This window comes from Malaclemys terrapin, chromosome 2, assembly GCF_027887155.1.
Source record: "Malaclemys terrapin pileata isolate rMalTer1 chromosome 2, rMalTer1.hap1, whole genome shotgun sequence".
In the NCBI taxonomy this organism is placed as follows: domain Eukaryota; kingdom Metazoa; phylum Chordata; order Testudines; family Emydidae; genus Malaclemys; species Malaclemys terrapin.
This window is the reverse complement of record NC_071506.1, coordinates 52,743,810-52,815,898: the sequence shown is the minus strand read 5'-3', so window position 1 is coordinate 52,815,898 and position 72,089 is coordinate 52,743,810. Positions and strand designations below refer to the sequence as shown.

Genomic DNA, 72,089 nt, shown 5'->3' with positions numbered 1-72,089 from the left:
TAAGTTCTAAAAGCACATCTGTACGGCTGGTATGCATGGAGGATAACAGCCTATTACTGCTACCAATTATTCTGTTAGTTTGAGAGGTGGAGGTCTGTTCTCTGGATCTAAAAGTCACAAACCTGCTGATAACCCTTATGGATGTCAATAAGATGTTCCTAGATGTACTTCATTTTTACAGAACGTTTTTTAAACTTAAATTACACTGGAAAAATACTACATTAAAAGAACATTATTAAGGTTTACAAAGTCAAGCATTCAGAAATTAGGAAATGCTAGAATTAAGGTTGCCTTTATTTGGCCGACTTATGTGGACACTTTTTAATTGCATAATCCCATACTGTTTTTTTTCCCCACGGTTCCCTGCCTCATTCAGTACACAGGATAGACCTGATTTGGGCATAAAACAGGGTTATACAATGAAGGAGACTTCACTGTAGGACCCCTGCTTCATTTGTTGCAAAGGAAGGTGTGTAGGGAATGAGGTAGGGGATGGCAGAAAGAGAAAGGATGGGCTCGTGGTTGAGGCAGTTGAATGCCCCTTCTGAGAGCTTGATTCTATCTGCTAAATAGTTCCTGTGTGATGCTGGGTAAGTCACCGAAAGCAAATTTTTCACAGTTGGCCACTGATACTGTGTTCCTCGTTTTCTGGGTGCCCAACTTAAGACCCTGCAGATTGATTTGCAGAAGTGCTGAAGTACCCATAACAGCAGATGAAGTCAATAGCAGCTGTGCTTTAAAAATATAAAGGGCTATAAAAACGTTCCGTACTCTGAAAAATCAGGCTCTAGGCATCTCAAGTTGGGCACCCAAAATTAATGGACACCTTTGACAATTTTGGCCTTTATTCTCATTTTACAGATATGAAACAGGTACAGAGAGATTAATGTAGTTCTTTCTATGTAATATCCACATAAATCAGAACAGAGTATAATGAGAGAGTCTCTAATCATCAACATTCTGAAAGGGTAAATTAGAATAAAGTTTCTATCAAGATGAAACATTTTTCATATTAAAATATTTATTATTTAAAATATAACTAAATTGCATCCAGAAATATAGAAGAATAAATCCCTTTTAAAAATTCAAAAGGAGCTTTAAGATCTTCAAAAATTACCTTCATAAGGCCAAAGCATAAGAGTTTATTCTCTTATTTACTTTGTTACGGATAATTTACACAGTAAAAGAATGTTAGATACTTACCTTTAAGTATACCATACTGCTGTGTGCTTTCATTATACCATACAAGATAAACAAGTTCAGGCATAGTTAGCACAATGGCAGGGGTCGGCAGCCTTTCAGAAGTAGTGTGCCAAGTCTTCATTTATTCACTCTAATTTAAGGTTTTGCGTGCCAGTAATACAATATAACATTTTTAAAAGGTCTCTCTCTATAATATATAACGAAACTATTGTTGTATGTAAAGTAAATAAGGTTTTTAAAATGTTGAAGAAGCTTCCTTTAAAATTAAATTAAAATGCAAATCTTATTAGTTTAGTGTGATCCTTGCCCTTGCTTTTTCTTGCTGAGTTTTCCAGTGTCTGGCATGTATTTGGATACTTTAAGCTGCACACAGGCTTCTGAGTGATCAGTGGTTAACTGGCGCCGAGAGGGACAGAGGACAGATTTCATGTGTGAAAATACCTGTTCACACAGGTATGTGGATCCAAATGCTGAAAGCATTGCAAACGCAATTTTCTTCAAACAGTTAAATTTCGCTGGCAGGGACGTCCAGCAGGTCAGAATAGAGGCCCCATGATCTCTCTTGGTAGCTTTAAGTGCACTCCGCAGATCTCCAAACTTTGATGCCCACAATTCTGAGCTTTTTAACTGAATGAGCTGCATTTCGAAATCTTCAGGGGATGGGTGTTGAAATACAGACAAATCCAAGTCGCTTTCGTTGAACTTTTCAGGCTTAATTAGAAAAGCAAGCATTGGGCCAAATCGCTGGAAATCTTGAAATCTGTCAGAAAATTCTGATTCCAGTTCTTGCATGTACATTCCAATCTCATCGACACTGACAATGCAATGTGTCAATAGTTCTTTTATGTGTTGGAAGTAGCGGAAAGTCAAAGTTCGAATATCCCAAGAAAAAACTGCTAGTTTTACAACTAATGCCTTCTGGGTTTCATAAAGATCCAGAACCATTTGTCGTGGCTTGATTTTTACTTACACTTAATCATTTAAAAACACTGCTTTGTTTCTCATATCCTGCTACTGCCTTTTTGATCGATTCAGTCGTCTCCTTCGTCAAGAAAGGTTTTCTCATGTTTCGTTTGAAAATGTCGTCAAACACTTGATGTGCAACAAACAACACTTTCACAACAGAAAGCACAAACAATACGGTCCTTCTTTTGAATAAATCCAAATGTGTCTGTCCAAGAAGGCTGAAATGAACAGACATCTAACTTTGCTTTCTTAGGAGCTGACATTTTGTCAAATGTACCCCTCAACTTACAGTGGGGGGAAAAAATCACGACAGACGGCACAACATCAAACACAATGCGCTGTTCCATGTGACGTGATAGTGATGTAAGCAGCAAATCAGGACTTAAAAATATCCCAGTACAGTGGTGCTGGAACAATTTTTAAGGTGGAGGTGCTGAGCTGTGCCCCCTCTTGCCCCTGTCTGCATCCCTCACTGTCCCAGGCTTGGGCCAGTGGGCCACAGCTGGGGGTGGCTGTAAAGTCCCGGACTGAGGCCAGGAGCAGAGCCCCCGGGATCGGTGGCTGGGACCTGGGGCCGGCAGCGGGCTGAGCGGAACCGGCAGACAGGACCCCGAGTGGCAGGGGCCAGCATCCAGGACCCCAGGATGGCACTCACAATCATCTCACATGCCGCAGGTTGCTGACCCCTGCACTAGGGTGTCAGACCTCCAAGTAACATGCTGCAGGAAGTGTCACTTTTCCCTCTGAGTCAATACTGAACCAATTATTGAGCATGGAGTTGTGGGACAGTGTGCTGTTTGAAGTAATATATTTCAAATGAAACATAAAACTAAGGTCTCAATCACTTTTAGGCATTAAAGCATTAAAGAGTCCACACAGTTTTCATGAAAATAAGCAGATGAACCCCAATGTCCTGGCCATATTCCAACTTGAATAATTGTATTCACTCTAACTAAATCATGCCTGAATTTTCAACTAAATACAGTGTTCTTCACATCCTATGATAAACTGTGGAATAGTGTTTCTGTATACTATTAAACAACTGACATCTTCCATTTCTGTGTTAAAGTGGTCCCATACCTGTTACAAAGATGGTGTGAGGCTTAATTGATTCACAATTATAAAGTGCTTTGAGGTCCTCAGATGAAAGATACAGAAATGCAATGTATTATTTGTAGTCCTGACAATATACCTCTCACTACTAGAATTAGAGTAGGTATTTTGTGTGGTGGAGGGAAGGAAGCACAGATATCTATGCACAGATAGCTAAAACTAGGAGAATCTACTAGCAGTTAAAAGTAAAACCATAATAATGTAGATTTACTTTTGCCCTCTAGGTGGCACTCCTTCACTGCTGCATGAGACTATTGTTAAAAAGAATTGCTATTCAGATAAGGCCATTAACCACAACTGTTTTAAAGGCGATTTCTAAATGCACTGTTCCTTTTACATAATTTTGTAATAAGAAAATTCTGTAGCTCCATTTTATGTTGTAATTCTAAACTGCAGAGTAAAAAGAGGTGGTTAGAGGCAAAAAGGCATTCTTTAAAAATCGGAAATCAGATCCTTCTGAGGATAATAGGGAGCATAAACTCTGGCAAGTCAAGTGTAAAAATATAATAAGGAAAGCCGAGAAAGAATTTTAAGAGCAACTAGCTAAAACCAAAAAACGAACAGCAATTACTTTTAAATATATCAGAAGCAGGGAGCTTGCCAAACAGTCAGTGAGGCAACTGGACAACTGAGGTGCTAAAGGAGTACTCAGGGAAGACAGACCCATTGCAGAGAAACCAGATAAATTCTTTGCATCCGTCTTCACAGCTGAGGATACAGAGGAGACTCCCACACCCAACCCATTGTTTTTTAGGAGGAGGAACTGTCCCAGATTGAAATGTGAGTAGAGGAGGATTTGGAACACATTAATAAATTACTTAGCAGTAAGTAACCAGGACCAGGTGGTATTCAACCAAGAGTTCTGAAGAACTCAAATATGAAACTGCAGATCTACTAACTGTGGTATCAAGTATCAGAGGGGTAGCTGTGTTAGTCTGAATCTGTAAAAAGCAACAGAGGGTCCTGTGGCACCTTTAAGACTAACAGAAGTATTGGGAGCATAAGCTTTCGTGGGTAAGAACCTCACTTCTTCAGATGCAAGTCTGAAGTCTTGCATCTGAAGAAGTGAGGTTCTTACCCACGAAAGCTTATGCTCCCAATACTTCTGTTGTCTTAAAGGTGCCACAGGACCCTCTGTTGCTTTTAACTGTGGTATGTAACCTACCACTTAAATCAGTTTCTGTACCAGATGACTGGAGGGTAGCTAATGTAGTGCAAATTTTTAAAAAGGCTCCAGAGTCAATCCTGTCAATTACAGACCGGTAAACCTAACTTCAGACCAGTCAAATTGATTGAAACCACAGTAAAGACCAAATTTTCAGATGCAAAGATGAACATGATGTGTTGGGGAAGAGTCAGTGTGATTTTTCTAAAGGGAAATGCCAATCTAAAGCCTTTGACAAGGTCCCTCAACAAGGGCTCTTAAGCAAACTAAAGGGATAAGAGAAAAGGTCCCCTCATGGATCAGTACTTGGTTAAAAGATAGGAAACAAAGAGCATGAATAAATGGTCAGTTTTTACAATGGAGACAGGTAAATAGTGTGGTAGCAGCAGACAGGTTCATATTTGGATAGTGAATCAGGCTAATGAGGCTGCAAGTTAGTTCCAGTGCACACTGGGAAGGAGCTCTAAATAGTGGTGTATTATGTCAATTTCTTCATTTTAGGGGAGGAGGAGATTCCTGGTAAGATGCCTGGAATACTCAGATCTCCAGTAGAGCAAACTCCATTGGTTCCAGAGTTTTATTCCACCTCAGGGCTCAAATGCTAAGTCTTGCATGACAAGACATTATACCAGACGTGTGGGTGGCCAGTCAGTGGTTAGCTTATTCTACTGCACAATAAACTTTTACTGGATTTGTGAACCGGGGTTGGAAAATGAAATGGTGATAGGATTAAAGTTTATTATGTACATAAAATTAGAGCTGAGTAGGAAGCGGTTTTCCCATCCCATGAGAATTTTTGAGACTTCAAATATTTTTCACATCCCAAATCAGAACATAAGGTTAAAATCTCAATAATAGTCATGAACCAATCCTCTCCTTCCCCCACCCCGCCCCCCGCAATTTCTGATATGGTCAGTAGAAACCTCTCATTTGGATAATTTTGAAACATTTAATGTTGATTTCAAGCTTTTTTATTGTTTTTACCTTTTTTTTTTTTTTACTATACATTCACTTTGATTTTGAAACCAAAATTTGTTTCTGCCTAAGAAATGAAACTTTTTTGTTTAGAAAATGTCCAAACAGGATATTTCAACAGCTTGGACATTTTTTCCAAATATCTTTCAGATTGGGAAATTCTTCAAATTGATCCTTTCCGGCAAAGGGTTTCACTTTTGTCAAATTGGCATTTGCTGACCAAAAAAGTGTTATCAAAAACATCTGATTAGCTCTATTTAGCATTTCCATTTTATAATGGTAAAAGGCAGGTCTTTCGGAGGTCATGCCTTACGTTAACAATAACGCTGATTGTTGTGACTAAAGTTTACTTGTGTGCTGATTCTGAAGACCTATCCAGTCCCAGAAATGCCTTCACAAGCAGTTCTGCCAGTCTTTTTAAAATCCCTTTGTTTCTGCCAGCTATTTTAGTTCGTCTTTAAAATACATTTATACACAATTCTTACACAGCTCTAATTCTCTATTAAAGACTGCTTAAACCAAGGGTTCTCAAACTGGGGGTCGGGACCCGTCGGGGTCGTGAGGTCATTACATGGGGGGGTTGCGAGCTGTCAGCCTCCATCCCAAACCCCGTTTTGCCTCCAGCAGTTATAATGGTATTAAATAAATATATATAAAAAGTGTTTTTAATTTATAAAGGGGGTCACACTCAGAGGCTTGTTATGTGAAAGGGGTCACCAGTAAAAAAAATTTTGAGAGCCACTGGCTTAAACGCATACACTTCCTGATCAGTTCCACACCTCCAAACATCATCTTTCTGACTGTGCTGACCTCAGGTTCCCACCAACAAATTAAAGGGCTCAATCAGCTTGGATTTTTAAGGTCAGCTATATTGCCATGGCAACTGTATTTAGTATTGTTAATCGTGTTATTTATTGTATAGCCGTTTCTACTGACACTCTCTTGAGGTAATGTGAGTTTCAAGAGCTGTGCAAAGCCTTACTGCACTTCTGTAGTATCTTGCAAACCACATGAATTCAGCATCTTTAAGATGATGATACTGTAGAAATGATTGAAGGATAATATTCATGTTAGAGAGGTATACAAGGTAAATAACTAATTTTCATGGGTCATTAAAAGCCAGAGCAAATCTGAGGGTATGTTGATGAATTAAGAGGCTATGAAGCCAATACTAAAATTACATTTCAATGGCCATGAACTTTTATTTTTAAAAATCTTACGGCGTTTGCTGAATCTTTTTTGGCATACAACAAAAATAAAGGTTTCAGAGTAGAAGCCGTGTTAGTCTGTATCTGCAAAAAGAACAGGAGTACTTGTGGCACCTTAGAGACTAACAAATTTATTAGAGCATAAGCTTTCGTGGACTACAGCCCACTTCTTCGGAGTTCTCCTTCCTTTCCCCCATGAGATTTTGGAAATTAAGTGCTTTTGCCTTCTCAGGCTTTCCAGTGACATCACTTTGAGGGCAAGGCTTATTATAGACAGAGAATGTAGCAACTTCTGTACTAAGAAGTTATTTTCAGTTTTTTTATTTTTTCCCCAGTCTTTTACTTCTATAGCTGAAGTTTAGGAGATATGTTCTCTGACTAGGAATGGCTTTTTGTTTTTTGTTTTTTAATTTGGGCCTAAAAGCTTCAACCATTTTTGAGAATAAAGGAATGGTGATGGGGGAACACACTTTTTCATTGATTTTTTTTTTTTTTTTAAGCATGACTTTTTTCTAATAGTTCTAGAACATTGTGGTAGATGATAGCCCAACTTAAAATTTTGCAGGGACGTATTGCCTATGTCTGAGATGAGCCTTTTACTGATCTGGTGAAAATTGATTATGGTTTGTCAAAGATATAAAAGTTTTGCAATGCAATCTCTTAACATTCTAACAAGAGTCTATTCAAACTGGGAATGCATGCATAGCTTAAGAAGAGTAAGTGATGCCTGTTTTCTCAGGGCTAGTTCTCCTCTAAATCTGACTATTTGAATCTCTTAACACTTTGGATGGGAAGGCAGGAGACATTATTCCTCTTGGGATGATGGGCTCCAGGTTTGCATGACATTGTGAGAGGGAGGAGAATAGAAGGCATATTGCATTGTTTTAGTGTCATGCTCAGGAACTTCTGGAAAGGGAGAGGGAGAACAGGCCACTTCTCCCTTTACAGGTAACCTTCGACTGGAAGAAGATAGCATTTTCCTCATCCCTTCCCACCATCTTATCCAAGGGCTGGTCTACACAAATGTTTAGTTTGTGGCAAGCTGGAGTGTGAATCTACCGCGCAATAGCCAGCTGCATACTAACTGTCGTGCATTAACAGTTCCTTGGAGTGCTTTGATCTACTCCTGTTTCAAAGCAGTGTAGATCAAAGCACACTAAGGAACTGTTCGTGCACGGCAACAGGGTACATCTAGATAGTTAGTGAGCAGCAGGTGAATATGGGATAGATTCATGCTCCAGTTTGCCACAAACTAAATGTTTGGGTAGACAAGCCCTCAGTTAAGTTTGTATGAGTTCTGCCTATGAGCTCTCTGGTCTGCTTCATTGCCATGATGAATTTTACTTTATAATGTTACAGTGTACCCAGTTTATTGTGAGATTGTCAATCATTAAATAACATCATTTGAGAGAACCTAATTGTAATAATCTGCATGACTGTTGGAGAAACTAGTCCCAATAAACTCTCTGATACTTGTGAAGGAAGTGCCTTTTGGAAGACCAGGATTGTAAATGACTTCCTGAAATTAATGTGTTCATTAAAAGTTTGAGGTCTGGCTGTCCCAAATAAGAATAATTCAATTTCAAAAAGTTAATAGAGTTCTGATGAGGAACATAAATGTTTAATTGTGACTACTTGTTTGAAATACTTGCAATAATATAAATAGCAAACTAGCCAACTCCTTATGGGTACACCTTTATATATTTTAATAGTAAGACGGACAAGTTAGGCCCACCACTGCGAACTGGAAGAGATGTGCAAAGGTTGTATGACAGTGATACAAAAGCAGACAGTACCGTCAAAAGACCAAATGAGTTGTTGCCCATTAACAAGTAAGTATTGCAAATCAGTGTGATTTATCTATTTTTCAGATACGTTCCCCAAAAAGGGTTGGAATATTAAAAGCATCTTGTGACTTTTGAAATATGCAAAGCTTCCTAATGAAGTTGTTACCTAATGACATTGTAACAAACTTGCTGCCCCCTTTTTTGGGTCATTGTGACTGTCTTGATAGACCAAAACCAGTGTCTTGTGGGAAGGAGGAAATTAATACATAACTTGACACATTATTCTGTATAAGTATAACTTTCATATTGGATACAATGTTTTATGGTAGGACAGAAAACAGAATATATTGTTTGTACCTGAAGACCTTTTCAACCGTCATTTCTTCCTTCGTTGACTCCAGTTTATTATATTTACTCTTATTTCATGTTTACAATGCTGGTACAAAGCAGTTATATAGCAAGCATTTAAACATAGAGAACAATAAATAAAAAAAAAGAATACAACCATAGGCATATCACATAGATAAGTCATTACAACAAGATAGCTTATCGGTTGCATTTAGCTTTCAGTAGCTATTAAAAGCCAACACATATACCATTGCTTCAACATGGTAGAGAAATATTCTATATTTCATATATCTTTTGAATAGAAAATAGATGCAGTGTCCTAGATATCACTTTGAGATAATTTGGCAAATGCTGATTTTTAAATGGCAAACACTTTATCTGTAATATTTTAAGGTAAATTGTTAAGGAAGAGTTAGTTACAAATGGTGACACGTTGGGAAAATACACAAGAAATGAATATTACTTATTAAGGGGATGCTTTCAAATAATAAAAACAATTTTCCTACATTAATTGTTCTCAGATGCTGTTTTAATTTTTAAAAAAATGTAAACTAAAACATTTCCAGAGATTATTTAGACTAAAATATTCAGACTTGAGTGCCTAAAGTTAGATTCCAATAGGAAAAAACAGTGGCCTTTTTTCCTGAGATGCACAGCATCTGCATCTTCTATTGGCTTCAGTTGGAGCTGGTAGAGTGCTCAGCACCTCTGGAAACCAGGACACTTTTAAAAAATTTATTTAGATGCCTAATATTAAGCATGCAAGTTTGAAAAATCAGGTGCTAGTAATTTGCACAGTGAACATGCTTGAATGAACATGCCTTATATCAACAAAGAGGATGTGACCTGGAAGAGAACTACTGGCGTGAAAGGTATGGACTTTTTGGCAGTCCCAGGAGTCCTACCACTGACACTAATTTTTGACCTACACATGTACCCTTGTAGTCATAGGATAATGATCAACTGTTCTTACTGGAGAGCTTCTTTTGAGAGCTTGGCATCTAGACAAACACTGCCACTATAAGAGTTTTTATTGTCCTACTATGAATATTCTAGCCATATGTAGAAATGTCACTGTTGTGATTATGTCCTCTCAGCTACCCAAGCAGAGCATGTAATTTGAAGAACCTGTGGTGGCGAAAGTGGGATCCATAAATTCTAAACTCCTAGTGCACTGGCAATAATCAGAGTTGCCCAACAGTTCCCATTATAAGCCCCCTGTTTTCAGTTACTTATAATTTTGCCAAAGTTTAACCATTTGGGCTGAAATGTTCCATTAGAGGTGTCTGCCTCAGGCTGCACTTTTTTTGTTTAATTTCAGCCAAAACTGTTCAGCTATTTCAGAGAATGAGGTTAGAGAAAATCACATTTTGCCCTTTAAAAAATGTGTTGGCAACCTTTTCTTAGAAAAACTCCACTGCCTCCATGCTTTGCAACAAGGACTGGAAATTTGGCAGGGGGTGGCCTTTGTGATAGTGATGTCCTTTTGGACATGCCTATTAAAAATGTGCCCAAATTTGACCAAGTTAGAAGCTTTAGAAAAAAAAATCACAGTTTGCACATGCTCAGTGCAGAATTGTTTAAGAGCAAAAATCTCCAAAGATTCCATCCTCACTGACCAACTGACTCCACTTGGATTGGGAGCTGTGGGATGGAGGGGAGATTAGAACTGGTTGGAAGAGAGGTTGAGGCTGGGAGCTGTGTGTGGGGAACTGGTTGAGGTTGAGTAAGGAGACTTGGAGCTTGGAAGGTAGGGGAATACTGAACAAGGACACTGGGAGCCATTGAAGGAGACAGCTGGAGACTTGGGAGCCAGTTGGCTGGGCTGGGGTGGGTGGGGAGCAGCAAGATCGGATGATGTGCTGGGGTGGAAAACTGGGACTGGCTGGACAAGGAGAACCAGGGTGTGGGGGGGGATTGGGAAAGGGGAGACAAAACTGACAAGGAGCTAGGTTTTGGACTGGCTGGACAAAGAAAGTAGGTAGACAGGATGAGTGGTCTGGGGAAGGAGACTAGAACTGGGAGTCAGTGGTCATGAGGAGGAAAGATACAGATGGGATGAGGAGCCAGGAAAGGAGAACTGAGACTGACTAGGCAAGGAGGGGGGTGGATCTAGGACTGGCATTGCAAGGAGACTGAAACAGAGATAAGAAGCCTGAATGGAGAGTGGGAACGGGTGGGCAAAGAAAACAGGACTGAGACAAGGAGCTGAGGGGGAGGTAGAAACAGGACTATGAAAGGTTGGAGGGTATAGGACAGAAGAGGACAAACTTGGGGGGAATGGGCAGAATAGTCTGTGCCCATTAGAGCAGAGAGGTCTATGCAGTGGATCTACAGATTCTAACTCTGTTGATGAACAATGTGGGTGTCAGTATGATGCTGCCTGATGAAATTTCATTTTCCAGTTTGCTATTTTAAAAGCCTAGGAAATTGTGCACAAAAAATATATTAAAAGACATTATTGAGGTTGCAAAGTCAAGCACTCAAAAGTTAAGAAATGCCAGAATTAAGGTTGCCTTTGTAATTTTAATTTGCCCCCCTTGTGCATATGCATTAGTATGCAGTCTTTAACTATATGATCGAATACTATTTTTTACACAGGACCCTGACCTCATTCAGTTCACAGGAAGTACCTGCTCTGGGGATGAATCAGGCTTGCATGTTAAAGGAGGCTGTGGTCTGTAGGATATTGAGGAAGTGAAAGATGCATATTATTTGTAGTACTGGGGCAGGTGGGTATAGGCCTGCCCAGAACTATAAAGGCCTGCCCCCTCAGCTAAAGAGGAGGAACCACTAGACCCAGGCTACAGCAGATTTCTGGGGACAACAACTGAAAGAAACAGGATTCAGAGTGAGGTCAAAGATTAAAATGAGAGAGCCAGAGGGGACACAAAGCAGAGAACTCCAGACAGCGCCCTCTGCTCTTCAAAGGCATCCAGAGTAGAAGGTGTGCAGTGAATGAAGCAGGGGATAGCAGAATGAGAAAGGAGGGTCTTATCATCGAGACAGTTAAATGTTGCCCTGGAGAACTGGATTGTATCTTTGCTTTTGCCACAGAGTTCCTATGTGATGCTGGGCAAGTCACTTAAGCCAGACTTTTTGCAGGTGATCACTAATTGTGTGTGCATCGTTTTCTAGGTGCCTGACTTCACAACCTGAGTCTTGATTTTAAAAAGTGCTGAGCACTCTCTGCTGCAACTGAAGTCCATGAGAACTGTGCTTTGAACAATCAGGTCCCAGGTGTGTCAAATTGGGCACCCAAAATTAGGGGATATTGTTTACCTTAATGTCTCTGTGAATCAAGTTCCTTATCTATAAAATGGGGATAATAATTCCTTGTCATCTCAGAGGTGTGTTGTGGAAATATATTCTTTAGTGTTTATGAAGCACTCGTACTATAATGATGAGCATGGTAGACCAGCCCACGACGAAATACATAATTCTGTTTTCAGAGCAGGATTTGAATAGTGGGCAATAAATGATGCCTGTGGGCACACACTGAATGATAAATAGTTGCTCAGAAGCTCATCACTCATGCACTGAATGAGGCAGGGACCCTGTGGGAAAAAACAGTATGTGATAATGTAATTAAAGACTGTATGCACATGCACAAGGAGACTGAATTAAGGTTGCCCAGGCAAACAATTCTGGCATTTCCAAAATGTTGAATGCTTGACTTTGCAACCTTAATAATGTACTTTTAACTAACTTTTTGAGTGTAATTTGCACTTATATTGTGGCTTTTTGATTCCACAATGCTTTTATAAAGTAATCCTTACAATGCTGTTGGTAAGTAGGTAGGAAAGCAGCCCATCCTACAGACAGGAGCAATAAAGGAGAAAGTTTGCGACCAGCCTGATGTCACAAAGTCAATCTGTGAGCTGGGGCTATAGGCCAAATTACTCGCTGGCGTAAGTGGGAGGCATACTTGTGTGCTTAATTATTAGATCACTCCCCTCACTTTGGGTTTTTCACAGCAGTGTTCAGGCCACTGGGTCCAAATCACAGGGGTCAAGAATCCTGCCTTAATCTACCCTTGGCTATTATTGATGAAGGTAAATTTTTTAAAAAAATAAATACATTCCTCAACACACTGTCCAGTGTGTGGTAAATTTTTGGAACAAGACAACAGAACTTATCTTTAAGCACTGGTAGTGAAGGGTGCTTCCTCCTCCCCGTTCCTCTTGATGGTGGCAATGCTACTCAGGGATAACATCCATGCTATCCCTGCTCAGGAATAGCACAGCTTGTCAGTGCTCTGATGTTTCTCCTTTTCTTCAAAGTGAGCAACTGTCTGGAGATTTGAATGGGACAGGAGGAGGCTGGACCATGAGGGCATCACCATCCTTCATAAGCAGGGGAGTAACAGCCACCTTCAATGGCTGCTGTGGCTGGGTTCAGTATTATGGGAAAAAGAAAGCAGTGGCCATGGCTCACCTAAGAATTGACTGTGAAGGGGAGCAAGGCATCCATCTGCCTAAAGATTTTTCCACCTCTTCAAGGCCACCAGTCAGTTGCTTTTCACTCTTCTAGCAGTCCTAACAGAGCCATAAAATCACTTTTAGCCTGGCTGCAGAGGTGGAAATGTTCTATACCATGAGCAATCAGTAGAGAGTGCATTTGCTCTATTCTAGTGTGACGCAGATTGAAAGGTTGGGAGTAGGAGTGAAATGCTTCTCCATTAGCCAAAAGGGTTGCAGTGTTACCATCACTGGTCCAGGTTCTGGCACTCTGTGGTCCTCAGAACTTGCTAATCATGCTACGGCTTTTCACTCTGTCATTGGTGGGGTTAATGAGGCTCTACTGTTTTTACAAAGTATTGGCAATGTTGTGCCTGGGTGGTTTGTTGAACCTGTTTATTTAATTCACTGACTATCTACTCTCTTCCAGACCCACTGTGAAAACTCGAATATCAACCCCTCCAAGTATGGCAAAAAACGCGGGCACAGGTGCTCTAGCAAACAAAAGGAAAATCTATAATGCAGAAAGTTACTCAAGCAGGTAGTTTTTAACTTTGTAATCTTGTAAGTAAATAGAAACATTTTAGGGGAGTACTCTCTACAGGAAATGATGGGAAGGGTGGTACACGGACAGTTATGGGAATCTCTTAATTCAATATTCTTTGGTAGATTTAACAATTTTAGTATGCTTTGACTGTAGATTTGGCATATTTAGCGCTGTAGCTTAGTGTAAAAGTAAAATTTCACCCATCCAAGTGTGTAAGGCTGAGCATTAAAAGTTTCAATAGACTTGTGAAAAGGTTATGAGAATGGCTCTTTCAACCTACATTTAAGTCAATTGCTGCTAACTGAAGAAGAGAAAATAGGGAGTTTATAGTTCTAACTCCACTTGATCTGAGGGTGATACGGTGGGTGTGATTTTCCGAGGTTCTCAGTGCCATACAGTGCTAATATTTCTTTGACTATATACTTTCATTTGTTAAAGATATATTTAGGGTTACTTTCCAACAAAACCTTTGATAACTCAGTGATAGAATTTCTAGTTAGACTAACTTGTGACTTGAATGTTTCTTCCTGCTTCTAGGATTCTGATGTTAGTTTCCTTTAGCATCTCTCTTTTCATTTCAAAGTAGGGAGCACTTTGGAAAGGGTGTACAATATGATATTTCAAGTAGGTAGGCTGCTTATCCCTTTCATGGCACAAACTTTAAAGCAGGGATTGGCAACCTTTGGCACGCAGCCTGCCAAGCTAAGCATCCTGGTGGGCCGGGCCGGTTTGTTTACCTGCTGTGTCTGCAGGTTCGGCCAATTGTGGCTCCCACTGGCCGCGGTTTGCCGCTCCAGGCCAATGGGGGCGGCGGGAAGCGGTGTGGGCCGAGGAATGTGCTGGCTGCCGCTTCCCGCCGCCCCCATTGGCCTGGCGTGACGAACCGCGGTCAGTGGGAGCCGCGATCGGCTGAACGTGCGGACGCGTCAGGCAAACAAACCAGCCCGGCCCGCCAGGGTGGCGGGCCACGTGCCGAAGGTTGCTGATCCCTGGTTTAAAGTATATATTTGTCAGTTCTTAAAAAATAGTAATTCTTTGCAAAGGATTAGAATGGATACTTATACCAAGTTGCACTGTATTAAATTATATTATGAACGTTTGTTATCTGAATTTTCAGGTCTGATGGTAAAATTGGGTATGATAGTGGAGACTACTCATCCTCAGTCAATGGAGGAAGTGCAAAAAGCAGCGATGAAAATTCACCTGTACAGTTATCAAAATTTTGCCATGAATGTGGAACCAGATACCCAGTGGAATGGGCAAAGTTCTGCTGTGAATGTGGAATTCGAAGAATGGTTGTGTGATTGCATTCAGAAAGGCAAAGAAAGCAAGCAAACAAAAAAACGAAACAAAAACAAAAAAAAATAAAGAAACCCAGAGCTTCAGTTGCATATTGCAGCATGGAATGCTGGAGCACTCCTTCCCGTTAGATTTCATGCTGCAAACATCCAGAAATACCATGTTGTAGTAATTTACTGAGTGCAATCCTTTTGGTTACATAGTTATTTATATATAAATATATATACTGTATATAAAAATTACAGGTACCTAAAACTGTGCCATTCAAGGACATTCTAATCTCTGTTGGAAAATATTTTAAACTAAGTAGAGATGTGTTTGGCAACTTAGCAAATAGAAATGGATCTTTTTGTAGCACCCTGGTATGTAAAATATTCTAGCTATGAAACATTTGGGCTTAAAAAATGCTTCTGAGAAGGAATTAGATGTATTTATGGGACACTAACTAAGAAACTGTCTTTTAAGGAAGTATGAAAACTGCATGAGCAGCTCCTATAACTTTCTAATGAAAATATTAAAAGATTGTCTTTGGTTAAAGAGATTAAACCATACTATTCTAATGAGCTTCCATGGTTATTTTCTGGCACTGCTTCTAAAAGATTTGTTAAAGCAAATGGACTGAAGTGCTGTGTGAAAGAATAATAGGAATTGAATAAGAACCAATGAAGGTTATTACATATTTACAGCCAGCAGTATGGGACCAGGCATTTTTTTTAAAAGTTATGTTTTTCATAATGACATACTTTCCTTTCCATAACTGTCCACATGAGTCTTACCCAACAGCTCCCATCTCTCCTTCCAGAGATGTCTGCAAGTTCCTGCTCCCTTCACTTTCCTCCTCTTTCTCCAGAAGGAAAGACAAAATAATTTACTCCAGAATTTTAAAATAAAGTTTCTTGGTATGTATTGAGATTTTCCAGTGGATGGCTTTAATGGATGATTATCGTAGATGATATAAATAATTTGTACATCCATTTTTTAAATAGTCCTTATAATGTATCTAACATGATAGAGGTCCATATAGTTATATGAAACTGGTACTGTAAGTTTTGATAGAAGTCATCACTTCCTTTATTCTTATCCCTGTGCAAAAGCACAGCCATATGTTTTATGGAGCACTTATGCTTCATGGGATAGTATGAATATTTAATTATTCTGTCTGCAATTTCTGCATTCTCCTGGGCTGTGTACTGCAGCCATTGAAATCAATAGCAAAACTCACATTGATTTCCAGGGAAGCAGGATCAGACACCTTAGCTGTTTAACTTTTGTAATATGACAACCAGCGAGGGCAGTTTAAATAACCAGGCAAAAGCTGAGTTTCTTAGTCTGTGTCTGAATTTAAATGTTTCTGATATGTGACGTTTGCTTTGAAGTGTTTTAAACTATTTTGGTTTCCCCGGGAAAAACAATCTGAAAGAATCTAATTGTGCCTTTCCCAAATTAACTGTGCTGACTTGTCCAAAATTGTTACTTTTAATTCATTGCTGCCACTAATATAGCAGATGTATGATTTTTGTTAAGGTGGTATATTGAAGCTTTTTGCCACATATGGTATGACATTGCAATATTTTCAATTAATGTAATCCAAGAGTACTATTAATATTTTTGGAGAATACAGATAATGGGGCCAAAATACAAACAAAATGTATTTGATATCCATTTTGTGGATACCTTTCTCTGATTTTTATGGATATCTTTAGGAACTTGAAGATGTCATTTTGTGGGCCCTAAACTATTATTGCTGTTTTAGGATGACCAAGTTCAGTGGTACAGAATTGTTTTGTAATCTTTCTGAGAAATTAAATGCTTTTAGGAATTGTCCCTTTACCAGGTGTATTGACATCTTTTCTAATTCTCCAATATGGCCACTGAGCTGCCCATGTTTAGTGTGTAAGAGTGGATAACTACTAAATGTGATGTTGTATAATAGGTAGCCAAAAATGGGCTCAGCCAAGGGATACTGAAGGTTCATAGGCCCAATATCTGATTTAGTTTCTGTTCTTATATATGTTGGCAAATTAAATGTTATCAGTTTTTAAAAAAATAAATGGTAGCAGCCCAGCACTCATCATGAGCAAACCTGTAATAACAGCAATGTGTGTGTACAGTATAAAGGGAAAGTTTAGTAAGGAAATAGATTAGTTTCAAACTTAAAAGGATTTTATTGTGAATAATGAGAGGAGTGGAGGACTTCTCTACAAAATTATGAAAGCCTGTCCTTTGAAACCATAAATGCCAAGTTTCCCAATTCAATTCATGCAATACATGGTTTTATATTCACTGCTCTTTGAGCTGTTGTGTAATGCAGTGCTTCAAAGTCAGGTTTTAGAAAATTATCCTAGAGTTATGCACCATTTATTTTCTTTTAATTGAAATGTTGTGTGTATTAGTCTAAAGTTTAATTCAGCATTACAACTCAGTAAATTTAAACCTTGATTATTGACAAAATGTAACATTTAATAATGTGCACGTTTGAAACTTCTATAATAAAGACATGAAAACACTAACATAAAATTTGATTATCCAGTTTGTTACTGCATACTGAGGCTATAGTCAGTATGCTAAGGTTTGTTTATCAAAATGTTTTTATTATCTAATATTATAGATTTTTCATGTATCTAGTGCCATCTACAGAGGACTGCATTGCACACTGTAGCAGCACAGACTGCTGCCTTTCCATCCAAATGTTTGTTAGCAAACAAAAATGGAATGGTTTTCATAATACTCATTGCAGATGAAACACATAAGGAACATAATTAAGTATCATATAAAAAGCAAGAAATAAGCATGGTGATTGAAGGAAGATTAGTGAAGAACTTGAAAGCTCAGTGTACATCTCTCCAAGAATATGTATAAGCATATGTTCTGTGTGAACTCTTCAAAAATTATTATCCAAAATTAAATTAATAAAGCTAAGCTAATCATTTTTAATTAAAATGGGAAGAACACTAGAGAAGGATTATGAACCCCAAAACTACTGAATAACAACATGCACTAACTGTACATTTTAAAAATCTCTGAATAATTTTGTTGGTGTAATTATATGGTCACAGTATTACTTTCACCTCCAGGACCTTGACAACTTTTATTATCTACTATATATATTGTGCTATTAGTTCTCTTGCAAAGGTTCTCTCATTCTGTAGGAGGGAATCAGTGGAGGGTTCTTGCATGAAGAGCCAGCTCTGAAGTGAAAGTTAATGGTAGGTTCCACAATTGCCAACTTTCATGTGGTAAATAAGCACCCTGACTTTCACAATAAGCCTAAAATCAAGCTAATCCCATTTCAAAACAAGGCCAGAACAAGCCAGTCTCTAAGAACCCCAACACTCTATGTGACTAGATCCCACCCAGCGTGCAGTCTGGGGACTGGCGTGGGCCCGCTGTGTACCTCTGACTCTCTCACCCCCTTGCCCCTGCTTTCCCCCCCCCTTACTCCTGCTTGCCGGGAACCAATCAAGAAAAAGAAGCAGCAAGCTACAAGCCCAACATGCAACAAGCTATAAGCCAAAAACTAGCCAACAAGCAACTCACAAGCCAATTAAGCCAAAAACAAGCTCAATTTCTGTTTTGTTTTTTTTTCGTGAGTTTGGCCCTGCATGCCATCTTGGCTGCCATACCATCTTCCCTATCCTGAAGGTGTTGAGTGCTGCCTCTTTTTAGGATTTAAACCACCAGTACCTAGAAAAGTATTTCTGTGCCCCAGAAAGCAGACACCAGACTTAGTGTCTTGCCTTCTCCTCTGCCTGTCCGTTTCTCCCTCATTCTATCTCACATTTTTCATTAAAAATTGAACTTTTAGGCGGAACTTTTCAAAGGGATTTGGACTCCCCATTACATTTCCCTTGGTGGATTTGAAAATCTCAATCTTTAAGGTTTGTTGCCCAGTAATGAGACCCAGCTTGATGTTAGGAGCTCTCCATGGTGCTCTGGCACTGAATCTGCTCCTACAATGCATCTAATAATCAGTCTTTCATTGCACAGGCTACAGCGAGTGAGGGAAACAGAGTGCTGACTGCAAAGTGCATTTCAGCAACAGCCCCAATGTTAGAACGTCATGGAGGGTGTCTGTTACTGAGAGGAAGTGGCTCGGTGTTGTGATGGTGCAGTGGTGGGCAGGGAAGAATAGATAAAAAAAATTTCCTGATGGAAATAGCAGAACAGTATCTCTCTGCAGTAGCTTAAATGCTGCGTGCTGGCATCCCGCATGACTAGTCTACTGAACATGAAATCAAATAATATTGTCTGAATGCTATAAAAATCCCCTAGAAATATTAGTTATCAGTCACATTGATTCTGTATTGTATGGGGAATAAAACACTCCTGGTAGAAGCTTTCTGAAATTGTTACTGGAAAAATTGTGTTGCTAGAAAAGGGGCTATTTTCCTACTTAATTTTATTGTTTTTGCTAAACAGGGAAACTTAAATGGGAACAAGGTTTTGTGCTTGCAACTGTGTGTCAAACACTGAAAATAAATGTACATGAAATGATGGTTAATGAAATTGAGTGAATTTTATTTGCTTGCCCAAAAAATAATTACTTGCCTGGGGGGAGTGAGTGAGTAGACTTTTTTTAAGGCTCATTTATTATTAATCTGTGGGTATGTATCTTTTTTTAAATTCAAAACATAATGGAGTACAGAGTTCTATTGCATTTTGATAAGCACAGTTGATTCAAAACCAGATTAGCCTGTGGTGTGTTAGTTTCTTTTTAACCCACTAGTAAGGTTAAATCACGGCCTCACTTTATCCATGTCATAAAAATAATATTTGGTAGGAAATTATTAGCAGTGTTTAGTAAGCTAGCACTCACTCAGCTCCCTGAGACTGTCTTCCTAGATGTATAATACGAGGGTTTGCTGGTACATATTTCCAGATGAAAAGTTAGTTTTTTTTTTTTAATTGTTTACATATATTAAAGTGCAAACATGTTACCATGCTCATGGGCACTAAATAGAACCATTAAATATGTCACGAGCAATTGAAAAACTTTACAAATTTTCCCTTTACAAATATGAACATTCTTCATTTGATATATACTAATTGAAAAGTATTTTTCCCCATGAAAATAATAGCCCTTGAGACTTAATCAGATGTATTTTGAAGTTTCATTCCATTCAAAACCACTAATGCAAATGTAGTTATAGAATAACAGCATTCTGGTGTGGGCTTTTGGCAGAAGTAGTGTGGGATTTGCGCCTGATCCAATGCTGAGCACTCAACAGCTGCTGGCCCTGTGTGTGTCTCTTACATGTATCTTCATAAGCCAAAGCACCCATTTATTTATTTTTATGCCAGCGTTTCACCTGTTTTATATAAATGGTTCATTATTGTATCTGATATTATTAGAGTTGTCATTACTGGATCTGTCATTGTTTATGCCTGGCACTTTAATGCATCGTATACTCTCATAGTTGTCACTATCAAGAGTCCGATTTCTATCAGATGGCTTGAGTTTCTTGATCACTTATTTGCTATGTGAAGTTTGAATTCTCAAGTGTCAATTCCATTTTAATTTGCAAATGTAATTTGTAACTAGCTCACCCTATACAATCTTGCCACTTGTTAACAATAAAGCAGATCTGCTGGATAAAGCATTATCTTGTATGTTTCTGTATTGTCAAGTGTAAGTTGTCTCAAAAAGTAGCCTAGCATTGTTTTGTTTAGTACTGTGTTTGAATCATGTACATGTTTGAATTCCCAAGGTCCAGAGGAAATACACTTCGGCCATGTATAATGCCTGCTCCTAACATTTGGGCCAGCTACTGTCTTCTCCTGTGAGTAGAGACAGCTGAAACAATGCAAGTAGAACTTTCAAAAGCATATACATGAATTTTATTGAGAATGAGGCTCCCAGGTGTGTCAACCCATTTTGAAAATGTGACTTACTCTCCTAAATCACTAAGGACTTTGGAAAAATGTATCCTGAGTTTTAATTAGTGTTTGTACAACTCTTGGAAGATGTAAAGTTATGTCTAACTGAGAAGAGTTATCTTCATATTTATATACCTACTATTGAGTATGATTAGTTTATATAGAGCTTTTAGTCTGCTGTTTGCCTTTTTTCTGACAATGTAAAGGAGTTATTTTAATGCATAGCCAATCACTGTGATATCTGTGTTGTAAATGTAAATCTCATCTATATTTTTCTTGTGTTAGATTCTTTGAGGTGAACAGAAGCTGTAATTCATAGGATTTTTTTGTCCAGTCCAGCTGAATTGAGACAGAGTTCCTCTTTATTCCCCCCACACTGCCCTAATTACAAAGCTGCTCCAATTGGCATTTTTTTCTGGCCCCACCACACCCTCCTCAGGTCCTATTTTTTGCTGCAGAGAAAAGCAGATACTTCCTCTTCTGTACTCTGGGTGAAACTCATTCCTGTATAGAGGTGTGTGGCGGGGAGACAACTCATCGGCACGGCGCCTCCTGCTGGTCATCCTGGGAATTAGCTCTTCCAGCCTCTGGAGTGCCCTCTGCAGGCCAGTGTCTCGCCTGCCACTGGCCCCCGTGTCCCTCCCGGACCCCAGTGCCCTTTACATCAGGGTTCTGCCCCCTAGCAGCAACCCACAATCTGAGTCTCCCCACCCAGGGGAACCTCCAACCCCCTATCCCTACCTTGCCTCAGTGTCTACTGCCAGTCATCATCTAGCCCCCCGCTCCCTGGGGCAGACTGCAGTCTATAAACCACCCATCATCAGCAAGGGGGGTTGGACCAGCTGCCTCTGCCATATCTGGGCTGCCCCTCTGCAGCCCTAGTACCCTTCTGTGGGTCCTTAACTCAGCCTGCAGCCTGGGGCTTTGCTAGGCTGGAGCTCCCCAGCTCCCTCTGCCCTTCCCCAGCACTGCTGCACCCTAGGTACCCTCCTCAGCTTCCCAGGCAGCCAGGTCCTTCTCTCTCAAAGACTAGAGAGAGAGTGGCCTCTACAGCCTCTGGCCCTCAGCCCTGTTATAGGGCCAGCTGTGGCCTGATTGGGGCATAGCTCCAGCTGTGGCTGCTTCCCCCAATCAGGCTAGCTTACCGACCACAGCCCTCTCCAGGGCTGCTTTAACCCCTTCAGGGCCGAAGCAGGGTGACCACCCCACTACAAGGGGCCACAGAGGCCTATGCAACATTTAGATCTACTGGAGCCCTATTTTGATGATGTAAGTTGTGCATAGTCCATGAGTGCTCTGCATAAGGTGAATTTTACGCTGCCTGAGTGAGTAACTTGCAAAAGATTCTTTTCCCTGAGGAAATGAGTCTTTTTAAAAGTCTCCCCTAGGAATTTTGCGTTTTTGGAATTGAGTGCAATGCTTGGGGTAGGTTTTGCCAAGTGCTCCCCCTTGCCTCCATACCAGTGAGTTTCAGCTGCTCCTCACCTGCTCTGGTAGCCACTGGCTTAGCTGTCTCATGCTTTGTTGCATAAGAGATTGGGGGAACAACCGGGACTTCAGTAAAGTGGATTTAGCACCTGAACATTGCCTTATCCTCCTTCAGGATCACTATCATGCTTCCATTGTGAGCCAGCCCTTCACTTTGCTAATGTGTGGTGGGGACAGCACCAGAGCTGCTTTTGAAACAAAACTGCCACTGTTCCCTACCACAACTTGCGTCATGCCACAAAGCCCGCAGGACAGTTCTAGTTAAGGGAAGGAAAATGCTCTCACTGAAGCCCTGCATAGACAATTACTACGCTGGCTTCTTTTTGTCCGAGGACTTCAGAGAGGACCGTCACCTTGAGACCAATTTCCTATCTGACCACTCAGTCTATCACCAGAGGAACCCTAACCAGATACCTTTTTTGTGCTGCCTATACTGCTCACCCAACCCTGCTAAATTACTAAAACCGTCTTGTGACAAGATCACTTCTTGTCATGCACAGGTTTAGTTTAAAAAAACCCAAAACCTGGTCATCCAGGAGAAGCTGCTTCTATCACCCTTTAACTTTTGTCTCAGAAATAAAAATCTGGAAATTGATTTGCTAAGTGGTCTTTGCAAAATTGCTATTCATAGCCCATTTACTGTTCATTCTTGCTGGCTAGAGAAAGTTATAAACTGAAAGTAAACAAGTCAAGGAATGCAAGTCATCGTGACAAGCAGCACTGGTGAATAAGAAGTGAATAATCTGCACTTGGCAATGAGATACAAACTGGCAGGATATTTATTAAGAAAAACACACCGCAAACAATTTTATAGTTTCTCAAGTCCGAATTATGATCTCCGCTTGCTTGCAGGCCCCTGTTATGTTAATTTCGATGGAGTAAGTGGACCCAGAGAGTCCAAGGTGCTAACATGACCCTGCCATTGTACAACACTGAACTGTTAAACAAGGTTTTAGGGTTCCAGCACAGAAACCTCAGCCTGCTAAGTCCCATTGAAAACTCCATTAAAAATCTTAATAACCTTTGATTAAAGATACAAACGAAGGAGACAATTCAAACATTTGAAATGTACAGTATGAAGTAAGACTTTCATTTTAATGTATCGCTTTTTTCTTTTCCTTGAGAGAGGTTTTTTTTATAAAGGAACCCCCCCCCCGTTTGACAATCTTTTAGATGGTATTTAAGATGGTAATATCCTTTTTGAGGAAAAGAGAACAAGTTAATTGAGATTAACAGTAGCAGCAGCTCCAGCCTAAATCCAATCCTGCTTCCTTGAAGACTAAACAAGACTCACACATACACAAGGGGGGAGAAAAGATAGTAAATGCAGCTTCTGACTTTGGTGCTGATGCTTACTTTCAACCTGGCTGCTGCAGAAACACAGGCACAGTCCAATCAGCCACCCCGAGACCTGGCTAACTTGTATCAGCACCACAGCATTCCTTTTAGCTGCCTCATTGGTCACAGGGATCACAGCACTTCTGAAAGAAACACTCTTGACCAGCTAAGCCAGGCTTTTATTAAACAGAAGGCAAAAAAGAGATGGATAGGAAAGAGGGGAAATAGGGTAAGGGAAGAAAAAAGACACATGAGGGAGGGAATACTAGCAGGAACCAAAGTCTGATATCCTGGCTGATGTTTAGGACTTAACCCATGCTGGTGGAGGTGGTGACATAATTGGTTTCCTTCGCTCTCTCTGGCTCTGGTCTCAGGATCAGGAGATTGAAGGCTGAACGGTGTGTCAGTGGCTCCTGGGCTCCCAGAAGATGGTAAGGTGACAACCATGATGGAGCAGCTGATTCCTTTTTGTCCTGCTGTCCTCTGACCTGTTTGATCCTCCTTTTGAAGCCTTTTTTAAGAACCCACAAAAGGGAGCGATAGGTGCAATAACCCATCGCCCCATTATTTTGTCCACCAGTTACACCTAATTTCTGGCAAACCAATTTTGGTCCATTAATTTCCGATTCCATTCTCTTCTTTGTTTGGTATAAGTAGACCTTTTTGTTCAGACCTCTTCAGTCTTTCTGTTTCTAAATTTGGCTAACTTTTATAAACAAGTTTATGTAACTGGTTGAGTTGGCCTTTTGTTACCATGGACAACGTAGAATACAGGCCTTGGCATACCTATATTTTGACTGCTACTGAGGACTGTGCCAAAGCACAGCACTTGGCCTTTCTTAGGATTCCAACAGGCTTATACTTTTTCCAGTTAGTCCCTGGTGGGTTCTCCTTTGCTAATGGCAGCGATTAGTAGGAAATTGGTCCTGGCTTTAGACTTGCTGAATTTTCAAGGAAATTCAGTTGCTCCTTCCTCAGAAAAACCAGCTGTAACTGATTTATTCTGAAAACTTCAGATTAGTTTTACAGCTATATCAGACAATGAATGATTGGTTATTTCATTTAACAAAGGTACTTGAAGCAGATATTTATGAAGTCATTGGGAGATAAACTATCTCCAGTTCAACAGGTTAATCATTAATATTTCGAGGATTTTCTTGCCCTGCTGTATTAGGAGGAGAACATCACCCAACAGACATTTAAATTGTTTTATTTAACTAAAACAACGTTATGTATTCTGGATTTTTTTTCAACAGCAAACAAATAATTTAACGAAACGAGCATATGAATTTTTGAATGTAGTTAAACATTCAGGTTTTTTAAAATCAGGTTTGTTGTTATTAAAATTATTTTTAACTAAAATAGTTAAATACTTTAAAAAAATGAAATTGACTGTGTCATCCTGGTCAACACAAGAATCTTAAAATATTGGCTTTTGCAGCTAACTCAATTGTCTTCACCTTCATTTTCCTGTTTGTTCATAATCTGGAAAAGAAAAACAAGCTTTCCTGCTTTTTCAGGTCCCAACGATTTCTCAATTTGGAGTGAATTGGTGCAAAGGAAGAAAATATTCTTTCTACACCGGCAGAAGAAGCTACTGCTGTTAAAAGTGAGATTATCACTTCAACAGTTTCTGAATCCACGTGCTTAAGTGACTTCCACCAGTTCACTGGTGTGACTTTCTTTAAAACATCATCAGCAAACACATATTTTTGAATGGTTCACCCTTAGCTCTGAAGTTTATTATACTTGGCATTATGGCGGGATGATTGCTGAATGTCCATGTAATAGCCAACTCCTCTTCTTCAGCAGTTAAGGTTTGACTCTCGTACTGAGTATTGAGAATATTTGCAAGAAAATGAGCTGGAGATAGTGCTTATCCCATTCATTTTTTTTTAATGTCTGTAATTTAACTCTGTCATTGCATATTTATCTTTTTAAGATTTCACTCAGTTCCTTCCAAATTTCAACAGCGTCAGCAATAAAACAGCTATTTCCCTGCATTTTGTTTAAGGCTACAGAAATAGGCTTCAGGGTACGCAGCATGTGTTCAACTTTTCTCTTAAGCCCAATGTTGAGAATTTTGGCTGTGACAGTGCCATCTATTTTTTCACAATTTTGTTCACAAACTGTCATCAGATTAGGCCAGTTCTCGATATAGTGCTCAAAACAGTCCACTACTGAGTTCCATCGCACATCTTGTGGGAGAGTTAGCTTGGTTCCTTCCACTTTTTTCAGAGCAGCTGCTGCAAAGTAGTTGTTATGGAAGTATTTTGCAATTTCAACAACATTAGCCTTTATTTCTGGAACACTGAAGTCTTTGGCTAGAAGGTGCATCAAATGAGCATTGCAACCATATGTTATTAGATTGGGACTCTCTCTTCTAAATAATTTCTTCTCATCTTGGATACATTTTCAGAATTGTCTGAGACCAAGCTGCGTACAAGACATTTGAATTTTTTTCCCACAGTTTGTTATAGCTTTTATTGCTACTTCTTGTAAGTATTCTGCTGTGTGGGCATTTCCTGATGTATCAATTGTTTCTGTAAGGAAGACATTCCCTTCTTCTGTTGTCAAACAAGCATATACAACAGGATCATTGTGGACATTGCTCCACCCATCAAGACTCAGATTAACAATTTCGCCCTCTAGACCTTTTGCACACTGTTCAATTTCTCTTTCATACACTTTATCCAGCAATTTGCCTGCAACATCTGCTCCGTTGGCTGGATTGTATCCTGGTCTTAATGACTGAACCATGTTAATGAAGTGTAGGTTCTCAATCATACGGAAAGGAGAGTTTGTTGCATAAACAAACCGGGCATTTTTTTCATCAATTACCTCTTTTTGTTATCAAAAACTTATCTATGGTTGTTTCTGGATGATAGAGATTTTTTTTTTCTTTTTGCTACTGGTGATATACAGTGGCTATGTGACGTACATGATATGATTGAAACACTATCATTGGCAGATAACTCTGAAACTATAGAAAATGATGGTGATCTTGAAGGTGGATAGTCTTCAGAATCTTGTATGTTGAGGATGGATTCTCCTAAACAAAATAAGTCAATGCAGTTATTTAATTATTATTACCGTACTGCTCATTTGGTATTACTCATTGCATTCACTGACACTCAGTACTACTTTAAAGGTGAAATTGTAAAAGGAAGATCTGCCTATTTCAGCTATTTATTTTTTATCACAACTGCATCTAAAATGATAGTACCATAGAGTAACAACTCTATTTTTTGCTCAAACATGAGAATTCAAGAATAGTCCAGAAGGAAGACAGTCAGTCCCTAAGAAAGAAGTATGAAATAAAAAAAGTTTACCAACCTGAAGATCCTGTATGTTCAGACATGTGCCTTTCATCATCTTCAATGCAGCTTCCTCCTGAGAAGGAACACTTCTCATTATGTTGTTTCATTTGGGCAACCAGGCCTTGCATTTCTTTGTTGCACTGTTTGCATTTTGCACACATGCCTGTCTTAACCACTGGTAGAGCAACTTCATTAAAATATTCCCAAACTGGGTCTCTTTTACGGCCTCCTACCATTGTAGGTTTTCCCTTCTAGTGAGAGAATGGTATGGTAGATCTCAAATCAATGAAGGCTACACTCAGACCTCAAGACTTCTGGAATATGCTGCTCAAACAGTTTCGCTTTTGTTTCTACTGCCTGTCCCTCCCGTCTCACATTTATCGCCAGACGTCTTCTCCTTGCCCAGATCTATTCCGCCCCCAACAATCTTCTATTTATTGAACTTTTTGAAACTTTGCAGTTTTAGAGAGAGGTAATGGATTGACTCTGTGTACACAAATTTGCAGAGGGACAATAGGGTTAAGATCTGTTATTTCTCACCTCTATATACTATTTATTTATTTATTTATTTTAAAATATTTTTGCTATTAACAAGCATGCTATCTCTGGAGACACAAATCCACAGTTTGAGAACTGCAAAACTAAGCATCTCTGATGGTATCTTTTAAACTGAGCACTGAGTCCCATTGGGTAGATAGAAAGATTAATCTAAATCTATATAGAAGCCCCTAGAATGCCATAAGATTGGGTACCTAATCCATGAACTATTGGAATTCATTTACAAAACTTTTCTTAAACATTACATGAATATATTGTCTGATACTATCAAATTAGAATTTATAATCCCTATTCCATGATGACATATCTTTGAGCTATAATGTATCTTAATTAAAACTATCTTTAGATAGTTTTTTTCCTCAAAAAGCATTTTGTCAAAAAAATCAGATTTTTTGTTTTTAAAAGCATTGATTTTTATCTATCCTGTTTCCTGAAGTGTTGTGGTAAAGGACAACGGAAAAGAACAAACCAACCATTCAAAAAAGGTCTGGTTTCTTCATTGTGCTGGGTTAAAGTTGAAAGTTACAGTGATCTGAATCCAATAGAGAGAAAAGGAAGATCAAGTGAGTCCCAAACAGACTTCTTCTGCAGCATATGCAGACAAACATTTACAGCTACCTCAGTATTCAAAAAGGAACATCACCTAGTTTCCCTAGAGGAGTGGGAAGTTTCACCCATCCAAAGGAATTCATATCTTGGATCCCTAAGTACATACAAATGTGGAGATCATAAAATCATAGAAGATTAGGGTTGGAAGAAACTTCAGGAACAGCCTAGCTCCATCCTCTTTGGGACCCCCCTTCAGGTAGTTGAAGGGTGTTATCAAATCCCCACTCACTCTTCTCTTCTGCAGACTAAATAAGCCCAGTTCCCTCAGCCTCTCCTCATAAGTCATGTGCCCCAGCCCCCTAATCATTTTCGTTGCTCTCCGCTGGACTCTCTCCAATTTGTCCACCTCCTTTCTGTAGATGAGATTGCAAGAACCTCTGCTCCTTACCATGAGTACTCTGTCGTCTTCACCAATCAAGAGCCCAGATGCCTAAAAATGAAAACAAGAAAACCAAGTACTTCCTCCTGAGGATCAAACATCCTCTTGCAACATAACTATAATGCTTAAGAAGGAAGGCTAGTTTGACTGACTGATTATTTCAGTGACTTTCAATATACCAGGTGAATATTTAGGTTTATGGATACCAGGCTTTATTCTGAATAATAACATGCTGGCCACATTCTCCCATCTGGAGTGTCATCTGCTCTCTCTTCCTGAAGGACTGGGAGAAAAATCTGGGGAAAACCCTTTTCTTGTTTGCTAAAACTTCTGTGCTAAGTTGCTGCAAGAATGGTTGATCTGACTTTAAAGTTATGGAGTCTTGTTATCACAGGTCTTGGATAGGTATTTTCCTTAGAAATAAATCCTGCAGTTGGTAAACCCTAGCTATTTTGGTTTCCCCCTGCCCTTTACCTTGAATACCAGAAACTTTGGGATCCAAAAGGAAAAATACTTAATCAGATCAGAGTCCTGTGTCCTAGTTCATTGGTGTGAGATAGCTCTGAGGCAGAGATTTTAGCAGGATTCAATATGGGATTAAATATGTGTATAGTTAACAAGAATATCCAGATTTAATCCATGGAAAACTGAAATGTCTGGTATTTCTGAGAATATAATTTTACTATCCACTATGGAATTTATGGTCAAGTTCTTGGATTGCTCTAGTAGTAGTTACTGCTTGCTGTGGAACTTGAATTTTTCCCTTGTCTGACTCTGCTTTTCTGGAGTCCTATGTCTTTATTTGAGGATTCTGTAGTGGTGGAACCTTCTAGTAGTGGTTCCTATTAGACATCCCTTGCCCCTCCCTTTGTGTCCCTAGTACTTGTGCCAGACATGGAGCATGGCTATAAGAGTGTTGGCACTATTGCCGCCTCACTTCCTTCCAAATGCTGCAGCATTAGGATGTGAATCATCTGACATCTGCTTCTTTCTGCAATTAGTGCCGTAGTCTAAACTCCCCAAAACACTCATATAAATAAATAGAATAATGATAGTAATAATTTTATATGAGTAGTGTAGTAACTTAGTAGTTAAGTAATTAGTATAGTTTATAGTTTTAAAAATGTTTTTCTTAATTAGATTAGAAATAGATAATAGCTATGATGGACATTAGCACAAAGAAACAAGGCTTCAAGAAATATGTATTGTGTCCAGCAGTCTTTCCTTCCTCTGATGTGCAGGTACAGTGCTTAAAATGTTTGGGTGAAAATCACTCACCAGCATGCTGCCAAATATGCAGCACACTTGCCCCTGAGCTGGGAAGGGACACCTTGCAAGACTTTCTGCTTCTGGACATGCTAATTGCTATGCCTACAAGATCCAAGACTTCAAAATCTGGCAGAAAAAGTAAGAGAGCGCGGAGTCAGCTCAGTCTACTTCTGCATCCAAGAAGTCATCTGGATCCATGATAAGAGCTTGGGTGCCAAGCTCTTATTCCAAGTCAACTGAGGCTCTAATGGTGAGATCCTCTGCTTTGATCTCTGACAAGATAAAATCTACGCCAACCCCGGATCCAAACAGGAGTTATAAGGATCTGTGAGATGTGCATGGAACATCTTCAGCAGTTCCAAGGAAGAGGAAGGCTAAGCATGTCTCTAGTAGCTCTTTTAATCGCTTGCATGGGATGGAATCAACATTCAAGGACTCCATCCAGACCTATATCCAAATCTATGGGCCCAAGATCAAAGCCTGCGGATCCATCAGCAAAGGACCAACAACGCATGATGAAGTCTACGGCTCAGGGTACGTCTATACTACCCGCCGGATCAGCGGGTAGCATTCAATGTATCGGGGATCGATTTATCGCATCTTGTCTGGACACGATAAATCAACGCCCGTACTCCACCTCGACAGGAGGAGTAAGCAGAGTCGATGGGGGAGCCGCAGCAGTCGACTCACCGCCGTGAGGGCAGCCAGGTAAGTCGAAAAAAGATACTTCGACTTCAGCTACGTGAATAGCGTAGCTGAAGTTGCATATCTTAGTTTGAACCCCCCAGCTAGTATAGCCCAGGCCTCAGATTCAACGGGATATGCACTCTTCTACGGATCCAACTGAAATGCAGTCTCCCCCAGATAAGACACCTAGACAAGAGAGTGTCAGAGAAAGTTCCCCAGTTTTACTGCCTCTTCCACCTCAAATCCCTACAGGGTCACCAGGGGAAATCTTTTCCCCAACTTCTCTGTTTAGGATCCCTGCATCAAAGGTCTCGCCAATGGTTTCAGTGTTGGGCCTGGGATTTGATCTGAGGTTGGAGTTAGAGATGGATCTGGTATCAGTCAGTGTCAACTGGACAGTTGTTTCCTGGAAGAAGTGTTCTAAGGAGGGATCCTGGATTTCCTGAGTATCCTTCGGAGACTGCTATACCAAACTGGACAAGCTGGCAGGACTATCCTATACCTCCCCAGATGTCATGGCCGTATTGGCCAACTCTTTCTCAAATTTCTTGGCATACTAGAAGTCTGGACTTTGCAGGGGCAGAATAAATTCCACCGTCTTCTATGGAACAGAGAGGTCAGGATCCTTCAGCCAGGGATCGGAGACCGTCAGATCCTCCCCAGCCTGCAGAACAGTAGGTAACCTCAGAAGAGGAATACCAAGAGGGACCTCCATAAATTTCCTTATGATTCAGGAGAGTTGCAGAGCAGCTCATCTCCTGATGACAATGTTGGAATGATGATAGCCTTGACTGCCTTTGAGGATGCAATTCCATACTGTGAGTTAGTGGATAGGATGGCATCGACCCTGAATTTACTATCAGTTGTTTTGGAGGAAACTGAAAATCCAATGTTTGATATTTTAGGGTCAACAATGAAACTTAGTCTCTTTGCCCATAGTAGAAGGGTTATGGCAACTAGCTAAGTCCCTTTGGTCCAAACCCTCTTCATGTCAACCAGTTTCCAAAAAGGCTGACAAGTTGCATCAAATCCAAGAAGAGGGTTTCTCTTGTTTTCATGTGCATCCTCAACTGAACTCCCTTGTCATAGCTGCTACAAAACTTCAAAGACTGAGATCTGGCTTTCAACCTTCGAGCCCATTGGATAAGAAAGGAAGAAACTAGCCTTTTTGGGTAGAAAGTTGTTTTGTTCCCCATCTTTGAATATGTGTATAGCCAGCTAACTGTTGAAGACTAGATACCAGTTTGAATTGTTGGATAAGATGGTTCTTTTTACCAAACATATGCTAGAGGACCAAAGGAAACAAACATCGACCATTATTAACGAAGGCCAAAAGGTGGTCAGATATGCCCTTAGGAAATGTTTGATGTGTCTGATACTGCCTCTGGAACTCTCTTGCAACAGCATTATCTCTTTGTAGACAAGCCTGGCTACGTTTATCCTGTCTCCCACTAGACACCAGGGCTAAAATAGAAGACTTACCGTTTGAAGGAGATGGATTATTTAGCGTTCAGACAGATAATACACTGTGTAATTAAAGGCGACTCTATCCACAGCTAAGTCTCCAGGACTTATGCCACTTTACAGAAGACCTTCTATCTCAGTGTTCCATTATCACAGGCAGTACATATCATCAACTTTGATGGAGTGGACTAGGCTCTGAGGCCTCCTCCTGGAGGCCTTGTGGCCTTGTTGCACCCAGCTCTAGAAAAGGGCAGTAGAGAGATCCTCCAAGCTGCCTAGAATAGCTGTCTGGGAAGCAACCAATCAGGGCCCAGCAGGCTAGTATAAGCAGCACTGCAGGGACAGACTGAGAGCAGTTCCTTGCTAGAGCTGGAGGAGTACATAAGAACGGCCATACTGGGTCAGACCAAAGGTCCATCTAGCTCAGTATCCTGTCTTCCGACAACGCCAGGTGCCCCAGAGGGAATGAACAGAATGGGTAATCATCAAGTGACCCATCCCCTGTCGCCCATTACCAGCTTCCGGCAAACAGAGGCTAGGGACACCATCCCCGCTCATCCTGGCTAATAGCCGTTGATGGACCTATCCTCCATGAACTTATCTAGTATTTTTTTTAACCATGTTCTAGTCTTGGCCTTCACAACATCCTCTGGCAAGAAGTTCCATAGGTTGACTCTGCATTGCGTGAAAAAATACTTCCTTTTGTTTGTTTTAAACCTGCTGCCTATTAATTTCATTTGGTGAAAGTTCTTGTGTTATGAGAAGGAGTAAATAACACTTCCTTATTTACTTTCTCCACACCAGTCATGATTTTATAGATCTCTATCATATCCCCCATTAGTCGTGTCTCTTCCAAACTGAAAAGTCCCAGTCTTCTTAATCTCTCCTCATATGTCAGCCGTTCCATACCCCAATAATTTTTGTTGCCCTTTTCTGAACCTTCGCCAATTCTAATATATCTTTTTTAAGATGGGGCAACCACATCTGCACACAGTATTCAAGATGTGGGTGTTCCATGGATTGATATAGAGGCAATATGATATATTCTGTTTTATTAGCTATCCCTTTCTTAATGATTCCCAACATTCTGTTCACTTTTTTGACTGCTGTTGTACATTGAGTGGATGTTTTCAGAGAACTATCCACAATGACTCCAAGATCTCTTTCTTGAGTGATAACAGCTAATTTAGACCCCATAATTTCGTATGTATAGTTGGGTGTAGCGGGGTGGTCACCTGGTCCTGGCCTTAGAGAGGGCTGGGGCTGGGAGCCTTAGGCTGGGCTGATTGGGAAGCAGCCACAGCTGTGGCCATGCCCCAAACAGACTCAGCTGGCCCTATAAAAGCTAGGAGCAGACACACAGTCTCTCTCTGCTTTCAGAGAGAGAGGGGCCTGGCTGCTGGGAAGCTCAGGGTACCTAGAGTAAGGCAGGGCTGAGGAAAGGCCAGAGGGGCTGGGGAGCTCCAGGTTGGCAACTCCCCAGGCTGCAGGGCCTTGTCCAAAGCCCCATAGAGGCAGGGCCGCCCCAAGCACGCACGCACGCATGCGCGCACACACACACACACACACAGCCACGATCGCGATCGGCGGCAGCTCTACAGCCACTTCATTCTACTGCGGCAATTAGGTGGCAGGTCCTTTGCTCCCAGAGGGAGGGTTGGCCCCGCCGCCGAATGGCTGGACATGCCGCCCCCCTCTTCATTGGCCGCCCCAGGCACCTGCTTGGTACGCTGGTGCCTGGAGCCGGTCCTGCATAGAGGTACTGGGTTGCAGAGAAAGGCAGCAGGTCCAAAAACCCCAAGCCTGTGATGAGTGGCTTATACTAAAGTCTGCCCCAGGGAGCAGGGGCTAGTTGGTGACTGGCAGTAGCCTACAACTGAGGCGAGGTGGGGTTAGGGGGTGGGGGTGGGGGTTCCCTGAGGAGGGGAGACCCTGAGAGAAAGGGGTTACTGTCAGGGGGCAGCACCCCAGATGACTGGGCACCAGGTCCGGGAGGGACACGGGGACCAACCGGCAGGGGACACCAGCCTGCAGAGGGCGCTCCGGAGGCTGGATGAGCTAATTCCCAGAAGCGACCAGCAGGAAGCGCCGCAGGGGTGAGTCCCACACGCTTACATTATGTTTTCCAGTGTGAATTACTTTGCATTTATCCACATTGAATTTCATCTGTCATTTTGTTGCCCAGTCACCCAGTTTTGAAAGATCCTTTTGTAGCTCTTCACAGTCTGCCTGGGACTTAACTATCTTGAGTAGTTTTGTATCATCTGCAAATTTTGCCACCTCACTGTTTGCCCCTTTTTCCAGATCATTTATGAATATGTTGAATAGGACTGGGCCCAGTACAGACCCCTGGGGGACACCACTATTTACCTCTCTCCATTCTGAAAACTGACCATTTATTCCTACCATTTGTTTCCTATCTTTTAACCACTTACCAATCCATGAGAGGACCTTCCATCTTATCCATGAAAGCTTACTTTGCTTAAGAGCCTTTGGTGAGGGACCTTGTAAAAGGGTTTCTGAAAACTAAGTACACTATATATATGCTTGTTGACCTCCTCAAAGAATTCTAGTAGATTGGTGAGGCATGATTTCCCTTTACAAAAAACATGTTGACTCTTCCCCAACAAATTATGTTCATCTACATATCTGATAAGTTTGTTCTTTATTATAGTTTCAACCAGTTTGTCCGCTACTGAAGTCCGGCTTACCGGCCTGTAATTGCTGGGATCACCTCTGGAGCCATTTTTAAAAATTGGTATCACATTAGTTATCCTCCTGTCATTTGGTACAGAAGCTGATTTAAATGATAGGTTACAGACCACAGTTAGTAGTTCTGCAATTTCACATTTGAGTTCCTTCAGAATTCTTGGATGAATACCATCTGGTCCTGGTGACTTATTACTGTTTGTTCCAAAACCTCCTCTAGTGACACCTAATCTGTGACAGTTCCTCAGATTTGTCACCCAAAAAGAATGGCTCAGGTTTGTGAATCTCCCTCACATCCTCAGCTGTGAAGACTGATGCAAAGAATTCATTTAGTTTCTCTGCAATGGTCTTACTGTCTTTGAGTGCTCCCTCAACATCTCGATCGTCCAGTGGCCCCACTGGTTGTTTAGCAGGCTTCCTGCTTCTGATTTACTTTTTTTTTTTTTGCTATTACTTTTTGAGTCTTTGGCTAGCTGTTTTTCAAATTCTTTTTTGGCCTTCCTAATTATATTTTTACACTTCATTTGCTAGAGTTTGTGGTCTTTCTATTTTCCTCACTAGGATTTAACTTCCACTTTTTAAAGGATGCCTTGTTGCCTCACTGCTTCTTTTCCTTTGTTGTTTAGCCATGGTGGCTCTGTTTTGGTTCTCTTACTGTGTTTTTTAATTTGGGGTATACATTTAAGTTGAGCCTCTATTATGGTGTCTTTAAAAAGTTTCCATGCAACTTGCAGGGATTTCACTTTTGGCACTGAACCTTTTAACTTCTGTTTAACTAACTTCCTTGCTTTTGTGTAGTCCCCATTTCTGAAATTAAATACTACAGTGTTGGGCTGCTGTGGTGTTTTCCCCGCCACAGAGATGTTAAATTTTTATATTATGGTCACTATTACCAAGTGGTCCAGCTATATTCACCTCTTGGACCAGATCCTGTGCTCCACTTAGGAATAAATCAAAAATTCCTCTCCTCCTGTGAGTTCCAGGACTAGCTGCTCCAAGAAACAGTCATTTAAGGTGTCAAGAAACTTTATCTCTGCATGAGTGTAGATAGTGTCTGGCTGGCTGAGGAAGCTGCAGAACCCTGTACAGGGCGGTGCTGCCAGAAGCTAGAAAGAGCGAGAAGGATCCCTGAGCTGGTTGTTCGGACTGCACTAGGACAACGCCCTGAGGTAAGGGTGAAGACGCCGCGGGAAAGTGGCCCAGGGAATTAGAGAAGCCGTGTGACATAAAGAGACACAGCAGACAGCTGCTATCTTACAGGGTCCCTGGGCTGGAACCCCAGAGTAGTGAGTGGGCCTGGGTCTCCCCCAACCCCCATAAATCACTGGGGTAAATGGCCTGGACATTGAGGCACCCCCAGAGGGGGGAACTGAACTGTAGTGGCCCAACTGGAGAGTTGTGGCTGGAAAGGCCCTAAGAGGGCAAAGACTGTCACCGGGGACAACTTGTGACAGACATTACAGGGGGCATTGAGAGAGAGACCCCTGTTGGACTTGTACCCTGGAAGGAGTTTTGCTTTAATTTCGTCACACAGACAGACACTGTGTGACTCGGCCAGAGGGCTGAGTCATCAAAGGCAGACCACAGATGGGGGGGAGGGGCGCTCGCAAGAGGTGAGTGCGCCCCGTTACAGTTTGTCTCCTAGCAGAGGAGGTAATGATATTGTCAGCACCAGGCTTACTTACAGACACAAGATAGGAAAAAACCCTTCAAACCTTGTAAGAGGACAAAGAATCCCTCAGCCACCCCTAGTTTGCCACATCTTAGACCTCAGGTTTGACTAGTTAGTCAAGAGCTTTGAACCAGTCTTAGCAAACCAGTTTGGAGACATTGTCCAGATTTTATAATAGTTGGACATCTTTCACCTTGGTTATAGATTCTGGATACAATAAGAACTCTATACCATCCAATTCAGATCATTTTGCCCATACACCCCCCCCCCATCACTCCCTCACTCTTCAGGGACCACTCTCATGAGAGACTGTTAGGAATAGAGGTACAAGCACTTCTGAGCATGGGAGCTATAGAACAAGTTCCTGTGATAGCCAGAAACAGAGGCCCTAAAAGCATTTCTTCCACAGATACGCAATTCAGTTATCCAAGCTGCCATGGAAAATATGACTGCAGTTTATTATGTGAACAAACAAGTGGGGACTCATTTAATCCACCTATGCAATGAAGTGATAGAGAGATGGAATTTGGTTCATACATTACAACATTTACCTGACAGCTTTACACATTTTAGGAGAACACAACCAATTGGTGGATCGTCTCAGCAGACAATCATCACAGATGCATGACTGGTCTCTAAAAACCTCGGTAATTCAGGATATTTTCAAACATTGGGGGTTCCCTACTCTAGATCTGTTTGCCACCAATCTAAATACAAAATGCCTTTTCTTTTGCTCAGGAGCAGGAGCAGGCAGCCAATGTTTAACAGATGCCTTTCTCCTAAACTGGGGAATGGATCTAATGGATCTAAAGTATCCATTTCCCATCTGTTAAACTTTGATTTCCAAAGTTCTAAACAAAGAAAAGCAAGATTTGATCAGGATGATCTTAGTTGCTCCAGCATGAGCAAGACAACAGTGGAATTTACTCCACATACCCAAGGGCAACCACTGGACGCTACCATTATTGACTGATCTTTTAAGACAGTAACAGGGAAAGTGCTCCACCCACACCTCGAATCTCTACACTTAACAGCTTGGGCAATAGGACTTTGACGGAAATAGAAAGTTCATGGTCCTTTGAGTTTCAGCAAATTCTTATTAATGCTAGAAAACACTCAACTAGAAGGTGTTATGACTGCAAATGGAAAAGATTCACTATATTGGCAGGAAATAGGAATGTAGATCCAGTCTCAACCCCCATTCAAATGATCTTAGGATATCTATTACATCTATTAGAATACACTTAGCAGCTATTTCATCGGTACACACGCAGATTAGAGACAAACCCATTTTATCATATAACATGGTGAAGAAAATGTTGAAGTGTCTATTGAATCTTTATCCACACGCTAGAGATCCTGTCCCTTTGTGGAATTTAAATTTAGTATTGACTCAGTTGATGTCTGCCCCTTTTGAGCCATTATGAGATTGCTCCCTTTTTCACCTTTCAGTAAAAACAACTTTCATTATAGCAATCAATTCTGCTAGAAGAATGTGTGAGTTGCATGCACTAATGGATGATCCCCCCTATGCTATTTTTCATAGGTACAAGATAGTCCTTAGGCCATGTCCCAGATTCATTCAAAAGGTTGTCTCCAATTTTCATATAAATAAATATAGACACCTGTATTTTTTCCAAAACCCCATAGGCATAAGGGAGATGCTAGATCACATTCCTTAGTTGAAAAAGAGTTCTCTCATATTACCTGGATAGAACGAAGGTCTCCAGATGTTCTTCTAAATTGTTTATCTCTTTACTGGTTCTTCAAAGAGCAGGGGTCATTCAGCTTAGTCACTATCTAGATGAGTCAGACTTGGTATTGAGGAGTGTTAAAGGTGAATTTCGCTTTCCCTTCCTTCTTCTCTTAGAGCTCATAGTAGTTGGTCCGTGGCCGTATCTACAGCATTTTGCAGACATGCTCCTATTGTTGAGTTTTGTAAGGGTTCGCTATGTACTAGATTTAGAATCTGGGGCCAATGTTTGTTTTGGTAGGGCAGTACTTCAATGGTTGTTAAATTAGGGCTCCACCCCTTCTTCCTTATTGAGGTACTGCTCGCCAAACTTTCCCAGGAGTAGGAATATGCAGAGGACACTGGAAGAAATGGAGGTTACTTGTAACTGGAGTACTTCGAGATGCACTCTGCATAGTCACACTCCCCGCCCACATTCCCTGCTTCTGCAGAGTCCTAATTGTATCTTTACTTGGTATTCTGCATTAGCATTTGGAAGGAACTCAGGCAGCAATGGCACCAATGCCTCTCCTGTAGCCACGTCCCTCTAATAGGCACTGTTACTAGAAGGTTCCACCATCCTAACTGCACTGGACCGGCATATCACCAAGAGTGTGAATATACAGAGTACATCTTGAAGCACTCCAGTTACTAGTAAGTACCTTATATTTCCTATGACCCCACTTCAAGCTGGATCAGGCTGTGGATGTGATGTATCTCGATTTTAATAAGGCTTTTGGCACAATTCCATGACATACTCAAAAGAAAACTAGGGAAATGTGGTCTAGATTAAATTACTATGCTATATATACTCAGTGCTTATCAGTGGTTCATTGTCAAACTGGGAGGGTGTATCTAATCGGGTTGCACACAGGTCAGTCCTGGGTCTGATACTATTCAATATTTTCATTAATGACTTGGATAATGGAGTGGAGAATATGCTTATAAAATCTGCAGATGAAACCAAGTTGGGAGGGGTTGTAAGGACTTTGGAGGAGAGGATTGGAATACAAAACAACTTTAACAAATCAAACACTTGGTCTAAAATCAACAAGATGAAATTAAATTAAGTGAAAGGATGGAAAAGTCAAAAGCATATATACAGAACGGGGAACAACTTTCTATGCAGTAGAACTGCTGAAAAGGATCAGGGGTTATAGTGAATCATAAATTGAATGAGAGTCAATAATATGCTGTTGTTGCTAAAAAGCTAATATCATTCTGAGGCATATTAACAGGAATATCTTATGTCGGACACAGGAGATAATTCTCCTGCATGACTCAGATGTAAGTTTGGATTTCCAAATAGTTTTCAGTTTACAACAGCTTAATTTATCAAACACTATGATGATTCATACTTCTTGCAATAGGCTAGGAAGGCAATGTTGCCAATTGTTGCCTGTATTCTGTATACATTGGCCAGATGGAAAGATTATGCTTTGGTGAAGCTGCCGCCATGGAAGCTGGCGCCATGCAACCCTGAAAGAGTAGGAATATCTTACAAAGCAATTAGAATAGTCCAAAGTTGAAAGTCAGTGCAGGCCCATGCAGTTTCATGGAAGTACCAGCTTAGTCACATATTGTGCCCTGTATAATTTTTAAAGGTGAGTTATTTTTATTACATAATGACCACCCAAAAAACCTACATTAAAAGGAAGGTTAAGATTCTGAAGGCAAGCACTCAAAAGTTAAGAAATTCTGGAATGTGCATCTTTAATTCTGCATGCATATACATTTTATTTGTTTTTAATGACATGATCACACACTATTTTTTCCATGGGATCCCTGCTAATCAATGAATGAGTAGTTCTTCAATATTTTATGTTTATCTGCCTATTTCAAAGGGTGCCCCCAGACCTTATTTTACTGCCACCATCCCAATGCTGCCCTGAATACAGCTTTATTCACTTCTTCAGGGACATTTCTATAGTGCTTTTGCAATAGGAACTGAGTGCTTCGCACACAATAATCAATTTGTCTTCACATCTCTTCTCTAAGATTTGGTAATAGTATTATATCCCCATTTTATAGCTGCATAACTGAGATACTTTAATGCCCAATTGGGGGGGGGGGGACAGAGTCTAATTTTTCAGAGTATTTAGCATTTTTATAGCACGTTACATGTTCAAAGCACAGCTTCAACTGACTGCAGTTGCAATTATGAGTGCCCAGCATTTCTGCGAGTCAGATCCCTGGTGGACCCTTAAAACAAGAAACACAACTAGTGGCCAGCTGTAAAAATTTTGGTTTACTGATTTGTCCAGTATCACACAGGAACTCTGGCAGAGGCAGGTGTGGTGTTCAGATTGAAAATCACTCTGAGCCAAGGAATCTGACAGTGTTCCACTTCATTCAGTGCCTGACTTCTAACTGACCAGCATTGCACATGAGCCTCTGCATAACACAACTGGCTCCAATTAGCTCTTGCCAAACCCTCTTAAAGGTACACTTCCCAACAACAGGAACAGAATCCATTTCTCCAGGGTGGCATTCAACTTCCATTACCATAAGATTATCCTTTCTTTTCTTACAGTCACCTGGCTCCTTCACTACTTACCTTCCAACTTCTGCAACAAATGAGGCAGGGGTCCTACAGACAACAGCCTCTTTCATTACACAACCCTGATTTGTTCCTAGAGCACTGTTTATTCTGTGCACTGAATGAAGTAGGGATCCTGTGGAAAAATGTGTAATCATGTAATTGAAGAATCATCATAATGCCTATGCATAAGAAGGCTGAATTGGTGTTGTGCTCAGTCCCTGCATTCCTGGGCTGGAGTGTGCTCAGTGTAGATTGAATCTTCTGAGAATTTACCTGCCAAGTCTCTAATTAGGATATGTAAACTGCAATGTTTTGAGGCTTATAACTTTGATCCAATTTTCACAAGCATAGCAAATGGCACAACTCTGACAGCAGGGTGACCACCTGGCCAAATTTCAAGCCCTTAAGAACAGAAGGGCTGCCATACTGGGTCAGACCAATGATTCATCCAGCTCAGTATCCTATCTCTGAGAGTAGCCACTACCAGAGCTTCAAGGGGAGTGTACAGAACAGGGCAGCTGGAGTGATCCATCCTGTCTTTCCCTTCCAGCTTCTTTTTTGAACCCAGTTATACTGTTAGCCATCACAACATCCCATGGCAATGAGTGCCACAGGTCAATTGTGCATTATGTGAAAAAGTACTTCCCCTTGTTTGTATTAAACCTGCTGCTTATTAATTTCATTGGGTGACCCATGGTTTTTGTATTGCGGAAGAGTATACTTTTCTCTACACCATTCATGATTTTATAGACCTCTATCAAATCTCCTCTTAGTTGGGTGAACAGCCCTACATTTTTTAGTCTCTCCTCACCTGGAAGCTGTTTCATACCTTTCATCGTCTTTGTTGCCCTTCTCTGAAACTTTTCCAGTTTCACTGTATCCTTTATGGGATAGAGTGACCAGAAATGGACACAGTAGTCAATGTGCGGGCACACCATGAGTTGCGGCATATATGTGCCATATAGTGGTATTATGATATTTTGTCTTATTTTCCATCCCTTTCCTAACAGTTCCTAACATTCTTGTTCTGGTGCATGGAATGCTAGTGTTTCTCAATGGAAAAGTTGCAAGAATTTTTTTTTAACAAGGGCAAAACAATGTAGGCTTCCCTAATTTGTTCCTTGAAATAACTCAAGCTTCCAATAAATAAACATTAGCCTGATGTAGACACCTGGCATTGAAAATTTCAGCCTGAACAGCGTGGAAAAGATATAAGCAACTGAAAACAGGATCTTGTAGTGGGAAGTGTGTGATGGGGTGTGCACCCTACATCAACCCTGAAGAAATTGAATTAGGTGAAGTGGGCCCAATCAGCCAGTTAAGCTGCAAATGGGGGAGATTTAAGCTGTGGGGAGGCCACTAATTCGAAGGAAACTCACCTGTAAGGGAATAGGTGGGGCTTCTATAAAGTCAGGAAGCTGACAACGGTGTGGGAGGCTGCACGGAGGAAGCTTGTAGTCTCTCTCCCTGAGGTAAATGAAGTGGGTGGGGGAGGGTTAGGGACCCTCTGAGAAAGGATTTACTTAGTAGGCCTAAGGGAAATGGGTCTGACTAGGAAGGCTGGAGAATGAAAAGCTTGGAAAAGCACAGTAGGAAGTAGTCCAGGGGTGAGAGCAGTAAGGATTATGTAGCCGCAGACCTTAACTGTTTGCTACAGGCCCTTGGCTGGAACCCAGCATACAGGGTGGGCCAGGGTTCCTCTAATATCCATTGTAGAGTGGTGTTGCTTGGGGCATTGAATGGGAAGACTGCCTGAGTCACTGCAGGACTGACATAGTCAGGGTAGCGGGCATGAGGACTGCCTGACGCTGCTTGTGCAGAGACTTGGCAAGACTCCCTCTGAAGGGGAAATCGCAGTGTGACTTGGCTGGAGGGCTAAGTCACAAAGCAACCATGGTGCGACTCCATCAGTGAGAGGAGAGCAGCAATGGTGGAAGAGAAGAAAAGTGGCGCTGAACAAGGTGGAGCTACTCGCCAGCAGGAGGTGCCACACAACACTGAGTAGAGCACATGTGACAGTCAGTTAATCTTAACTACGGTGGCATTATCAGCTCTGTCTATGATATTCTCATATACCAAAAACTAGAACAGAAGCAATGATACCAAAAGAGACACCATTTTGTTAGATATATTAAAAGTGGGTTTTGTTACAAAAGAAGTAGTAATATCTAAGTAAGAAATTGTGAGGTATAAGCAACTAATAAATAGTTATAAATTCATCAAAAATTAAATATGAACACATAATTAGTAAAATGCCAATATATTATTCTCTGAAAATACTCATACATATCTTAAGTCATGTCTGTTTTATGTTAAATACACTATGTAAAATATATACACTAAAGTCATCACAATTAATGTAAGCTATTCTAACTATTCCTGCAGCTAACGGTGATTACCAAATCCACAATGCCAATATATTTTTCAAGTCAGCTGATCTTGCTCATGTTCAGGAGCTACCCTTTTCCCCATCCACAGGTCTTACTCTGTCTTGCCTCTAGCTACTTCAGCAGCGTCTGCGCTAGATCCCTCCAAAACTGATACCTCTTCCTAGGCTGTGTAAAAAATAATTAATTCCCCTAGCTTTTTCTGGCACAGTCCTGGTTCCATTTTTTGGCTTCAAAGCAGCTTGCAGATCCCATCAGATACCAGTACTTCATATATTATTGCATCAGCAGAACTGGCTCAGGAGCCATTCTTACCTAGCATAACTGTTAATTCTGATCCATGATGTAGTTATATAAAACATCATATTAATTTGACATTTTGCTTTCTTTGCCGTTTCCAAGATTATTTATTGCAGTAGGCACCTCAAAGTTTCTTCTCACCTTAAACTCATATAAAGTTACTGAAAAAACATGACCAAGTATTTGTAGATAGCTACAAAGTATAAGTACTTTTCATTGTGTGAAGGTGGGGCTACAGCATTCTGTTCTGTTTGTCTTTGCTTCCAATTGTGTTGTTAGCTTCCACTTCTTGAACTTTAGCAGTTCAATTTGTTGGTTTCCAATGGCTTTGTCCCCAGGAACAAGGTATTGGATCGTCTCATCAGAACTTTGGCAAAAAGTATTTATGTAAGCAGCCAGAGATACTTGAAGAATGCATGTAAAGTGCAAAGCAATAGTACTTTGAAAGAACAGACAGGATTGCATTTTAAGTTTTTTACCTAGCAATTTCTTTTTCAAACTTATTCCAGCAGGATCTAAGACTAGATATAGTTTCCTTTAGTTCACATAATTCTTGGCAACATTTTTTCTTGGGGCCTTGTGCCCCTAGTATGTCTTTGCTGGGTTGTGTAAGCAATATGCAAACCTGTAAAAGAACAGTTTTTAAATTGTTAATCGAGATGAGCTTATGTTCCTTTCTGCAGAGAAATACTTTAAAACATAAAACAATCAAATATATATCAATAAATGTAATTATCCTAACTGAGCCAGAACACTGGGCTACTCACAATAAGGCCATAGAATCTTAGTCACTTGTGATCACAATCCAATCAATACCACTAGCGGCACAGTGCCTCTTTATACCAAACCAGAAAACTCAGGGTACGTCTACACTACCCGCAGGATCGGCAGGTAGTGATCGATTTATCGCGTCTAGTGTATCTTAGGTCTACCCTTCCCCCCCAGTGTAGACCTAGCCTCAGTTTTGTCTTTGAAGGAAGCATGCCACCTGCTGAACTATCAACAAATCTTCCTATAGCATCCAGTAGTGCTTTGAAGGTTTCACATGCAAGTACTGACCTTGCCTAATCCTTGGTTAATTAATGCATATAAAAAACCCAAATCCAATTACAGTAAAAGCTTTGTTATCTGGCATGTTGGGTGAATGGGGGGCTGCCAGTTAATCAAATATGCCAGTTAACTAAGAGTTATATTTTACCAATTGCAGGGGTGTGGGGTGTGGAAGGGGATATGGGCTCTGGGCTGGGGGTGTGGGCTCCAGGGTGGGGCCAGAAATGAGGGATTCAGGGTGCGGGAGGGAGAGCCGAGCTGAGAATTGAGTGTGTGAAGGGGTGCAGGCTCTGGGGTGGGGCCAGGGATGAGGGGTTTGGGGTGCAGGAGGGGACTCTGGGGTTCAGGAAGGGGTGTGGGTGCAAGAGGGGGCTCGGGTGAGGATTGGGGTGGGCTCTGGGAGGGGGTTTGGGTGCAGGAGGGAGCTCGGGGCAGGGGGTTGGGGCTTCAGGATGCCAGATCTGGCCGGCACTCACCTGGGGTGGCTCCCCACAAGAGGCAACATGATGTCCCTGCTGCTCCTAGGCAGAGGCATGGCTGGGCGACTCTCCAAGCTGCTTCCGCCCGCAGGCACTGCCCCTGCAGCTCCTATTGTCCGCGGTTCCCAGCCAATGGGAGCTGTGGAGCCAGCGGGTAGAGCAGGGGCAGTGCATGGAGCCCCTGTGGCCATTCCTCCACCTAGAAGCAGCAGGGACATCATGTCACCACTTCCGGGGAGCCACACAGAGCCAGGTACGGAGCCTGCTGGCCCCATGCCAACTGGACTTTCAATGAAGATCAGAAATGCTGGTTTATAGAGCTTTCCGGTGGGTAAAGTGCCAGACAGCTCAGCTTTTACTGTACTATTAAAGGGTGAAACTGAAAAATTATGTTTCAAAAATATTATTAGAGGACTTATTTTGAAAAGTGTTAGTGCTTACCATAGAATCTTTCCATAGTCATCAAAGGGCTTTACATCAGAGCCTTAAGCTCTGTATCAAGGGGCATACTCTATGTGGTGAGTTTTATAATGTTTCATTTTGGTTGATGGTAGTAACCTTCTATTCTGAAGAGACTTAAGAGAGTAATGTACTTCCTTCTTTATATAAAAATATGCAAGGTAATTTGTAGGCTCTCCCAACAACTTACCTTTCTATTTTTTTGCTCTCTATCACATCTGCAATGTAGAATTTCTAATGTCATACACGAAACCCGAGCAGTTTGCCATCTGAAATCTTTGTTGATCTTTTTTTTATAAAAGAATTTAAGCATGTCACATGCCATATTCTGTAATGACCTTATTTCCTATGAAGAAAGAAATAAAGAAAAGATGCCTTGAGTTTGAGTTCCCTTTGATTTTATATAATGGTTGGCTGTCTTAAGCTGTTTCAGTAGGCATTAGCCTGTTTAGAAGCTGCTATGCTGTTCTCTTCCAATATATCATGTGATTAACCTGACTAAATTTTCAGACCCTTATAGTGTATGAAGCATTACTAGATGTGTTGAATTCAGTCTGCAATTACAACTGACACTGGTGGGTTTTGATCTTATCTAAAACAAACTAATATATCAAATTTTTAAAAGTGATTGTGGTTATGACAACTACCTATGTGTGAATTTATGAATATTAGTATGTATAGTAATAAGATTCTCCCCCTCCCCCCCCAACAACTTTGGCTTCTACATGGGGACAATGTCTGCCACAACATTATTTTAGAAATACTTCTTACTAGAAAGTGCAGATTATTTTGTAAAAGATGTCTTACATACATAGAATTAAAGATCAATATCTGAAGTGAAGATTAGTTGTATTGGTAACAACAGAAAAAATTTTGGTAGGAAAATAAAACAAAGCATTTGAAAGAGTAATTTTTACTTGTTAACTAACTGACACAAAGAAGGCATCCTGTTCTTCGTTCCATACTGAATGAAACTATTTTAAAAAAAATCAACATTTTAATAAATGAATATAATCTCTGTAGTATGAGATATTGGCTTCTTTGGAAACAGAATTACGACTTAAAGTTTCAAATAAAAATCAAGTACTGATGTGCAGTATGCATAAATTTTAGGCCCAGAAAAGATTAAAAGGAAATTATTTTATTAGCTCATAAGAACATAAAAACGGCCGTACTGGGTCAGACCAAAGGTCCATCTAGCCCAGTATCCTGTCTACTGACAGTGGCCAATGCCAGGTGCCCCAGAGGGAGTGAACCTAACAGTGATCTCTCTCCTGCCATCCATCTCCACCCTCTGACAAACAGAGTCTAGGGACACCATTCCTTACCCATCGTGGCTAATAGCCATTAATGGACTTAACCTCCATGAATGTATCCAGTTCTCTTTTAAACTCTGTTATAGTCCTAGCCTTCACAACCTCCTCAGGTAAGGAGTTCCACAAGTTGACTGTGCGCTGTGTGAAGAAGAACTTCCTTTTATTTGTTTTAAACCTGCTGCCTATTAATTTCATTTGGTGACCCCTAGTTCTTGTATTATGGGAATAAGTAAATAACTTTTCCTTATCTACTTTCTCCACATCACTCATAATTTTATATACCCCTTAGTCTCCTCTTTTCCAAGCTGAAAAGTCCTAGCCTCTTTAATCTCTCCTCATATGGGACCCTCTCCAAACCCCTAATCATTTTAGTTGCCCTTCTCTGAACCTTTTCTAGTGCCAGTCTTAGGAGCCCACTGTGCTTGGCTCTGTACAAACATGGAAAAAATGATGGTCTCTGCCCCAAAGAGTTTATAATCTAAATATAAGAAACTGATGGAGACAGACTGACAGGCATGGGAGGGGGGAGTACAAGGAAACAATGAGACCATATTGGTCAGTATGATAGGCTGTGGCCTCAGCACACCAGCAGTCTAACCATTGTCAAGTTTTAAAATGAACAGTTCTATAATACAAATTCTGAATACCAGGACTTGCTGTGATTACAACACAACAGTACCCATTAGCAGAATTTGTTACACAGAGATTGGATTATACAGAAAAGAAATCTACAACACACGAGTGCAAGTAAACTCTGGGGGAAAAAAAAGTGTACTAACCTTTCTGTAACTGTTCTTCGAGATGTGTTGCACATGTCCATTCTATTGTAGATGTGTGTGCGCCCCGAGCACAGCTGCCAGAAAATTTTCCCTTAGAGGTATCCATCGGGTCGGCTCTGGTGTGTTCTGGGGCCGTCTGTCCATAGCATTGGTATATAGGGCATTGCCAACCCCATACCCCCTCAGTTCCTTCTTTCCAGCCAACTCCAATAAGATGGGTAGGAGGGTGGGTCTTGGAATGGACATGTGCAACATATCTTGAACAAGTTACAGAAAGGTTTTCTTTTTTGAGTAATTGCACATGTTCATTCCAACATAGGAGACTCCCCAGCAGTTGTACAGGTGTCCCTAGCCTCTGGGAATGGGCGACAGGGAATGAATCACTTGATGATTACCTGTTCTGTTCATTCCCCCTGGGGCACCTGGCACTGGCCACTGTCAGAAGACAGGATACTGGGCTTTCTTATGTTCTTCTGTAGGTGGAGGGCTTGGAGTTTACTGACATGCTGACTGCAACACAGCTTGGTCAAATCCAGCATTGTCCCTAGCCTGCTGAGTGATGGCATAATGAGAAGCAAATGCGTGCACTGACAACCAAGTTGCTGCGCTACAAATGTCCTGAATAAGGACCTGGGCTCAAAACACTGCTGAAGATGCTTTGTGTCCTTGTTGAATGAGCGGTCAGGGTGGGAACACCCGCTAATTTGTAACATATGCAAACACATGACATGATCCATGATGAAATTACCTGAGCTCTGACGGAGAGACCTTTCATCCTGTTTGCAACCGCTACAAACACCTGCGTGGATTTCCGAAGCTGTTTGGTCCTTTCTATGTAGAAAGCCAGTGCATATCTAACGAGTGGAGCCTTTGCTCTTCCTTGTTGTATGTGGCTTCGGATAGAAAACCAGTAGGAAGATTGCTAAGGAACTGGGAGACCACCTTTTGGAAGGAAAGCAGGGTGAGGACACAACTGCACCTTATCCTTAAAGAACACCGTGTACAGTGGCTCCAAAGTGAGGGCACGGATCTCTGAAACTCTTCTGGCTGAAGTAATGGCCACTAAGAAGGTCACCTTCCAGGAGAGGTACAGTAACGAGCAAGTTGCCAGTGGCTTGAATGGGGGACCTGTAAGCTTTTATAAGACAAGGTTGAGGTCGGGGGAAGGGGGACTGGCTGTTGCACCTGCGGGTACAACCTCTCAAAGCCCTTAAGGAAATGGTTAGAAAGATGGATCGGTCATCCAAGGGTGAAAAGCAGAGATTGCTGCCAGGTGGACTCTAATCGACGCCACGTTTAAACTCTAATTGACTGCAGTTTCAAGTGCAGTAAGTACACTAGAATGAACGGCAGTGACGATCGCATAGGTGAGACACCGTTCTGGGAAGACCAGATAGCAAACCACTTCCATTCTGCTAGGTAAGTTGCCCTGGTGGAAGGTTTTCTGATTCCTAGTGCAACCTCAAGGACCTGCTCCGAGCAGGCTAGTTCTGTGGGGTTTAGCCATGGACCTTCCAGGCCATCAGGTGGAGGGACCCAAGATTTGGGTGGAGCAGATGACCGTGGTCCTGAGAGATCAGGTCTGGATGTAGAAGTAGTGGGATTGGTGACGCCACTGAGAGGTCCAGCAGAGAGGCGAACCAGTGCGAGCAGGGCCGAGCCAGAGCTATCAGAATGACCTGCACTTGATCCCGTTTGATCTTCAACAGGACCTTGTGCACAGGTGGAATAGGAGGGAAAGCATAGAACAGGTGACCTGTCCATGGAAGAAGGAAAGCATCTGAAAGTGACTCGGGGCTGTGACTCAAAAGGGAGCAGAACTGGTGACACTTCCTGTTGTGCTTTGTAGCAAACAGATCTACCTGGAGAGTCCCCCTCTGCTGGAAAATGACCTTCATGACATCTAGGCAAGGGATCACTCATGGTGATTGGACAAGGATCTGTTGAGCTGATCTATCAGCTCATTTTGTGCTCCTGGTAGGTAGGAGGCCTCAAGGTGAATTGAGTAGGTTATGCAAAAATCCCATAACCGAACTGCCTCCCAACACAGAGAACATGGCCACCATGTTGTCTGTTAGAACCAACACATTTTTGCCTTTAACATGAGGCAGGAATGCCTGACAAGCCAGGAGGACTGCCCTGAGCTCCCTGACGTTGATGTCTAGAAAGAGCTCTTCCGGGGACCACAGGCCTTGAGTTCTGAGGGGACCCAAGTGAATTCCCCAGCCCAGTGCTGATGCATCTGTGACCAGAGAGAGTGACAGATGGGGCCATGAAAATGGGATGCCCTTGCAAACCGCCAGTGGGTCCTGCCACCAATCGAGTGAGTTGAGAACCAGGCAAGGAATCATAAGGACCATATCCAGATGAGGGCAGTTTGGCGAGTACACCGAGGCCAGCTATGTTGGGAGAGGTCTGAGGTGTAGTCTCACATATGCGCAACATAAGTACATGTGGCCATATGACCCAAGAGTCTCAGACAACTCTGGGCCATCGTCATTGGGCGATCCTTGAGGCATGCTATGAACTCCATGACTGCTTGAAAACACCTTTCTGGGAGGAAGGCTCTGGCCTGGACAGAGATAAGCACAGCTCAGATAAATTCTATCCTCTAAACTGCGGTAAGGGTGGATTTCTGTGTATTTATAAGCAGGCCCAGGTCCTGGAAAATCAACTAGATGAGGTGGATGCTGGACTCCTTCTGAGCCCTGGTTTGGCCTCTGACCAGCCAGTCATTGAGCTAAAGATACACCTGCACCCGTTGGCTCCTCAAGAAGACTGCTACTACTGCCATGCACTTTGTAAACACTTGTGGGGTAGTTGACAGGCTGAACGGGAGAACTGCAAATTGGTAATACACATGATCCACTATCAATCTGAGGAACCTCCTGTGTCCCTGAAAAACTGGTGTGTGAAAATAGGCATCTCTCAAATCAAAGGCGATGTACTAGTCCCCTAGATCCAGGGAGGTAATGATGGACTTACCAAGGCGACCTTGCAGAACTTTAGCTTCTTGAGATAACTGTTAAGCTAGCGCAGGTCCAGGAAAGGTCTGAGACCCCCCCTTGTTTTTTTCCTAATCCCAAAAGCTGGGAGTAGAACCTGCAACCCCTTAAATTCTGTGGAATCTCTTCCATGGCTCCCACCTGTAGGAGCAACTGCACCTCTTGGGCCAGAAGTTGCTTGTGAGAGGAGTCCCTGAAAAGGGATGGGGAGAGGGGTGAGGTGGGAGGGAAGAACTGAATTGAAAGGTATATCCCACTTCTATTGTGCTCAGTACCCAATGGTTTGTAGTAATATGGGACCACTGCCCGAAGGAAGTGGGACAAGTGGTCCACAAACAAAGGGTAGGTTGGATCCAAAGTTTGTGTGACTGGTATGGCGTCCTCAAGTGCCACATCAAAAGGCCTACTTAGAGCCCCCTGAATATCTGGGAGGAGCGGGCATTGATGTTGAGGAGGACTGGGGTGAAGGCCTCTGCCTGAAGCCTTTACTCCTCTTTCTCTGAGAGTCCTGCCGGGCCGGCAGAGGGAAGAACCAGGAGGAATGTTGGGATCTATAATGCTTCTCAAAGACATTGGGGTGTAGAAGCCCAGGGACTTCAGATTATCCCTGGAGTCCTTGAGGTCATGAAGCTTGATGTCTATCTGCTGAGAAGAGTGAAGTGCCCTCAAAGGGAAGGTCTTGGAGGGTCTGCAGAACCTCATGTGGGAGGCCTGAGACTTGGAGCCAGGAACTCCTACACATGACCACCGTGCAGGCCATGGACCTGGTCTCTGAATCCTCAGCATCCAGGGCCACTTGTAGGGAAGCCCTTGCTAAAGACTTCCCTTCCTCCACCAAAGAGAATTCCCATTTGGCCTCTTGGGGCATTGAGTCCTTAAACTTTAACAAGGAGTCCTAAGTGTTAAAGTCACATCTGCTCAGGAGCGCATTTGATTAGTGATCCTGAGCTGCAAACCGCCAGTTGAGTAGACCTTCTTCCCAAACAGGTCTAGCTTTTTTGCATCTTTTGCTTTCGGGATTGCCCCTGTCACTCTCGCTCATTGGCAGCGGAGCCACCAGGTATCCGGTGGGGGTGGGATGAGGATACAAAAACTCATATTCTGTAGCCAGGACAAAGTACTTCTTATCAGCTTTCTTGGCCATGGGAGGTAGGGACACCAGGGTTTACCGTAGGGTTTTTATTGGGTCCATGATGGCTTCACTGAGGGGAAGGGTCACAAGATGTCCACCAAAGAGTGAGAGGACTCCTGAACCCCCTCCACCTGAATGCCCAGGTTTTGGGCCACTCTCTTAAGAAGCTCCTAATGGGCCTTATAGTCCTCATGAGAGGGTGACATGTCAGCTCCTGTCATGGCCTCATCAGGAGAATAGGAGGAGGAAGCTTGCACTGGCAGGGAGCACTAATACTCCTTGCTTTTGGCACCGGCCAGGTCCCGTGACGTTGGCTCCTGGTACTCGGTACTAGAGCCTGGATCAGGCTCTGCTTGAAGAAGTGGCAGCACTCTTCCCTCGCAGGCCACCGAGTATGAGTATCTCCATCGAGGATCCTGAATAAAGGGAAATGCCCACAGGTTCTAGAAGGACCACTGTGCAGGCACCTGCCACTAGCCAGCAGGCCAAGCAGTCGACGGTATGGCCTGGCCCAGGTCCATTGCAGGATAGTGCCGACTTGCCTGTTGGGGCTGACTCCTGTGGGAGATATACGACTCCACCTCCGAGGACAAGAAGTCTCTGTGCAGAGACCACGGAGGAGCGGTTCCCATAGGTGCCAGTGAACAGTGTCAAGGCAGGGAACACTGGAACTGGGCCATCACAGCCAGCTTCCCTTTATACAGTACCAAAGGCTGTGGAGTGGCCCAATGTGGGTCGCACTCTGTTCTGGTCTCCATGCCTGGCCATCTTAGGGGTCGGGGAATGTCCTCTCTTGACTGGCATCTTCTTCTGTTTTTAACTCAGCACTGGAGATGCTGAATGGTGCTGAGGTGCCCAAACAGCGGCAGGAGTGCTCCTCTGTGACACCAAGGTGCTTGGTGCCGAGTTTGAATGGCCTGGCTCCAATAGAGGTCCAAGCACTGCTTCTATTAAGATGGACTTCAGCCTAGCATCCTGGTCATTTTTGATACAGGGCTTGAAGTCCCTGCAACTCTTGCAGCATTCCCAAACGTAAGCTTCCCTTATGTACTTAAGGCAACTGGAATGTGGGTAGCCCAGAGGCATAGCCTTGCTGCAGGAGCCACAAGGCTTGAAGCTCAGCCACCAAGGCATGCCTCAGTACTGGGAGCGGAGGAAACTAACTCTAACAACTACAAGAGAAACGTAACCAACTATGAACAAAACTATATGTATAGAAAGAAAGGAAACAAAGTCCACTGAGGAAGACTTGCAAGATAAGGATAGAGCATTTCCAGCGACCATCATGGGTGGTAAGAAGGAACTGAGAGGACGTGGTCAGCAGTGCCCTACATACCAACGCTATGGACGTGTAGCACCAAAGGACACCAGAGCCGACTTGACAGATACCACGGAGGGCATATTTTCTGGTGACTTTGCTCAGGGTGCGCAAACACCTACATTCCAACCGACATGCAATCATTCAAAGAAGAAGTTGTCTTTTACCTGAGTATCATTGCAGAAAAACGCACTGGGGTTTTCATGTCTTTTATTCCTGCAGCACCTGTCACGATACTCTTCAGACATATTTTCCTATAATAGATCATACGTTAAATAATGTAATGGTGTTCTAATCAAGTTGGCTTGGTTTCTCTTTCAACACTTGATGAGCTTAACTCCTTACACTGCTTTTAGGACGGCATCAAGAGTAGCAGTGGAAATAGAGAATGCTGAATTTTTTCTTGGCAAGTAACCTAAGGAGGAAATAATTTAGCTATAGTTTGCAAGGGTAGTTATTTATAATTTTGAAACTACAGATTCCACTTAATTACTTGATTCTTAAGTGTTTTTTTGTTTTGTTTTTGTTTAAAGTTTATTCTCTTAAGCTGTAAGTCTTGCCCCTTTGCTCCGCCATTTTTTCCCCTTTGTTTCCTTCCTCCACACCTTTCTTTATGTCATCCAGATGCTTGTAATAACCTCTTGATCCCCAGGGAAACACATTCTCTCCCTCTCTTCTTTCCAACCCCCCTCAAAAGTCTCTCTGAACCTTGCAGAAGAAATGTATTAATTCATATCAATATTATGTCATCCTATATTTTAAAAAATTCAAGAAAGGTTTAGTCATCTCTATCCTTTGGGTTTCCCTTTGTATTTTTGTTCCAACTTTGTCAGTGTTTCAGAAGCACATCTGAACAAAACTGACTTCAAACTTTGGAAACAGTAGATTGTGTAAACAGAGAGGTAGTGACTCAACACAAAGCCCTAAAGAGTCAAATATTCAAAGACATAAAACAATTAAGAGAGTATCAAACAGCTGTTTGTTTGCTGAAGTGCTGAAATTCCATTCCAGACACAAGGGCCAGTCAGTCAGCAGCTCCGCCTGACTTTTCAAATAGCTTCACAATAATCACTCTGGTTGGTAGGTAGGTAGCTCACTGGGTGGGACAAAAAGACAGTGAATGAAACCCTAGCTCCATTGGAGTCCATGGCAAAACTCCCCTAGACTTCAAGGGGGCCAGGATATACCCACTAGCTGCCTGTAGTTAATCTCTGCAGTCACCAGATATGGAGCAAAATCACAATGAGCATTGCCACACATAACCTCTAATAGAAATCATATTTTACTCTTGCCATTCTTTTAAACTCACCCATAATTTGGGGGGAATGATCATGGGAACCTTGGTTCTTGAGAATTTAAGAAACACATACCATAGTTTGGGGGAGAAATCAACATTATTCTCTCTGTGTGGTGACATTGCTTATTGACAGTCATCAAAGTTTTTATTTTATTCTTTAATATTTTTGCTCTGTGAACCACTGCACTTATAGAAATCTAGATCAAATTTAGCCTTGAGCATAACCTTGCAAATCCTGCTCTGAGTCAGACTAGACAGAAATTAGTAACTAAAAGAAAAGTAACTGTCTTACACACACTGCAGCAGCGTGGTACTTATCAGAACTATTAATTATGGTGGCTCGGTGAGTGTAATGGGGGAAAAGATCCTTCTGCCTCTAGGTTCCAGGTTCAAACCAGAACACAGATTTTGTAGTAACTGAAAGTTATTTGCTATCAATATGTGATCTCAGGCAAGAGGCTAGTGGACACCTTCCACCACACAAACAGTATTACTAACAGTTCTTTCTGGTAATTTAAGCAGACAGAGAAGCGCTGATTAGACATGGAGACTGAACAACCTCTCCAGAGCTGGGGTAACACACATTGGCTGGGAAATGAGGGAATCAGCATAATAGGTGCTGGTGCTACCCCTATTCTGTGAGGACTACAGATTTCAATATTCACAATCCCATACCTTTCATGAGCACTAAATTCACAGCTCCTTAAATAAAAATTAAATAGCAAATACTTTCATTTTTTCCTAGTCTCCTGTGGAATTCTAATGAATAGGAATGATTCACTTGATGTAGAGAGCTGTTGACTTAAGCATTCTATTTAATGTGCTGGCACAAAGATATAAAATACTTGATGAATGGTCTGGGTATGTCAGTTTTCCCCTTAACTGGCCTTTCACATGGATTTCAAATATGGTGATTATTTCCAGTTTGGATCATTGTCAGCAATGAGAGGTAGAGATCAAGACTGAGGACCAGTTTTTTAAATGCTGACTCTGGTTTGTGCATATATTCAACAGAGGGCATAAAACTTCAGGCAAAGTTATAAAGAGATGCAAATTATGGGTCAGATTATGTAGCTTCTACTCATATTGAATAGCATTTACAAACACAAGCAGTCTCAGTGACTTCATCACAACTACTGTGTAAGTGCTCTCCAATGGGATTAGGTGTTACACAATCTAGACCTAAATATTTTATATCTCTAACTACCTGTTGCAAGGACACAATCATCTGAGTCATATCATTTGCACCTGCAAATAACTGCATTCACAACTAGGTGTGAGTGCAAAATTAGAGGCTGCATCGTTATGTCCCCTAAAAAAAAACTGCACACCCATTTTAATGTGTGCCTTTCATTGTGACATTTAGGATGAATTAACCTTAAAATTATTCACAAAAAGAAGACCTTTACTTTAAAAAAAAAAAATTAAAACAAAAGAATATGACTACCTACCAGCAATTCAATATCGTGGCTTAGGATATTCTCATATTTTTCACGTATTACAGTTGTATTTTCCATCCCACAAGTAGATGAATTTACTGGCAACAGAACTACGAACAGAGGCAGAATCCCAAAGACAGACCTAAAAAAAACTAGATTACAACAACATCAATCAAGTATATATTTAATACCACAGAGTATGCTCTATTAATTGTTATAAAATGAAGTCTCTTACAGTAACTTATCTGGGATTTATTGTTCAACTCTACCAAATAACTGGTACATTACAGTCCATTTTGGGTATGAAATGTGAAAATGCCTTTAAATATACTTTTCTGACAAGGTATCTTTTAAATGCATTTTCAGAGTATGTTGCCCTAGGGGTATTAACATAAACTTAGTTATTACTTTTGTTAGCATTAATTATGTTGAGGGGACAATAATATCCTTTGGTGTATTGTTAGAAATCCTGAAGTACTACAGTATACAGCAGATGAAGTATACAAGTTTGCAAGTATAATTTTACTTTTTAAATATTTGGATGGGGGGGGGGGTTAAAGTAAAGTTAGTGCTCATGAAAGACACTGTCCTATTTGTCCTCCATTGGGAAGGTCGGGCCCCTCAAAGAGTCATGCAGGCTGCCAGTCCTAGAAACTAAAATAGCCTCCATGTGCCAAATCTGCTTTGAGTGAAGTCAATGCAGAAATCCAACTAAATTCAATGTACATGTAACAGCTATTCTGTAATATACGTTTCGCCACAGCTCCCTACCAATGGACCTTAATGCTGTCTTGGAAGGATTACCTCTAGGAATAAGAATATAGCTCAGTCTTCATGCCCCCTCAATCCCTCTCTGCTGATGTTGTCAATTGTGGTAATGTTGATCATGGGGTAGACAGCTACCCTGTAGAAACTGAACTGAGAAACTCTTTTCATCGCTGTTAGTCAAATTTCACAGTCTTTATTTAGGCAAATTTCCCTTTGACTTTTAATGAGAGTTTTGCTTGAGTAACAGGCAAATTCTTTATCCCTATCTTAGGTATTTCAAGGGTACCCATCAACAAAATCATAAGTCATTGAAGAGCCATCCAAGAGAAATAATTTATCGCCACTAACAGTCAGGGCTGGATTTAAACAAGTCAAATAAAGGTGATCGGGTCAATATCTCATTACACATTCCTTGACCTAGTCAGGTCCTAAGAACATATATACAAGAGCACATATAACACACATTGTCCAGGAAGCCTGGGCACCTAATTTAGGCCTGTGGATTACACTAACTGGCAGGGTGCCTAAAAGTTAGGCATTGCAATACTGAATCTAAGTCTCCTCAGTAGAGCTAGCCCTAGGCACCCGTCTGCATCTTTAGGCTCCTAACTAACTTTAAAAATCTGGTCCAAAGTGCTTTATAATCTCTTGAGATTAAAGACATAAATATAGTAAATGTAAGGCTGTAAAAACCTATAATTTATTAAGGCTGTATCTGCCATCTATGTATCACATAATATGTCCCTGATCCTGCTATTCAGACCTCTGACTTCTACAGAGTCACCGAGTTTAAGGCCAGAGGGACCACTAGATCATCTAGTCTGATCTCCTGAATATCACAGGCCACCAGCACTGCCCCACACCCTATTCTAAATGTAGGGTTTAAAGTATTACAGCCCCCAGGAATTTAGATGATTATGGTACACCAATGGCAGAGGCTCCTGTAATGGTAGGGAAATGATTAAGTGAGATGTACCCAGATAATCCTGGCAAGTGACTGGCACCCATACTGTGCAGAGGAAGTCAAAGGAAACACAAGGTTGCTACTAATCTGACCTGGGGAAAAATTCAGTTAGACTCTGAGCATATGAGCAAGAACCAGCCAGGCAAGCACCCAAAAAACCCCAGAGCCAGTGGCCCACTCCACCACCCACCCCAGAGCCCTGGCCCACTCCATCCGATGTCCAATCTCCAGCTGTGGCCATCTCTGATGCTTCAGAGCAGGGGTTGCCAACCTGTGGCTCCAGAGTCACATGGAGCTCTTCAGAAGTTAATATGTGGCTCCTTGTATAGGCACCGACTCTGGGGCTGGAGCTACAAGCGCCAACTTTCCAATGTGCTGGTGAGTGCTCACTGCTCAACCCCTGGCTCTGTCACAGGCCCTGCCCACACTCCACCCCTTCCAGCCCCCTCCCCTGCCCTCACTCCTCCCCCTCCAAGCCTCCTCCATGCCACGAAACAGCTGATTGGGAGGTGCATGGAGGGAGGGGGAGGTGCTGATCGGCGGGGCTGCCGGTGGGTGGGAGGTGCTGGGAGCGGGTGGAGGGGAGCTGCTGGGAAGCTGCTGACGTATTACTGTGACTCTTTGGCAATGTACATTGGTAAATTCTGGCTCCTTCTCAGGCTCAGGTTGGCTATCCCTGCTTCAGAGAAAAGCGACCAAAACAGAATGAAAAACCACAGCATGGGGGAGGGGGGGGGGGGGGAGGGAAGAATCCCTTCCTGCAGGTGGCCAGCTGAAGCCCTGAAGCAAACTGGAAGTGAGCCCCAGGGCTGCTGAACCCTACCCCGTCATACAATCACACTCATACATTGTCCAGCTCTCTCTTCAAACTAATTAAGTTGTTTGCCCCCACAACTCCTACTGAGAGGCCATAGGAGAACCAGAACCTCATCCCTCTGATGGTTAGAAACCTTCTCCTAATTTCCAGCCTCAATTTGTTCATGGCCAGTTTATATCCATTTGTTTTTGTGCCAACACTGTCCTAAATAGCTCTTTACCTGCCCTAGTGTTTACCTCCCCCCCCCACACACACACTCCCCTCAATGTATTTATAGAGAGCAATCAGCCTTCTTTTTGCTAGGTCAAACGAGTCAAGCTCTTTGAGTCTTCTCTCATATGATAAACCCTCCATTCCCTGTTCATCCTAGTAAATCTTCTCTGCACCCATTCCAGTTTAAACGCAACTTTCTTGAACATGTATGACAAGAACTGTACACCAAATTCCAAATGAGGTCTTACTAGTACCTTATATGGTATTAATACTTCTCTAGTTCTACCAGAATATATCCAAGGATTGCAGTTGCCTGTTTCACAGTTGCATCACATTACTGGCTCATAGTCATCCTGTGATCAAGGAACACAGCCAGGTCTCTCTCCTCCTCTGTCACTTCCAACTAATGAAACCTCAGCTTGTAGCAGAAATTATTATTAGACCTTAGGTATATGACCCTTGCACTTTGTACTATTGAATTCCATCCCATTTCTCTTATTCTAGTCTTCAAGGTCATCCAAATCTTCCTGTATAATATTCTGATCTTCCTCTGTACTGTCCCTCCCAACTTTGTACCCCCATCAAATTTCATTAGCATACTCCTACTTTCTGTGCCAAGGTCAGTACTAAAAATATTGAGTAAGATTAATCCTAAAACCAATCCTTGAGGAATGCCACTAGTAACCTACCTCCAGTCGTTTTGGGCACAATCTGTTACATTCTCCCCCTTTAACCAGTTCCTTATCCACTTTACAATTCTTATACTAATCCCCATCTTCTCTAATATAACTAACAATTTTCCAGTTGTTTCATATTTCAAAAGACAAATAACAGTGGTCTAAGTCTGTCATTAGTGCAACAGATTCCAACAGTAACATTAAACAAGAATGAATCAGAGCCCTTATAGAGATCAGTATATGGCAACAACACTGTAGCCATAGACCTACTTAATCTAGCAGTTTGTGATTAAAGATAACCTGCAAAGAAAAAAGAGTTGGGCCTATGCCATTACTATTAATTTTTGTTGCCTCTCTATGATCTATAAAGAAGGCCCGAAAGGTTTGTTGGCATGTGTGGTTTTTTTTACATTAGTAAATTAGGTCCTAATGAACCCATAATACTGACAAATTTATTAGAGCATAAGCTTTCGTGGACTACAGCCCACTTCTTCGGAGTGGGCTGTAGTCCACGAAAGCTTATGCTCTAATAAATTTGTTAGTCTCTAAGGTGCCACAAGTACTCCTGTTCTTCTTTTTGCGGATACAGACTAACACGGCTGTTACTCTGAAACTTGCCATAATACTGATACCATAACAAGAGCCAAGAAAGAGACAGACGATTGAGAAGGAAAAGGATTTTCAGTCAGATTGTTTATAATTAAAAAAAAAGTGATTATTTATCTGCAATGACTCATTGCCATTTTGAAGGAAACGAAACTTTTAACAAAGTGAACATTCTGCTCTTCCAGTGAAAGTATATGAGTTCATAACTCCTACTTCCTGAAATCCCCAGCCAGCAAGAGTTAACATTCGTGGGAGTTTCAGGCAGAGGAAAAAGCCCATATTTACAAAAAGCAAACTTTAGTCCCTTCAGTGTACAAGAAAAGGGCCAGGCAGGCACACTATCAATGTTATACCACCCAGGGGCACTTCTATTTCCTCAGCAACACCCTTGCAATATCTGTGGATTAAGTGACAGTAATGGAAAGCTACCAGGTTGTAGCCTCCTCGCAGGGTTTCAATGCTTCCGAAAGCCTCCACCAGAGGCTGTTCAGAAGCACCAGCAGGTCCAGTCTGGGCTTTCCCTGCTGTGGCTCAGAGCACTGGGCAGTCAGGGTCGGCTGTGTCCTTCAGCCCCCCAAGCCATGGAAATGCCCCATTGGCCTGAAGGAGAGAAGAGTGTGTTACCTTCCTGCACCCAGCTTCCCAAAGCAGGAGCATGCACAAGGGGGGACAAGCAGGGGCACAGCCCCCCTAATTAGTGGGGGCACAGTGGAGGGAGGGAAGCGGCTCGTCTGGCCGCATGGGGTAGTGCCCTTCCAAAAGCAGTCAAATTTTTATTCCTGTGCAGGCCCCCTGCCCCAGAGCAGGATTCTGCCAGAGCCTGCAAACCCAGGAGGCTTAATGCATCTCCCTCCCCCTCGGCTGACCAGACAGTAAGTGTGAAAAATCGGGATACTTTTTTTCCTCCGGGGATAGTTGCCTATATAAGACAACGCCCCTAATGTTGGGACAGCTGGTCACCCTATGGCTGAGAAGCCCCTGGCTGGGCGCGTGGGGACTCTCAGAGGCACCCGTTTGGTGCCTACCTCAACTTTGTGCGGGGCTCGGTGCAGCGTGCCTGCCTGCCCTTGGCTTGGCATGGCAGGCCGTGGGCAAGGCGCACGCCGCGGGGAGGGGCGGCTCTTCCCTGCAGGAGCCGAGGGGGGAACGGGTGTTAGCGGACCCGCTCCCGGGACGCCAGCCGCTGCCTGGGGGCAGCCGGTTTCCCTACGGGGCGTCCGCGGGCAGGTGTTTGCACCGGCCTTGAGAGCGGCGGCGGCGCTCCCTTGCCCGCTCCTCAACCCCTGCAGTTCCCACCAGCGCAATCCTGATTTCCCGACACCAGGCAGGCTGGGAACCGCGCGCTTCCACTTTCGCTCTGAAAAGCTGGGAAATTCCCGGCCGGAGCAGCGGGGATAAAAGCACCTTCGCGGGCGCCGTTGCACCATTGCGAGCGGTAGCTGCCAGGGAGCCAGCGCAGCCGGGTGAGACGCGCGCGCCGCGGGGCAGGGGCAGCTTGGGCTGCGGGCGGCAGGTAGCGGGCTCTGCAGGCTGGGGTGCAAAATCCGCAGGGCTGTGCGCCGGGAGGGCTGCAAGAGTCGCCGGGTTCCCGTGCACGCCCCTTACCATGGAACATTGTCCGCAGGGGGAGGTAGAGAGAGCTGCGCTGGGGGCTTCTCGGTCATGGTGGTGGCAGAGGCTGGTGCATGGCGCGAGGCTGGTGCAGAGCGCGAGGGGAGGCTCTGGGAGTGCAGAATCCGCCGGGCCAGGCTGCGCCACGAGTTGCTGTGCGAAGGAGCGGGAGTTCCCTGACTCACCAGCCCTCTGGCCGCATCTTCCTTGGGGGCGACGCGCTGGCTCCGCGGGGCTCTGCTTTTCCCATGGGACTTCCGCGTGCACAAGTTACTTTCACTTTCTGCTCTGCCCGTGTGGCCCCTGCTCTCCAGCCAAGGCTGCCGACTCAAGGGCTGCACCGCGGCCGGAGGCTGGGCAGGCGCTCGTGTAGGAGATTCCCCTCCCGGGCGCTCTGCCGCAGAGCAGGTGGGACGGCGAAGTTAGCGCGCTTCCCTCCCCCCTGCGCAGAAAAGCGCCCCCAAACCTGCCCGGTCAGGGATCCGTCCGCGAGTCCACCGAGATAGCCAGAGCCTGCGGTCAGAGCGCGGCTGCGGGGGCGGAGAAGGGGGGAAAAGGCAGCGCGGCACTCCAAAGGCCAGAGCCCCACCAGAAGTGACAGCTGGAGGCGCTGCTTGTGTGGCTCGTCCCGGTCCGTGGAAGAGGAGGTGGGATCACACATGCCGTCCACGCCCAGCCCTTCGGGGATCCCAAAGTGCGGGCCGAGGCAGAAGGATGTACCTTGGCAAGGCGCGTGGAAAGAACCATTCGTTAGTAATCAGGCCGTTGTGAAAGGCTGGTTTTTGTTGTTTGCTTGTTTTTTTTTTTTTGTATGTGTGGGGTGGGCGGGCGTGCTGCCCGATCCCTGGCTGTGAGAGCCTCCCCACCTGAGGGCTGCACCCAGCTTGCATCCAGTAGCATGTGATTGAAATATGTAACGTGCCGCCGGGTGGAGGTTACTTTTGGACTTCCTTGACTCGTTTTCAACGCTCCTGAAAGAGCGTCGGCCAATCTTTAGTTCGATTGAATTGTCCACTAGTTTATCTTGCTGGGGCTGTTTAGGTTTCAAACGATAGTAATGACTGGAGAGTAATTGCAAAGTGGAGAAAGCAGTTGGCGAGGGGGGAATGCACTCTGAGCCATGTGAAAAGGTTTGAAATGTTACCTATCCAATAAACAATACCTCTCCCAGCGAGTCTGCTTTAGCAGAAAGGCCCGCCCGGTCGTGCAAAGCGCTGTGCGTGCGTGGCCCCTCACTGAAATCTGTGGAGCTCTGCCCACTTCCAAACCCCAGCAGTCTGCTCACGTGGATCTCCATGCAGGATCGGGGCCTAACGTTGATAGCTAGTTACATGGGAATGAGAGTTTTGCCTAACTAAAACTTTCAAGATTTGGTCCTTAATTAGATCTGTTCATGAGACTATTGAATTCATCACTGGTTTTTTATTGGTTTTACTGGGCAAGCATGCCTTCCACCCCACCTATATCGAAATTTGCCATCCCCTCTGGTCTAAAGTAGCCTGACTTGGTTGATATTCAATTCAAGGCATGCTGCAGGGCTTCTTGGTGGGGGAAAGCAGTTTGGGCGGGGAGTTAAGGATAGGTCATGATTTAGGGTGTTAGCTGGCCTGGCTGTATTTGAAGAGGGTGGGGATTACCCTGTTCATGATTTGTGATTCATAGTAAAGAATTGGGAACCCTTGGGGGGATGAAAACTTTGCATTGTAAGGCCCCAGTCCTCCAAACACTTGTGCATGGGCTGAACTTTACTTACTGAAGTAGTCCTATTGACTTCTGGTGGTACTACTGCTATGAGTCAAGGTAGGTGTCTGTGTAAGTAATTGCAAAATCACAGCGAAAAGTTGTACCAAATTCACATATTCACATGCTAGCAAACAGTATGTAAAACTTATAAGAATACTTTATTTAGCTGGCTTTAGATGTTCTGGATAAAAAACACTAGAAAATCAGCATATCAAAAAGATGCAGATATGAAATATAATCATAATGATTAATAAAACCTTCCATAGTGTCTCATTTAGTTACTAGGCTGCGTTCCTTTAATAATCCATTCTGAAACTTAGAGTTAAATCCTGAAGTCAATGGGCATTTTGACGTAAGTAGTGCCAAGAATACACCCTGCGACTTCTAAATAAATGTAAGTGGTTTTTTTTCATGGTAATGTATTGTTGAAATATGCACAACTTTTTTTTTTTTCTGTAGTCAGAGTGACAAGCAAACCAATAGCTTAGTCTGATCACTTTGGCCAGGGTCTTGCAATTAGATTCACATGTAGGCATGGATCTACCAGTGTTTGAAGATCTTCCTAAGTAAAATATGAACAAATAAATAATTGAATGCCATCATCCAAGGACATTATTTCATAAATGCTGCTTAATATGAAAACATCGCTCTGTCGTAGAAAAGCATCAAAAGTGTAAAGAAGCTTGGTTCCCAAAGCATATTCAAAGTAAACTAGAAAATGTAAACTTATTTAATGGTCATGTAAAAAATAAATGCAATACTTCTTTCATCTCTGTAGTAGCTTCTCGTTTTTTAACATGGTTTTGTCATCTGTTAAAATTACTCAGATTATCCAAAGAGAAATAAGACTATTGTGAAATCAACTACTGTTTTATGACTAAGATTTATTCAGCAATAAATTAATCTGAATGTTAAAAGCAGCAGGGATTGAAAATTATGGTTGTGAAGACTCAATGTAAAGCAACTCCATGTATTATGGGAATATCTCAGCATTCATGAGTTCTGGATGAAAGAATCATATGATATTAAAAAGACTAACTGATTTAACCCTAAGCCAGTCTAATTAACTGATATCATTTTTCAAATTTTAGGAAACATGTTTGATTCATAGGGCCCAACCGTGCTAGGAGTGAAGTCAATAGCAAAACTCACTCACTGGAATGGGACCAGGCTACTGTTTAACAGAAAAATCTTAGGTCTTGATTCTATAGTCTTTACTTGGGGAAAAACTTTAATTGACTTCAGTAAGCATGTTGCCTGAGAAGTACTATAGAATTGGACACATTTATTGAATTGCAATACTAGACAGCGCCAAAAAAAATCAAATATTTCAGTTTACTATTTATGATTTGGCTAACTAAGCAAGAGTGGAGAGTTGGTGGTTTTCTGAAAGATTTAGGTGATGATTCTTTCTGTACATATAGTATTTTTTTGTCTGTTCCTGTCTGTAAATGCATATGTTTCCTGTATTCATTCACTGATACATAACCTTGATTTCTTCCAAGTTTTGAAAAATAACCAGAAATAATTTTGAAAAACAGAGAAAGCATTGAAGTTTGCATTTCAAACAGTTCCAAGATACCAGTAACATTCTCAATTTATCCATGATCATACTCCATGAGTTTAATATATGATTTTGTGAAGATAAGTGCTGTTCATCTAAATTACCTTCAGTGGGTATTACTGGAATGACAGACTGGATTACTTTTTTTAAAGTAGACCTGTTAATGTTCTAACTTTCTGCAATGATGAAAAATAAATAGATAATAGGCAGCAATTACTGCAACATATTAGTTGGAAGAACATTTAAGGGCCCAATCCTTCAAGCTTTCACTTTAGTGGGACTATTCATGTGGCTAATGCTGGGCACATGCTGAAGTGTTTTTTTAGGGTTGGGACTTACTGCTATTTACATTTTATATATATTTTAACTGCTTTTCAATAAACGATAACATCTTTGTACATAATTGCGTAAGTTTAGATTATAGCCTATTATGTAAATCATATTTCTGCAAAATGGGTGAATGATTAATTTTAAAAACTATATTATCAAAATACATATGTAGCAGAAGAGCTTTTTTTATTTTGGGGTAAAAAAGCTAAATGTTGTAGTTGAGATACATACTGACAGAATCCAATAAATTGGGGTTTCTGCTATTCATATCCTTATATTTTAAGTATAAATATATGACTGGTGATAGACTTAATTGAATTTTCTCATTCTCAGTTTGTTACAATTTAATGTTAAATATGCTAGGGGTTTTCTATACATTACAAAAAGCCTTTGCTTACTTGGGATTCAATGTCAAATGCATTGGGCACCCAGAACTTCCATTTACATGCAGGTTTGGCCTTATTTTATAGGGCAGCTAGACCTAGGGTTCCAATCCTATAGTTACACCAAAAATGTTAACTGACTTCTGTTAATGCATGATAGATACTTCCCCCCCCACCCCCCCCGCATACAGTGATTGTTATCTTTAGAGTTGTATGTTATAGGACAAACAGGTGACATGAATTTTGGAACATTCCTAGATTTCTAAATCTTACCAGGAATGCCCTATATTGACTTTTTTATAAAAACTATTGTGGCGAACAAAACATACATACTTACAGACTGTGTGTTAATATCATTTGGAGTTGACAGGACAAATCAGAACTCTTTCATAATGTCACATTTCTCATAAAAACATCACAGTATAAGTACTATAACACTTCAAAGGCCAGAATAAACCTCACTTGTTAGTTGTACACAGCATAATTATGAGGAAGGGATTGAGTTAGGACTGAAAAAAGTAGTGACCTAGACACACATTTTTTAAAAACACATGTTTTATTTTAAACTGGATTATGTGTGGAGTCTGGATTCTGACTAAAATCTTACTAATAACTTTCTGAAAAGTGTAAGGATGAAGCATGCCTTATTTGACTCTTCCTTTAGTCCATGACATAAAGGATACTGCTGCTTTATAATGAAAAGATATATTCAATGTTTGCCCAGCTTTTTTGGAAATATTTTTTAAGTGAGCTCTCGATTGAACTCCAAAATTCATGCTTCACTGAAATATTTTCAGATAGGTTTTCTTTCCTGATTTGTATTTATTACCTTTCCTATTCTCTAGAAGAAGTTTCCTAGTAAAGTGTATCATAATTTGTAAGGAGAGAAACTTCTCACATCTTCTGTTAAGACACCTTATGTATACATACTTGGAAGGCTCGGTCACAATTAATTGATTCAGCCAATTATTTCAAGTTGTCAACAGTGAGACGTTTTATCTGATTTGTCTTGTCAACAGAACTAAAGTTTTAAAGAAGCACAAAAAGTATGTTTTTCTGTGAGATGGTGTTGGGCGCCTTACTCAAAACTGTCAGATGTGGTAGAAAACAGTATGTGAATATTCCAAAAGACACTTTCTGAAAACTCTACAGCATGTTAAACCACTTTTACACTTCTTTTCCTAAAGTAACTATGTAGAAAAGTTTGTGTTCTTTGAACATGACTGATCTCACCTTTTATGTACATTTCTGTGACTTTTTATTTGATTTAATTACTGACCTTCAGTAGTATTGGCACTTCCCTAAATGCATGCAGGCATGCCTGTTCCTTCTGAATTGGTTGTTTTTATGAAAGCGTCACTGCTTTTTGGTTTTGGGTCTTTTTTGCAAATTAAAAAAATTCTAAATGCACTTCTACAACCTGTATTTCTACGCTGTTGGCTGTAAAAATACATGATAGTGGTTTTCTAGCTCTTTTGTTCCTTAATTATTTATGTTTTAAAATTGTTTGCCATCAGAGAATGATAGAATCAAGGGCTTGGTGAATAATAGCTGTAATATAGAAACGCTGGAACAGCCTGTTTTGAGGGAAGATCTTTTTTTTTAAACTGGGAGTTTATTCCCCTTCCTCGTGCTTGTCTACCCTAAGAAATATGGATACTTTATTTGTATTGACCTACAGTTGTATTCTTTCTTAGTCCCCGATCCTGCAAAGACATGCAGTTACTTTATACACTGGGCGAACTCCAGACTCCACTGAAATAGATGGAAGTTCTGCCAGGATTCCACTCTGAACAGTCTCATTGAAGTCACTGGGACAACTCAGTATGTAAACGTAAACATGTATGTACGTCTCTGTATGATCAGGGCCTGTAGGTCTCAATTACTGTCAGCTCTTAAATCTTGTTGTTTTTTTGCTATATGGTCTCTTGCAATTTTCTGTAAACATGCACTATTACATCATTTACTGAGCCTAAAAAAATTCTTCAGATGCAATCTTTGCATGAAATTTCAGCAAGCTTTAACTATAGGGGAACATTTTGAAGTCTCTGTTATTGGATTGTTTAAAACCATTCAGGACAAAAAGGCTACCGAAAAGGGTGCTAAATTTCTTGAGGGACCTATTTTTTATATTAACTAACAGATTTACCGAGTAAGTATTGTAATTTTGGAGAGGATCTGCAGTGTCTTTCATATGTAACAAAGAGGGTGAATACTTGCTTTTAGTGCAAAATCAAACTCGACCTTACCTGTGCAACTGTTATAATTTTGTAAATTGTAATTAGTTTAGTAAATTTGTCCTTTTTTTCCATTTTAACAATTTATATTTGTCAAATTAATGGGCCAATCCTATATGTATCAAAATAGAAGCAAAAAGGGTCCATAAATGCAGCATTTTACTGGAGTGCAATAAATTGTCTTGAATAAAACAACACATTTTTCACCTTTTGATAGATGTGAGTAAAAGCCAGTGTCACAGCAAGTCAGCCATTTTAAACTTAAAATTTAAAAATGATGGATCTGGTCCTACAAACATTTAAAAGCTTTACTTTACCTTTGACTTGAATGGGACTACTTATGTGTTTGAAGTTAAGAACGTCCATTAGTGTTCACAGATTTGGAGTGGTCGGTAGCTGCACTGAAAAAGATGGACCATCTCTATTTTGATGCTTTGATTTATTTTAATAAGTCTCCTAAGTTGTCCTTTTATTCTAAACCAAATATTTTATTTTCCTTTTTCTATGCAGTCTCATTTTAAAAGTTCTGGCTGTAAATTTTCAGTGCACTCGGGTGACATTAACATAGACAGCTTTTTCTTTTCTCTACACTGGTTTTGTCTCCTTTCCATTATTGTTTTAATAATCAAAGCATACTATATCAATAAAACTTACTGATCCAAACATGAACTCCCCAAACCACATTGTGCAGTTACCAAATAATTAGATCTTGATATGCACTAGTGCACAAAGGACAAAAGTTTAAATCCTTGAAGGTCTAACAATAAGGGCAAGATTGCAGTTAATACCCAAAAAGGTTTGTGAAACTTAAACATTTGTTAAAATAAATAATCAGTAGCATCTAAGGCCTTGATTCTGCAATCTGATCCCATTGAAGTTAGTGGGGCTTTTATGGGCATGGGGGTTCAGCTGTGTGGAACTTGCTGCAGAAATGGGGCATATGTTAGCTCAGTTCATGCTGTGTGCATCTGTTTTGGCAATATTGGCATCATGTAAATCTAAAAAGTATTCTTTTGGTGTATAGCTTAATGAGGGGAAAAAACCCAACTCTCCTTTTAATACAGGTTTGTTTTTTGTTTTTGTTTGATTTTTGGCTGAGACCGTCACCCCAGCTCTGGTCCCTTTATTCTGGGTAAATAAGCTAGAACCATGTAAAGAGCCCCTAAAAGTCCTGGCTGTGACCAGGGCAAGATACCTCTGGCACTGGCTCTGTGGAAGATAGCCATAAACCTGCCTCCAGAGGACCCCACTGCAAGCCCCGGCATATGGAGTGAGCCAGGGGAGGGGTGTGTTCGAGGTAGGTCTACACCACTGTGGACATTCTGACCAGTGCTGCAGCCCAAAGAGACATCTTTATCTTAGGGTATGTCCGTCCTGCAGCTGAGAGTTGTAATTTCTAGCTCTGGCAGATATACATGCCTTAGATTTGCTGAGTTAGCTCACTAAAAGTAGTGCTCTGGCCATGGTGGATCAGATTAGCCACCCAGGTGTATCCCCATGGATTTGGGCAGCTGGCCAAGGCCATAGCCAGCCTAGCTGCGACTACGCTGATACTTTTAGCATGCTAGCTCAAGCAAAGCGAGCACAGGTAAGTCTACCTAAGACAGAAACTCCACCCTCAGCAGCAGTGTAGTTTCTAAGATTGTACTGGGGAAAAGATGGGGGCAATGGAAAATCTTAACCTTGTTGGTCAAACTGTTTCTGATAAAGTCTTCTAAAATGAGGGTCAAAATACAAACTCACTGGAGTTCTTATTAAAGATAATATTCTACTGTCTTGTAAAACAGAATCTCTGGAGAATATTACAGCTACTAGAAAATGGTACCAGAGAGCATTTACTCAGTTTTCCGTTATTTGTAGAAGAGATTTTGCATCAATAATTTGAGACACTTTAATATGTTTTAATATTATATAATTAAATTTTAAATCTCGCTCCCAAGTCGCTCATTCTGACTCTCACAACTTGAGAATCCATATTGTCATCTTCATATTTGATACAAAAAGGAACATAAGGGTGCTTGGAGATGTGAAGGAGATCTTAAATATATACATGCTTTTATTAAGGTTTTAGTCACTCCTGCAAAATCTGCTTATCCACACAAAAAGAAACTTGATTTCATAATCACAGTGAGACACCATGATGCACTTTTAAGAAGCACAGCCCAGAGCTCGCAGTGCAGTGGACATCTACGGTTGCTTTAATCCACCCTTGTACCCTCCTGACCATAGACTGCTCTGGCTTTTGCAAAGCACCTAGCATTGCCCCATCTTTTTTCCCAATACAATCTTAGAAACTAGTGAATCAAACCTTGATTTAAAGAAGTTAGTGAGGTTTGGGAAATGTTCTACAGAAAGCACTGCTTTGAGTGACATATCCAGTCTCTTTTTTTAAGGAAGGCTTATAAAGAGATATCTTTAATCTGAAGGAACAGCAGTGTGAGCAGCTGCACGCAACTAATGCAGTCTGGGGAATGGAAGGACAGACCACCAAATCTTCCCCCCACTCAACATTTTCCTCTCATAGAAATTTCTGAAGTCACATATTGCAGCCAATGATTTTAGTTTATTATCCATTTATTGTGTGATATTATGATTAATCATCTATTATATCATATATATTCATTGTATGTTAATTAAAATTAATTTGTAGGATTATAAAAGTATAAGGTTGATCATTATTTAGAGGAAATAAGTATGAGGCATGAGTAAGACAAGCTGAAACACAAGAACATGTAGGTTGAGGCCTGCAAGACTTTAGCTTAGCTATTTTAGGCCTTGGAGACAAGAAATGATGACATAAGTAAGTGACCAGAAAATAATCCGATACACTAAAATCATGGGAAAAGAGGTACCAACTAGTAAGATTGCGAAAAATTACCCAGAAGACCAATATTAGATCCTAAAAATAATGTAAAGGCACATCTGTCTCCAACATATGTCTTAACCACAGGATACAGGTTATGCGTCAGTGCTAATGACAATAAAGGGAACTTACATAGCCTATAGAAAATTGAGGTCCCTTAAGTTTCCAGAGGACACAGACCAGTAAGAGAAAATAGGGTTGACACTTTTATGGACATGTGCAGAATGCAGGTGTAGACAGAATCACATTATAAAAGGGGGATGCCCAGAACAGGAAAATTGAGCTCCCTATGGGAGACACCAGCAGGAACCATCCCTTTACTGATGATCAAGCCATGAGAGACCCATTAGACCCTAACACTATTGTTAAGAATGTGAGTATAACTATATTTGTAACTTGTGCATAGGTCTGTATAGAATTTCTGTATGCTTGGGTAATCATAACTTTAATTGTAACTTTAATAAAACTTGTAAAACAGTCTAGACCAGCGGTTCTCAACCTGTTTACTATTGTGGGCTGCATATGCATCTCTTTGTGTTTTGTGGGCTGCACCACACAATATATATACTGCCTGTATGGCCCTGAGGATGTCTTATGGGCCACAGCTGTGTGCTGATTGGGCCGCAAGCAGGCTGCGGGTTGAGAACCACTGGTCTAGACCTTGTACTTGTGAATGCATATGTGGTCACTACCTTTGGTCTTTATGTGTTTCTAGAGACTCTAACTCTGAAGCAAGTACCAGAGGTGACTTTTACTCTGTTAAGCTTGAAACTGTAGCCACCAGAGCCGAACCCACGGTGGTGTAATACCACATTACAAAATTCACTTTAAATAAAATAAAAGGCTACAATACTGTTCTTCTCTGAGCCTGTCCCCTGCTTATTCTGTTGACTTCTCTTGGGAGACATCTTTTGAAAGAGGAAAAAATATTAAAGTAATAAAGCATATAACATAAGTCCCTATCCAACTCATTAGAATGTTACTTAAAAAATTCCATGCAACACATCATAGCTGTTTGTATAGTAGTAATTGCATCTTGCCCAACCCCAAAAGATTCTTAAGTATGGTGTGCCACAAGTTTCCATGTCGCCATACCTCTTACTCAGTTTTTACACAGGCCATGAGAAGTCATGAGGTGTGGAATTCTCAGTATGTGTGACATCCAGCATTGTCCCTTATCTCATCCAACCCAGAAGATGAGTGCTTTGCCAATGCTGTGAGATTAGGGCATTATTGTGGATAAGCTAGCTAAAGGTCAGTCCCGGTGAAACTGAGGTGGTGATGATCATTGGGGAAGCAGCTGCAGGTTATAGCAGAGATAAGATTGGCTTCTTTGAGAGTAAATCCAGTATGAGCCATCCAAGTTCCTAAAGTAAGGGTAATGTTAGATATACACTTGCTTTTAGACAATCATATGGCAGTGACAAGAATAATTGCCTCCCCCCACCTATTTGCATCTGTCCAGGAGATTGTGCCCTCTTCACTGGATGCAGATCTTGCTTGACTACTGCAGTCTACTCTATTTGGGAGAGCTCAGAGGCACAATGTGAGCACATGATTGGATGCACAGAGCTTCTGACTTACTATCCTGGTTCTGAATCTGATTCCTGCTGAGCACTGGGGCAAATCACTCAACA

The 72,089-nt window shown here is 41.7% G+C and overlaps 2 protein-coding genes across 5 annotated transcripts in view; one reads left to right on the top strand and one right to left on the bottom strand.

Annotated features, from left to right (window-relative positions):
- The window catches only part of ZC2HC1A (zinc finger C2HC-type containing 1A), a 71,313-nt gene extending 50,642 nt beyond the window's left edge, over positions 1-20,671 (top strand). The window contains exons 8-10 of one of the 2 annotated variants that reach the window (XM_054018411.1): positions 8,343-8,462; positions 13,656-13,766; positions 14,890-20,671. In XM_054018411.1, the coding sequence (XP_053874386.1) occupies positions 8,343-8,462; positions 13,656-13,766; positions 14,890-15,076 (418 nt within the window). In that variant the 3' untranslated portion in view covers positions 15,077-20,671. The remainder of the gene's footprint in view (positions 1-8,342; positions 8,463-13,655; positions 13,767-14,889) is intronic. The other variant, XM_054018412.1, reaches the window with a different exon arrangement.
- A 22,191-nt stretch (positions 20,672-42,862) lies between these two features.
- IL7 (interleukin 7) lies at positions 42,863-62,111 on the bottom strand. 3 transcript variants are annotated; one of them, XM_054017123.1, is made up of 5 exons: positions 61,327-62,111; positions 55,689-55,828; positions 53,108-53,194; positions 45,581-45,736; positions 42,863-44,027 (listed from the first exon to the last, which is right to left on the bottom strand). In XM_054017123.1, the coding sequence occupies exons 1-5, from the start codon at positions 61,334-61,336 to the stop codon at positions 43,878-43,880; spliced, it is 543 nt and encodes a 180-aa protein (XP_053873098.1). In that variant the 5' UTR covers positions 61,337-62,111; the 3' UTR covers positions 42,863-43,877. The 3 variants fall into 3 exon arrangements, with proteins under 3 accessions (XP_053873098.1, XP_053873097.1, XP_053873099.1); XM_054017122.1 differs by having other exon boundaries at positions 55,689-55,818; XM_054017124.1 differs by lacking the exon at positions 53,108-53,194 and having other exon boundaries at positions 55,689-55,818.
- Positions 62,112-72,089: the final 9,978 nt, after the last annotated feature.

Bases quoted from the DNA above. Each gene is read 5' to 3' on its own strand.
- IL7 (XM_054017122.1), bottom strand. From the start codon at position 61,385: ATGACCGAGAAGCCCCCAGCGCAGCTCTCTCTACCTCCCCCTGCGGAC. The intron at 45,737-53,107 runs GTAAAAGACAAC...CTTTCTTCATAG, and splicing joins TTTTCTGCAATGATACTCAG to GAAATAAGGTCATTACAGAA. The intron at 44,028-45,580 runs GTAAGTTGTTGG...GTTCTTTTACAG, and splicing joins GAGAGCAAAAAAATAGAAAG to GTTTGCATATTGCTTACACA.